Raw genomic sequence first — 71412 nt, forward strand, 5'->3', positions numbered from 1 at the left:
CCTGTCTAAAAGACAAGAGAACAGGATGTGGAAACAGTTTTAAGCTGTACATTTTAATTTCAACTTTTTACTAACAAAAGGATTACTCACAATAGGGAAGTCCTCTACACAAAGTAAGGATTTTCTTTTTTCAGTTCATAAGGAGAATCCGCTGCCACATCTTGTTGTGCTTGCCAACTCAAAAAATAGCTCGTTTGGGTACAATTACACCAGAGAGACAGGTAATCCAGACAAGAGCATAAAAATATCCCTTCCTAAGCACGTGTAAGAGGCAGAATTCAGTGAACATTCTGGCCTTGAACTGAAGAGTTCTGAACACTTGTAAACCTTTAGAAACATGACTGCTCGAGGGCAGGTGCCTTCCTCAGAGCGCAGACAAGAGACTCCAGCTCACTGCTAAGATCTTCACACTCACACACACAGTATCCACTGCTGAACAGTGAGGACACATGCAACCTAAGAGCAACAACGGCTTCTGAAAGAAATTTTACAAGGAAATTTTATTGTGGCCACAGGTCAACAGCAGAACATATGACAACGAAGGCCGAGATGCCACCCTCCCCCACTATTTTATCACGGAAATTAAATCTGGAGAGGTACGCACAAACTTCACTAAAAATGCGAAGCTCTCTTCCAGCTCCCAGTTCCTGGTGTGACAGCCATCACCGCTTCGGTGGGGAGAGGAATAGTCCCACAGAGTGGGTGTTTCCCGAAAGAAGCCGGTCCAAATGTTCAAAGCCTTTTGTTGACTCAAAGCATGGCAGCCGCTCAGCACCGCTCCCAGCAGTCTGCTTGCAGAGTAAAAACTCAAAATCAAATAACTGTGAAACACTGTAGCCTTCAAAAAAAACTTTATTTGGTGAGGAGCCAAGCTCTGATGGAAACAGCCCACCTATGAAAAGGAGTTGTGGGTACTGAAGCTGGTCTGGCTCACAGAGCTTGTACATTCAAGACTCAAACAATAAAGACCCTCAAATACAAATCATTCTTCTAAAGCCATCGCAACCCCAAATTATGCAATGATTCATTTAAATGTGCTTACATTAGCTTTAAAAAACTATTCACATACACAAAGAGCCACACCTTCCTCACAATAAATTGCAACACTTGACTAAAAAGGGGTAAGGGAGGCTTAAAAAAAAAAAAAAGACTATTTATTTAAATAGGGTCTGAGGCTCTCTCTTCCAGCTTCTCAGTGAACATGTACCCAGAAGAATGAAATGGAATCAACGTCCAGGAGTCCCTCCAAGGGAGCACTCCCTGTAGCCAACGTGACTGGGAGCCTCCTAACACAACCCAACTACCCTGGGTACCCAAAGCCAGGATCACCATCCACCACGGCTTAATCCAGCCCCTGTGTTAGATACAAATCCACTACAGTTCTGAACACTTCACCTGCGGCAATGCCTTGCCGACAACCCTTATACCTCCTTAATAGGAATCTGTGGCCCTCACTGACTCAGAGGTGTTTCAGTCAAACACCTGAAGAGGTGGAGAAACGGTCGCAAAAGCCGAGGAAGCTCTTCAGCCACTGTTTCAGTCTTCTCTATTGTTACAGCTCTGCCGCCCAAGCAGGAGAAGAAACGCGTGAACGGCTTTGTGATCAAGCCTTGGCCAAAGTCAATAAATAAGTTTGTCAAAGGCAGAACCATTCTATGGGCAACCTTCTCTAGCTGCAAAGTTGGGGGGTTGGAAAAAGCAGGAGGGAAGCAAGTGTGCAAGGAGATGAACATCCTTCTGACAAGGGTCTGGTTACCCAACCCCACACACCCAGCTCAACGCTAAAAACCCATTATTCAGACGAAAAGGGAAGAAAAAGACACCAAAAAGAAAAAAAAATCAGTTTTGAAATTTGCACAGTTGACATTTGCTCTTCATAGCATTAAAGACTTGAATGAGAATCATGAAACTTGAGGAACACTTGTATTTTTCTCCAGGATTTAAAAAATCTTGTCTCATACTGAAAGACTACATTCAGTGTGGGTCAGGTCCAACAGCATTAGCTAGAATTCAGTTGTTAAGTACACCCCACACCGGGAGGAACGTCATCTGACGGAGCAGCCGGCAGGCAGGCCGAGGGTCACTCCTTCACTGGTCTCCGAGTCGAAAACCCTGGCCCCAGTTGTGTCTCCCACCTCCACCATTCTGGTCAGCGGCTCGCCTCATGCTAGCAGGGGGCACACCAAATCCTGACACCCCTCCTCTCCTGCTGGGCAGCCAGCGGTACCTGCAGCAGAGAGGGAAAAACAAGGACCGAGAAGAGAACAGAGTCACTTCCACAGTTAGGTAACCACCGAGCACACCTCCCTCTCCCGGGGCGCCCATCACGCTGACGAAGGCCAGGGACGATGTCCTATTTAACTTGGTCTTTTCAGCACCCAGCTCAATGCCTGACCACAGATGGCACTTGCTTTTCATATTTCTTAAATTTATCAAGCTTTCAGTTAAATTCACACTCCAACATTTTCTTTTCTGATTATAAAAGTAATTCATGCAGAACAAAAATATTACACCCACAAGCTCAACAACCAGAAAGAACGACTGATAGCATCTTCGTGTATCTAAATATGGATCAGAGCATGTAAAATAAATTCGCTTTCCAAGGGCAGGTCCCCAGGCTGGCTGTGTGTCACAGCACTGCCACAATGCTCTCAGCTGAGCCCACCAGGTAGGACTGGGGGAGAAAGCTTTATGGCTTGGAGGATTGGACAGGTCTTCAAGTTAACTCATAATCTGCCCTCCAACTGTATTCTTCCCCGAATGGGTCACATGATTTCCCACCTTACAAAGTGACAAGAGTCACAGAACAGCTAAGAAAACTTAAACAAAGCTGGTGCTCTCAATAGTATTTCCCAACTATCATCCATTCTTGACCAACTATGTCATAAAACTGGCAGAAGGCTGGCGCCATGGCTCACTAGGCTAATCCTCCGCCTGCGGCGCCAGCACACCGGGTTCTAGTCCCGGTCGGGGCGCCGGATTCTGTCCCAGTTGCCCCTCTTCCAGGCCAGCTCTCTGCTGTGGTCAGGGAGTGCAGTGGAGGATGGCCCAAGTGCTTGGGCCCTGCACCCCATGGGAGACCAGGAGAAGCACCTGGCTCCTGCCTTCGGATCAGCGCGGTGCGCCGGCCGCAGTGTGCTGGCTGCGGCGGCCATTGGAGGGTGAACCAACGGCAAAAGGAAGAGCTTTCTCTCTGTCTCTCTCTCTCACTGTCCACTCAGCCTGTCAAAAAAAAAAAAAAAAAAAAAAAACTGGCAGAGGCAGACCTAGTAGTTAAGATACCACGTGAAACACCCACATCATATACTGGAGACTCTCGGAGGCTGGATCCCAGTTCTACTCCAGATTCTAACCTCCCGCTAATGCACACTCTGGAAGGCAGCAGGTTATAGTTCAAGAACTTGGGTCTCTGCCACCCATGTGAAAGACCTGGATCGAGCTCTGGCTCCCAGGTTCAGTACGGCCCAGCCCTGGCTGCTGTGGGCATTTGGAGAAATGAACCAGCGGATAGGAGTTCACAGGCACATGTGTGCTCTCTCAGTTGAAAAATAAGATTTTTATAAAAACTGAAAATGTGCTTAACCCTATTCCTCTTATCAGATCCTGGTGTTTCAGTTTTTTCTAGAAGACAGAGAGCACGATCTGGGACCTTATAAACTTCTCTCTGCAGCTAGAGGAGCCATGACAGAGAACTGCCCACAGCACAGAGCCTGAGGAGCATCACCTTGTATCAAAGCAGCTCCTATGGGAACCTGTCATTCAGTGAGAATTTACCTTACACCAGGCACAGCACACTGACAAATTCATCAGATCTTCAGAACCCGATGAGGCAGGCACTACTGCTACAAGAAAGCTGAGGCCAGATCGGGCGAGGATCTTTACAAGCGACAGGATTCAAACTCAGGCAGCCTGGCTCAGGAGCCTGCACCCTGTGCTACCGACCACACTAGGCGCCTTCTGATGGGGACCCTTCTAAACTAGAAAGCTAACCGTGCACAGAAAAGGATATAACGGCTTTCCTTTACCTTAGAATTCTACAACTCAGCTCTTCCCTTGTAAACAGACAGAGCTTTATCACTAAATAAAAGTATTTCCAGCACTGGCTTCTCTGCATCCATGACACCTGGTACAGTAAGAGTCCTCCAAAGCACGTCAGAAGACTTGCTTTGCTACTTACTCTAAGACAATATGGAAGCTGTCTTCTCTGCTTAAGCAGATAGTGAAATTAAATGCAAGTAATTAGTATAAAAAGATGCCCAATTATACATAATCAACAAAAATGTATGGTAAATTCAAGGCAGTTATTGCTTTTGCAAGGAGCTCCATGGTGTCATCTGATCTCTATGTAAAATCTGACAGAAGGGCTTCCAGTGCGAGAAAGCTCACGCGGAAGACAGGCTCCACTGTGCTGCTGATGTCACCACTGGAACCTCGCTTACTTTGTTGCCCACAACTGAGAGATATCCGCCTGCAGTTAAGTCAGAATATGGCCACTGAAAGGAAGTAGCTGCTGGCTGGCCCCCAAAGCACCATGCTTTCTTTAATTGAAGCATCTGCCACCCTACTTGATAAACCTACATCAGAAATCCAAATCTGCTGTCACTATGCCCTTTGATAATGAGAAAGCAGATTGGTCATTTGTTTCTTTAGCCTAAAGGCAACTCAAGGCTCAGAAGAGAAGTTTCTTTTCTTCTCTTGAAGAAAGAGGAAAAAAAGTAACACATATATGACAACATTGTATTTTTCTGTATAGTTCACAATAAAAATGTCTTTCAAAAATATACAACTGATGAAGAAAAGGACAGAGGGGTGAGCATTGGGGCTACTCAAGCCCTCTTGCCCTCACTGACCCCCTGGAACAAGGACAGCACTGCAAACATTAAAATGAGCACGATGTGAAAGGGTTTTATTTTTTTTAAGCTTTTAAATGCAAGCTATTACTGCATATTCCTGGGACAAGATTAGGCGTGACTGTCAGGCAGGCTGTGACACCCAGATGGCGATTCGCTGGGCCCTTCTTCAACAGCCTTTGCTGCACTGACAGAACAGGCATGCCACTTACACGCCTCGGTGTGTGAGCGACTTCTCAGCCCGTCAAGATCCCGCCCCACAGCTTTCCTTACTGAGTGCCCACTGCTCTGCTCCCCACAGCACATCCCACCTCCGCGTCCCGAGAGACAGGGGCTGCCCCTGCAACTTAGAACCTGCAGGCTGCAGCTTGGAGGTTTTAGTGAGTAACTTCCCCAACACCCAACTGCTACATGAAGGGAGTGGCCCCGGTCTCCTCCCCTCAGTGAACCCCGAAACCACTGAGCACATCCAGAGGATCGAGCCTCCACAAACCTCAGGCCCTCATTCCTAACTCTGAACAGCCCTACCAGAGTTCCACTCTGTGATACTTAACATAAAAATGTCTGAAACTGCCACCGACAAGCTAACTTCCTCCTTCCTCAGCCAAAACCATAGGGAGAACTGATGCCCCCAGAAAAGACACCCTGAGAGCCTGCCCTTCCCCAGCCCATCCCAACACGGGGCTCAGGTACCCAACCCTGCCCAGCAGGGCTGATACGCTTCCTGCGACACCCAGATCTGGGGGTGGCTCCCGGCTACGAGAGTACCCTGAAGGAGCCTGAGTCACAGCTTCAATTTCTGGTTCCCTGCGACTGTGTGACTAGGGGACAGCACTTGTCGGCTCACATTTCTCTGGAAGAAAGGAAGTAAATCCTACTCCTCAGGGAGCTCCTAGCACAATACAGAACACAGGCAGTAAAATGACTATTAAAAGAGAGAAAAGAACACTTACAAAAACTGAGGTGTGGATAGAAAATTTCTTCCTCCCAAGTCCATTGGGTATCTGAACATCAGGAAGAAATAAAGATGTCCAACAAGATTTCCAATTAGCTCATTGATTACCCTGTAAACAGAGTGGGATTAGGTTACAAATCGTCCAGCAATGAAGTGAGACGCACTAAGGTATATCTAACAGCACGAGCGAGAGGCCCCCAAAGCGGCCCATTTCCAGTCCCTGGGAGCAGGCGACAGCTCAACAATCAACCTTTTGTCATCGGAATGGCACAGGCATTCTGCAGCAGAAGGGAAAACAGTTGTGCTGAACCAACGAGGCTGCTGCTCCTCAAGGCCAGCAGACCCCTGACATCTCTTCCAAGGTCCAGTCCCTCCTCAGCATATCGCTCTGCTACTGCTGCTTCCTGCTTCAAGGGTTGGGGAAGACGCAAAGCACAGTTCTGAATGCTTTCAGTCATGAATGCTGGGTTTGTTACATGTGAGCAAACACAAAGGTTACCAGGACAGACGCAGGCGAGTAAGAAGACAGACAATAAACGCCTGCTCTTCTATTCCTAGAGCCATTAGATACGTCTCTCTCGCCTCGTGTTAACTCTGAGGGTAGGAAGCTAGAGAGATCATGAAGGAGGGCTGACCTTCACCCTCCAACCCCAAAATAAACACTGACTTTCTTTTCTTTGGTTTTCCCACGGCTGACGAGGTTGCCTTAATATTTTACAGACCCACTGTTACTGCGACATAGCCTTCTTTGTCTCTACCTGCAACATGATTCCCATCGCAGCAAATCAACATCTACAGAGTTCCTGACTCTGCCCTTGCTCCGAACATGCTCTGCTCTCTACACAGTCTGCCTGATTCATTCACGTCTCCCTATCAATATGCAGAAGACGTTAGGATCACACAGAGCAAATGTGTCAGACATATGAACAACTAGTACTATTAAAATGCTGACAAGATTCGGTAGTGTAAGAAATGTGAGTTCTTAGAATAGTTGCATCTCGATATTCTCTCTTCAAAATTCTGTCTGCATACATTAAAGGTTTCCCTAATTCACAGTTCTAATTCCAGACCAACAGACTAAAAATTGGACCCTGCTTGGCCAAAACTTTTGTATTAGCAAATCGGTTACAAAACTACTCCCCATCAGAGAGCCTGCCTTTTTATGACTGGAAATGTCTGAGCTATAAAGGAGGTAGGAGGTAGTAATTTTATGCATAGTTCTTACAAGAGTCAACTCAGACACAAAGTAGGTCTATGCTTGCTTGATCTGGACAGTGAATCCAGAAACATTTCTTCAAATGACCATATATAAAAGCATACCATATTGAACAACGAGCTAATAAAATTGCAACCATTCAATGCTAAATATGCTTAGAGACCTGAAATTTAATCAATTACATCAAAATGACATTATTCCACACATACAATGCTCTAACATATCAATACTGAGATCCTTTAAAGTTTTATAAAATTAAGGAAAGATTAGCATATTTTTTCCAAGGATTAGTTTCCAATTAAACAAATCTACTATCACTTACGAGCCTCCGATGATATAGTTGAATCCAAGGATAACCCAGGGCAAGTAACAGGCCTACAAAAGAACATACACAAATGAGAATAGCCACACCTAAAGAAGGCACAGACGCGACGGGGGCTGAAATGAGGAAAGGCTATGCTGACAAGGGCTTTCCCAGAATCCTCTAGGAAGAACTGCAAAATTTCTCAGGTCAATCTAGCATCACTCTCACTGTACCTAAAATTTCTTTCTTAAAATTACACTTATTTCTGCATTTGTAACTTCAGGGACAGGATCCTCTGCCCAGAGTTCAGACACAGTACATGCCCTGCTGAACTAACAGTAACAAGTATCTATGATGCTATTAAAACATGGCCCACAGTGCTGTGGCGTAGCGGGCAACGCCGCCGCCCACAGTGCCAGCATCCCATATAGGCGCAGATTCGAGACCTGGCTGCTCCAGTTCATATCCAGCTCTCTGTGATGGCCTGGGAAAGCAGTTGAGATGATCCAAGTACTTGGGCCCCTGCATCCATGTGGGAGACCTGGAAGAAGCTCCTGGCTCCTGGCTTCAAATCAGCCAGCTCCAGCCACTGCAGCCATTTGGGAGGGAATCAGCAGATGGAAACTCTCTCTCTCTGCCTCTCTGTAATTCTGCCTTTCAAATAAATAAATAAATCTTTAAAAAAAAAAAAAAGAAAGAAAAAGGCCTATGGCCAAACCACACTAAAGACGACTCCAGTCAGCAAACTTATAAACTACAAACAGCCCAGCTTTTTAGGTTCTTCTTTCACGTATCTTGAAAAATTATCTAGAATTTTTATTTCATTACATATTGACATCTTGAACTAATACTCTTCCAAATAAGCTTCCCAAGAAAATTCAACATTTGTGCCCCTTACCAAATTCAACACATCACACTAAGAACTAAGGGAGTTGTGAGGTACCGCATGAACAAGTGAAGAAAACAGTACACATACATAAGGCTAAGTATGGTACATATCACACAAAAAAGCACAAAGTCAAGACTAATTCCAAGCAGGAGACTCACAAAATACATTCAGTATCAACTCAAATTTAAGAACAGGTAGGCATCACATGAAGGAAACAATCAAAAACATGGTACAGGTGGAAAATCATGAGAGAAGGTACAAGTGGAAGAGGCCAATAAAAATCTTTTTTAGCTAAAATAACAAATAGTGAGAGTATTAAAAACAGATTTTCAAAGACAAATTTCAACATGAGTATTTCTCCCCCCCACACACACACACACACAAGATCACACAGGACACATGTCTGTGGGCCCTGAAGGACAGGGGTGTGGAAGTCCTAACAGTTAGCAAGGGTCTCTGGGTCGGCTAAAGAAAACAGCTGGGACTGAGGGGAGAGAAGGGCTTGCCTATGGTATACTGCTCTGCAGTGACCTCTTCTGGACGAGTCAGAAAGTACATCTCTGGGCTGAAGAGAGGGATCTCTGCAATGACAAACGAAAAGGACGTCTTTCCAACTCGGGTGAAGTACCTTAAATCGTGTTCCAAACCAAAATGATACAATCATGTCTCTATTCAGCTGGGCCCAAACATACAGTACTGACATGATCAGAGGAATCATCAGCAACTGCAAAAGAAATCAACACGGAAAATTAGGCCCCAAATGCACTGGAAAAGACGTTTTGGCACAAATCTCCCACGCGTTTTACCCCTCCCTTCCTAAATATCCTCATAGGTACCCAAAAGCAAAGGGAAATTCAGTTGATCAGAATCACAAACTGGGGAGCAGTTAAGACGCTTGCATCGCACAGCCTTGGTTTGATTCCTGGCGCCAGCTCCCACCAGCGCAGACCCAGGGAGGCAGATCACACCTCAAGTAATTGCGGTTCCTGCCGCCACATGGAGGAACTGGAATGCATGCTGGGTGCCGACCTCCTCTTAGCTTTAGCCTGGACTAGCCCCGCCCAGCTCCAGCCACTGTAGGCATTTGGGGAATAAACCAGCAAATAAGAACTCTCTCTCTCCTGTCTCTCTCTCTCTGCCTCTCAAATAAATAAAAGTTTTTAAACAGAATTATAAGTTGATTCTATTATTTATCATACAATGAATACTACAAAATCCTATCATAAAATAGAACACAATTCCATTATTTTAGACAGATTCAGAAACACCTTGAAAAAGTAGGCCACAAATCTTATCACATAATCTTGATTTTTGAAAAATATAAACCTATAATCATAGGAAATACTGGATAACATTATTTTCACATTAAACATATTAAAAATGCCAGAAAAGAGCAAGAAAAGCAATGGCTTAGGTAACTCATGTAAAATCTTCAAAGCCTTAGCTGACTTTAAGATCTTTAAATGAAAACAGCTATAAGGGACCAGCCAGCACTGTGGCACAGTGCATTAAGCTGCCATCTGCTGCGCAGGCACCCCATATAGGTGCTGGTTTGAGTTCCAGCTGCTTCTGTTCTGATCCAGCTCCCTGCTAATGTGCCTGGAAAGCAGTGGGCAGCCCCTGCTCCTATGTGAGAGACCTGGATGAAACTCCTGGCTCCTAGCTGCGGCCTGGCCCAGCCCTAGCTATTGCAGCCATTTGGGGAGTGAACCAGTGGAGGAAGATATCTCTCTCTCATGCTCTCTCTCTCTCTAATTCTGACTTTCAAATAAATAACATTATATAAATATAAATAAATGAAATGTATAAATAAAATTTTATATATTTTATACTAAATAAAAACAGCTATAAGTCTATAATTTCAAAATGCCACATAACTGATGCACTTTCAACTTCTGTTAAAAGCCATTAATAGTAAACTTGGAACCTATAAAAAGGCAAGCAGATAAAAGGACACTTACCTGCATATCCATTGCTAAGCCAGTGATCTTGGTTTGTAAAGTTAAAGATCAGACATGAAGCATCCTGTACCCTTCCCCTCACACCCCCCACCCACTCTTCTCTAGCTCAGATTACCTAAAACAGCCCAGAACGCAAAGGCACTTCAGCATCTTCGCTATGAACAGGCCACTGGGCTCTTGATGACACGGGATGGCAGAACTCAGCAGCTTTGGCACGTGACTCAGCTGGGTCACCTGGCGCCCACTTCTCCTGTTCATGCCCATTTGTATGCGTTAGCATCTGCTTCAAACAGAGGACAGGGATGCCTGTACCCTCTGCAACCAATAACGATTCTATTCCCATGCAGGGATCTACACATGGCTGAGGTCCAAAATAATTGCTTTCTGCCCTTAAAGGAAAGGAAAGGGTATCCAAAGTGCCACATTCTCTGGCTCTTGGCCAACTTTAAGTGGCAGCCAGGCCCAAAGGCAATTGTGAGCTTACCAACTCTGCCCAAGACTTAGGCCACCCAGTCCCCTGTGCTGCTCCCAGCATCTGCAAGAGCTGGCAGCTGGAGGCTGCTGACAACTGTGGCGTACACAAAGCAGAGACACGCTGTGTCCTTTTCCACAGCTGGGCACTTCAGAGAGAAACTGAATTGCTATTTAGGATCCCAAAAGGACAGCAATGAAGCCAGAAAAGGATGCTGGTTATAAATTAATTTTCTGATAAGGACCACAGATTTCAAAACCCATCTCATGGCATAGAATTGCTTTGTGCTTTAGTCAACAGCTGCCACACATGAGAACACAGAGAACTGGGAACAGGAACAGGGAATGGTAATAAAATTCACCCAAATGTGGAAAAACCCCACAAAGGCCATGTGAGAAAATGTTATCACTCAAGGGCTGTATGATTTACTACAGCTTTAAAATGGAACTTTAATTATTCTCAAGTGCAGTAAATAAAGATGCAAATACTGTAATTTAAAATTTTTATAGAATACTGTCCATTTCCCCAAGCCTGGGGGTTGGGGGGACTGGCTTCTTTCTGGCCCAAAATAACAGTCTGAAGGATACCACGATGCAAATCCAGTTAAAGAGGAGCATGAACAAATAGTCTGCTGGCCTTCCATCAAACGCTGCTGCAAACGAAAATAAGCCAAATGTCATGCTTCAGAATGTCCGAACAAAGTAGATCTATGTAGAGAAACACTTCGAAAATTAGAGAACCAAAAGGAGAATGTATCACTCCTCTCAAAAAACAAAAGATTTGTTTTTTAAAATATCTAAAGCATGTCCTTAACAAAAGCCCTGAATCAAAGTCACCTGAGTGTGGCTAACCCCAGTGAGTGACAAGTTCTGACAGCCCCGGACTGCAGCAGACCCACAGGGAAGGCAGTCAAATCCACACCCACTCAAGTCTTCCACTCCAAACACCCGTGACTCCCCGGCCCCCAGTTTCCTTTAAAGGTTTTATGTGGCCTGACGGACACATCCGTGAGTACCTGGTTAAGTTCCCCCACCCACTAGAGCATCCACTCTGCCTGCCACTGTGCCTCCTCCAGCATGGCTCTGCTGCAAGGTGTGCACACACACATACACACACACCCCTGCCCATCTCTGGGTTCACACACACACACACACACACACACTGGAAGGTCTTCACACACACACACACACACACACACACCCCTGCTGGAAGGTCTTCACACACACACACACACACAAACACACACACGGGCTCAGACTCTTACTCTGAGCTGACTCACTCCCTGTCTGCAGCAGCTGGCCCTCTAGTAAGAGGTAAAGGACGTGGGAGAGAAGGCCCCGGCCTCTGACCCTTACTCCTCACAAAGCTTCTGTGAGGGGAATGCAAAGACCTATGTCCCTCCTCACAGATGAGGAAGTGAAGTTACATGAGCAAGTCACACGTCCTGCTAGAAGCAGAGTAAAGTCTAACTGCCACTTGAGTGCTCTTGCCACTGTAGCCAATACCAGGCTACAGTCTCACTTCCGGGCAGAACAATCAACAGCAGCTCAGCTTGGGAAAAAAAAAAAAAAAAGAGGACCTAAATGAAAGATCTCTGCGAGTGAGATCCCCGTAGAAAGAACAAGCCATCAAAGAAGGAGGTACCTTTCTCTGAAGGGAGGAGTGAACTTCCACTTTGACTATGACCTTGTCTAAATAAGATCGAAGTCGGTGAACTCAAAAGGCTTCCATAGCCTTGGCAGCTCATGACAAGAGCCTAGGGAGATTACTGACACCATAAACAAGAGTGTCAATTTGTTAATTAAGTCAACAACAGGAGTCACTGTGCACTTACTCCTCATGTAGGATCTCTGTCCTTAATGTGTTGTTCAATGTGAATTAATTCTATAACTAGTACTGAAATAGTATTTTTCACTTTGTGTTTCTGTGTGGGTGTAAACTGTTGAAATCTTTACTTAATATATACTAGATTGATCTTCTGTATATAAAGATAATTGAAAATGAATCTTGATGTGAATGGAATGGGAGAGAGAGCGAGAGAGAGGAAGGCTGCGGGCGGGAGGGAAGTTATGGGGGTGGGGGAGCCATTGTAATCATAAGCTGTACTTTGGAAATTTGTATTTGCTAAATAAAAGTTAAAAAAAAAAAAAAAAAAACAGCAGCCCAGCTCTCCAAAGATGACTCCCAATGCCTTCAGCTGGGAGAGGCTGAAAGATGCAGAGATAAAGAAACCAAAAAACTGGAAGGCCACTCTAGCTCAAAAATTCACTTTCCTTGTCACAAAGGAGGATGTATAAATCTGCATGGAAATTCTCTATAGATACGTGTGATTAATATGTCACAAAAATTATAGAGTAAACCACATTGCTGTTTTATAACTTTTTTTGTAATTCCTAAAAAATCTCACATTCTGAAGAGGTTTTCTTCTCTTAGTGTGAAGCTGGGTGTCAGATTGCCATGACTATTATCTCTGTGAAATATTCATCTTTAAACATTGTTACATCAATCTCTTGTTCACCTATAGTAAACTAATTTGATGGGACACAGAATTTCTTACTGTATAAAGAATACACAGGGCATTCCTTCTATTAGATTATCAAGTTGGCCAACTAAATTATCCCAGTTATCTTTAAAACAAATCTTGGGGGGCCAGCCCTGTGATGTTGCCAGTACAGCCACTGCTTATGGTGCCAGCACCCCATTTGGGTGCCAGTTTGTGTCCCAGTTGTTACACTTCTGATCCAACTCCCTGCTAATGCATCTGGGAAAGCTCTTTGTGTCCCTGTATCCATGTGGGAGATCCCGAAAAAGCTCCTGGCTCCTGGCATCAGATTAGCCCAGCTAGGGCCACTGCAGTCATCTGGGGAGTGAACCAGTAGAGGAAAACCTTCTCTCTCTCTAACTCTGACTTTCAAATAAATATTTAAAAAAAAATTTTTTTAAATCAGAGAAAAAGAGAAACTTAACCATGTATTTACCTTTTAAGAAGGAAAGACCTATTATCCGTCTGATTCATGTAAAGAGGATGTTGCAAAGAACTTACTTTATAAATCTTAAAGGAAATGCAATTAAAGGTATTTACCTTAACCTTTCCTCCTGAACACTTATGTCTCAGCAAGGGATCAACAGGATGGTTTCAGGGCCTAATTGTTGGTAAATGATTAAGGCACAGGTAACAATGTCAATATGCACTGTTTACTACCAGGTTATTTGAAATAGAAGTAATCATCTATACTATCTGGCTTGAAGAATCCTTTGACAAAAAGCACTTGTAAATTTTCTGTTTCAAGAAAGCAGTTATGTTTCTATAAATTATGTAAATAAGTTATTTTATACCAAAAAATTTTTAAAAAGTTACCTTCCCTCTACTCCTCACCTCATCAGTTACATGATAGAGTCAGTTAACAAAAATCTTTGGGGTGGGCATTTGGCCCAATGGTTAAGACACTGCTCGAGGGGCCGGCACCGTGGCTCACTTGGTTAATCCTCTGCTACGGCACCAGCATCCCATGTGGGCGCCAGGTTCTAGTCCCGGTTGCTCCTCTTCCTTTCCAGCTCTCTGCTGTGGCCCAGGAGGGCCCCTGCATCCACATGGGAGAGCAGGAGGAAGCACCTGGCTCCTGGTTTCGGATCGGTGTAGCTCCGGCCATAGCGGTGATTTGGGGGGGTGAACCAACGGAGAGAAGACCTTTCATTTTCTCTCTCTCTCTCTCTCTCTCTAACTCTGTCTGTCAAATAAATAAATAAATAAAGACACTGTTTGAGACACCTGAATGCCATATTGGAGTACCTGAGCTCCAGTCCCAGCTCCACTTCTGACTCTAGTTTCCTGCTAATGTGTACCCTGGGAAGCAACAAGTGAAGGCTTAAGTAGTTGGGTCCCTGTCAGCCATGTGAGAGATCTGAAACGAGTTCTGGGCTCCTGGTTTGGCTCTGGCCTAGCCCCAGCAAACACTTACAGTGAATCAGCAGATGGAAAACATCTCTCTCTCTCTCTCTCTCACACACACACACACACACACACAAGTATATACATATATATAAAATCTTAAATACAATGAAAATTCAAAAAATATTTTTAATCCTACCATCTGTCAGAAAGGCAGAAAGATATACATGCATGTAAACAAAAACAGGTTTCCAGAAAAATCTCTCCTGCTCTCCTTTATTCTCTCATTACCTCAAAGGCACATTTCAGCCAGCGTTAAGGATGCTTGATGCCAGAGGATCACTATGATGAATTACAGCTAAAAAGCTAGCAAAACTTCTGAGTTTTAATAATAGTTGTGCTTTTGATGTGGGTTTGTCCTTGTGATTTCCAAGGATTCCTTGGATGAAGTACTTAAAATATTGTAATCACATAAACTACAGCACTATAATATTTGGCATGCTTGCAACTAAGAACTTACAAATTAACTGCCTCAAATTTCAGTCTTCCAGTTCAAATCAGAAACTTCAGAAATAAGCCAGTACAGCTATACACTTAACAACTTAGGAGCCAGCACTGTGGCACAGTAAGTTAAGCCTCCGCCTGCGGTGCCAGCATCCCATATGGGTGCCAGTTTGTGTTTCGGCCACTCCTCTTCCAATCCAGCTCTCTGCCCATGGCCAGGGAAAAAAGTAGAAGATGGCCAAAGTGCTTGGGCTCTTGTATCCGCATGGGAGACCCAGAAGAAGCTACTGGCTTCAGATCAGCCAAGCTCCAGCCACTGTGGCCATTTGGGGTGTGAACCAGAAGATGAAAGACCTCTGTCTGTAACTCTGCCTTTCAAATTAATTAATTAATTAATTAAAAAAATTTTAGCCAGGCAGGAGAACATGCAGATGCAAACATTTTGTCAAAATATTAACTTGAAGCTGTACTGTGGAAAGAAACAGGGAATCAAACAGCTTTGTGACCTTTGGGACATGTCACCACACTCCACACTGTTTTCCTGTCTGTGATATAAGAAGGTTAAATATGAGAACTGTCTTGTAGAATGATCTTGAAAGTTCCTCTCTACACTAATGTTCAGACTGTTATGATAACAGTCAAAAAGCGAAAACAAGTCAGATGTTCCCCAGCTGATGAATGGATAAACACAATGTGTTTTCACTGATATAATGACAATAAAAAGGAATAAAATACTAATACACATCACACGTGGCAATACAGTCCAGCCCTTTACACAGCATTTTCATGGGCCTGGAGATGACTCAAAGTCTCTGGAGGATGTGCACAGGGTATATGCAAGTACCACACAGTTTTATGTAAGGGACCTGAGCATCCGCCGATTTCAGCATCTGTGGGGAGCATGAAAGCAATCTCTCATGAATACTGAGGATGACTGTCACTTTCACACTTAACCTTCTCACTGCACAGAAAAAAACAGTGGTCACTGGTGACATGGCCCACAGGCCACAAAGCTATCCAAGATAACACGGCACAGGAAGAACCTTAAATACCATGTGTCCAGAAGAGGCAAATGTAGAAACACAAAGCAGATCGGTGGTTTCGGAAAGACTGTGAAGGAGAAGGGGATCGAATGGAAATGGGGGCATCTGCTAATGGATACAGGGTTTCTTTCTGGGGTAACAGAATGTTATTAAATTGATTGTGATAATGATGGATCAACTCTGAATATACCAAGAACTCACTCAAGTGTCTACTTCAAATGGGTGAGCTGCATGGAATGAGACGGACAGTCACGCAAGGTGTCCACAGGGGACTGGTTTCAGGATCCCTAGACACCAGAATCTGCATATGCTCGAGTTACTTAGATAAAATGATGCAGTGCTGGCATATAACCCCACACATATCTCCCAGGATACTGAAAATCCTCTCCAGATTACTTACACTACCTAATACCACGGAAATGCTACGTAAAAAGTTGTTATACTCTGTTGCTTAAGGGATAACAGCAACAGGAAGTCAGAACATGTTCAATACAGACACCACTTTTTCCTGATATTATCCTTCAGCGGGTGGCTACAGAATCCACACCTATGGAGGACTGATTGTGTCTCCATGAAGTTGCTAAAAGAAATACTTCTCAGCTGGAGCACTTCAAAAGAATGTTACTGGGGAGTAGAAAATGAGGGGGCAACTCCTAAGAATCAAAGAAAACAAGAGACCAGTGGTCCCTCAACTCTACAAATCAGTCTTAAGTATTATTCAGGGAGAAAAATATCACAAATTAGTTGTATTGCCTGACTAGGTAAGAGGGATGGGTAAATGAGTTCAAGCACCTTAAGTAAGCAAAAAAGGATCTTTAAAAATAAGAAGTAGGGGCCAACACCGTGGCGTAGTGGGTAAAGCCACTGCCTGCATTGCTAGCATCCCATATAGGCACTGGTTCAAATGCCGGCTGCTCCACTTCCGATCCACCTCCCTGCTATGGCCTGAGAAAGCAGCAAAAGATGGCCCAAGTCCTTGTGCCCCTGCACCCACATGGGAGACCTGGAGGAAGCTCCTGGCTCCTGGCTTTGGATCCGCATAGCTCCGGCCATTGCAGCCAATTAGGGAGTGAATCAGTGGATGGAAGACCTCTCTTTCTTTTTCTCTCTGCCTCTCCTTCTCTCTCTGTGTAATTCTTTCAGAGAAATAAATAAATCTTTTAAAAAATAAAATAAAAAATAAAAATAAAAAGTGACCACAGAATTATTACAATTTAGGGTTTTTTTTTTTTAAGATTTCTTTGAAAATCAGAGTTACACAGAGAAAGAAGGAGTGGCAGAGAAAGAGAGAGAGAGAGAGGTCTTCCATCTTTTGGTTCACTCCCCAGTTAGCCACAACAGCTGGAGCTTCGCTGATCTGAAGCCAGGAGCTTCCTCCCGGTCTCCCACGCGGGTACAAGGGCTCAAGGACTTGGGCCATCTTCTACTGCTTTCCCAAGCCCTAGCAGGGAGATGGATTGGAAGTGGAGCAGCTGGGACTTGAACTGGCACCCATATGCAATACCGGTAATGCAGGTGGCAGCTTTACCCACTATGCCACAGTGCCACCCCCCATTTAGGTTTAATAATGGCAACAGATTTATTTTTAAGTCCTTATATTTTCAGGGTAAATACTAAAATATTTATGAATGAAATGATATGATGCCTGGCATTTTTCTTCAAATAATTGGGGGAGACAGGCTGTCATAAATATAGATAAAACAAGACTGGCTATGAGGGGCAGGTGTTGCCTTAGCATTAGGTTGCTGCTTGGAATACCAGCATCCCATATCAGAGCGCTGGTTCAAGTCTCAGCTATTCCACTTCCAATTCAGCTCCCTGCTAACGTACCTGGGAGGTAGAGGATGATGGCCCAAGCGCTTGGGTCCCTGTCACCCATATGAAGACCTTGATGGAGTTCCTGAGTCCTGACGATAGCCTTGTCCAACCCCAGCTTTGCACACCCAACTGAACAAGCAGGTAAAAGCTCTCTCCGTCCTTTCCTCCCTCCCTCTCTCTCTCCCCTCACTTTTCTCTCTGTTGCTCTGCCTTTCAAATAAACAAAAATACACATTTTTTTTAAAAGAACTAGCTGTAACTGTGAGAGGTGAATGCTGGTTAAATAGGCGTTAATGCCAACATACACTACAACACAGGGAGACTTTGAAAATCGTTACCCTAAGTGAAAAAAGCCAGTCACAAACAGAGTACACTCAACATATCAAAGAGGCAAATCCACACACAAAGTAGATCAGTGGCCACCCACAGAAGGAAGAGATATGGGGGGATGGAGAATGAGTGCTTTGGATTTAGGGAGACTGATGAAAACGTTCTGGAATTAGATTGTGGTGACTAAATACACAAAAGGCCACTGAATCATATATATTTAAAGGAATTAAAATGGGCCGGCGCAGTGGCTCACTAGCTAATCCTCTGCCTTGCGGCGCCGGCACACCAGGTTCTAGTCCTGGTCGGGGCGCCAGATTCTGTCCCGGTTGCCCCTCTTCCAGGCCAGCTCTCTGCTATGGCCAGGGAGTGCAGTGGAGGATGGCCCAAGTGCTTGGGCCCTGCACCCCATGGGAGACCAGGAGAAGCACCTGGCTCCCGCCATCGGATCAGTGCAGTGAGCCGGCTGCGGCGGCCATTGGAGGGTGAACCAACGGCAAAGGAAGACCTTTCTCTCTGTCTCTCTCTCTCACTGTCCACTCTGTCAAAAATAAATAAATAAATAAATAAATAAAAATAAGAATAAAGTAAAATGGATACTTTTATGTTACATGAATTCAACCTCAATTTTTTAAAAAAGATTTATTTATTTATTTGAAAGAAATACACAGAAATAGAAGGAGAGGCAGAGAGAGAAGTCTTTCATCTACTGATTCACTCCCCAATTGGCCACAATGGCCAGAGTTGTGCCAATCTGAAGCCAGGAGCTAGGAGCTTCCTCCAAGTCTCCCACACGGGTACAGGGGCACAAGGACTTGGGCCATCTTCTGCTGCTTTCCCAGGCCATAGCAGAGAGCTGGATCGGAAATGGAGCAGCCGGGACTCAATCCAGTGCCCATTTGGGAAACCAGCACTGCAGGCAGTAGCTTTACCCGCCACGCCACAGCGCCAGCCCCCTATCCCAATTTTTTAAGAAGAGGAGTTCACTGATCTTTCTTTCTACTTTTGTATGTATATGTCTGAAATTTACCATAATAAAATTCTAAATTATTGGTCACAGATCATCCACCTAAATCTAGAATTGAATGCTGATATTAACAAAAAATAGAAACCACAACAAAACAACATTACTCCAACAACTTAGTACTCAAATTGTGACAGAGGGATAGAATGAATGCTCAACAAGGCAGCACCATAATCAGATCCAACTGCAACAAAGAAGAAGAAAAATCACGTATTTTGATATATTTAAGAATGAAATCCCTGACATGACAGTGAGAGGCCTTCTGTCTGTCCATTTTTACCTCAGTCGAATCACTTCTTTCAATCGCTTCTTCCTCTCTGTGAAACTCAAGGAATGTGTCAGGTCCCTCCCAATAGCAGTCATCTACCCTTGTGTTAATACAATGATGTCTTTCTTAACAGCCAGCAAATTCATCAAGTCTCTGAAGTTAGTCAACCTTTTCTAAATTATTTATGCTTAGCAAAATTATAATCTTATTTTGACACAATCAGTTTATAACATAAAAGTATCCATTTTAATTACTTTATTTTTATTTTTATTTATTTATATAAGATATTGCAAGATACAACAATTTTATAAGATAATTTAAGAAAGGATTCTTACAGCGTACCCAAAGCATCACACAGGGATTCATATCGGACGCTACCACATTACTAAATCTTGGCTATACATTTCAAAGTTGAGTGTTTCAATTAGAGAGAGCAATTCTAGGCTTCTAATTGCACAAAGTAGTACTTCTCAAGCCCACTCCAGACAACATATACACTCCAACCCAATTTTGCACTAAATGACAAGGACTGCTCTACAACAGAAATGAATGAGATCATCTAATCAAGTGAGAAGCACACAGCTGAGCCACTAAGAGACAGGCAGGAAACGTAAACCTCTAATATGTTCTTTTTTCAGCTAAAAAAAAAAAAGTGCTACTTATACTTCCTGACATTTTACAGAGTAAAGGACAAACAACTTCAGTGCTTAGCACAGTCCTGGCATTCACTGAGCAAACACAATCATTACGCCATTTCTTACCAAATGCTACCTGCCCTCAAAATTCCTCCAAGAAAAGAAACATATGAATTAGCAAATCAGAAGAAAAAAATATTTACATCTACAGATGACTTACCTGTTTCCAGGCGAGTAGAATACTGATACAAGAAATATAAATTGACCAAATAAAGAAATCCAGTTCCTGGACCCACAGGGAAATAAAAGGTGGCAGTGATTGGCCTCCAAATCTGTCAAAATCAAAATAAAGACATTTGTTAGTTTTTCTAAGCCTGATTAATTTTTTTTCTTTTAACTAAATTAACCTTTGCAAAGCTTTCTCAAAATGATACTACCAACACAATTCAAAACAACTGAAGAAAAGTTCATATAAATTACAATCACATCAATTTGCAAACCAATGGATAAGCAATAAGTATTTCTAAACAAGCTCTTAAAAATCAATGTCTGGCCCTTTGGCACAGCAGGTTAAAGCCACAGCCTGCGGTGCTGGTATCCCATATGGGCACTGGTTCTAGTCCTGGCTGCTCCTTTTCCAATCCATCTCTCTGTTATGGCCTGGAAAAGCAGCAGAAGATGGCCCAAGTACTTGGGCCCCTGCACCCACGTGGGAGACCTGGAAGAAGCTCCTGGCTTCTGGCTTCAAATAATCCCAGCTCCAGCCATTGCAGCCATTGGGGGAGTGAACCAGTGGACAAACGACCCCTCCCCCTCCCCCACTGCTTCTCCCACTCTCTAACTCTTTCAAATAAATAAATATATCTTTAAAAAAAAATCAATGTTATAGAAGTACATGGTTGGGACAGGTGTTGGGGAACATTTAGGCTGCCTGTGTCCTTTATCAGAATGCCAATTTGAATCCCAGCTCCTCTATTCCAATCCAGCTTCCTGCAAATGCATCCTGGAACGCAGCCAAAGACGGGTCATGTGCTTGGGTGCCTGCCACCCATGTGAAGACGTGGATGGAGTTCTGGCGTGGCTCAGCCCTGACTGTGGCAGGCATCTGGGGAGTGAACCAGCAGATGGAAGATCCCTCTTTCTGTCCCTCTTTAAAGTAGATGATGATAAATAAACAAACATTTTAAAAAAGAATTACATCTTTAGTTACTGAGATCATACAACTAAGCCTATGACAAAATGAATTGCAAAGACTTCTTTCCCAACAGTACAATAATTTCATAATATCTCTATTTAGGAATGATAAACCTTATTCAAAAATGTCATACTCAAAAAGAATTTAAACAGGGATTTTTACTAAAAAAAAATTGGCTAAATAGACAAAATGAGCACACATGACATAAAAACCATTACCTGAACAAACAATACAGAAGGATCTGCAGTAAGAAATAAGCCTTGTTAACAACAACTGATGAGGTTTTTGTACCAATATTATTTTCAAAAAGTAACAGGGGGCTGGCGCTGTGGCATAGCAGGTAAACCCACTGCCTGCAGTGCCAGCATTCCATATGGGCACCAGTTCGAGTCCCGCTTCTCCACTTCTGATCCAGCTCTCTGCTGTGGCCTAGGAAAGCAGTGGAAGATGGCACCTGCATGGGGGACCTGGAAGAAACTCCTGGCTCCTGCCTTCAGATTGGCATAGCTCTGGCCATTGCGGCCACCTGGGGAGTGAACCAGTGAATAGAAGACCTCTCTCTAAGGTAGCAACGAGGACAGACATTTGGCCCAATAGATGAGATGCCTGTATCCCACATCAGAATGCCTGGTTTCGAGTCCCAGTTCTACTCCTGATTCCAGCTCTTGTTAATGCATACCTCAGAGGCAGGAGTGATAGTGAAGTAACTGGGTTCCTGCCACCTACGTGGGAGACCTGACTGAGTTCCAAGCACCCAGCTTTGGCCCCAGCCAGGGCATGTTGTGAACACTTGCAGAGTGGATGGAACAGGAGCTCTCTGGATGTCCATTTCTCTCTGTCATCGCTGCCTCTCAAATAAATTAATTAAAACAAAATTAAATGTAAGTAAGTGTATCCACCATTTATCAAGCTTATGAAATATTTTCACTCCAAGAATATCAAAGTGCTCACAGCTTTATTATAGCACTTTTCATAGTTCATCCAAGGAGTAAGGAGGAAATTCACCTTCTTTTTCTAGATGGTCACTCAGTTTCCCATTCCCATTGACAGAGTGTCCCATATTTCCTCCAATTACTTAAAAAAACTACTTTCACTGAATATTTATTCTATTTTATCTTAATGTCTATTTTAGACTATCCTGCTTGAAACTGAGGTCTAGACCAATACCAAGTTGTTTTAATCTAGTTCTATAATAAATTTTAATATCTGATAAAGTTGAATAGTTAAATCTTCCTCCCCTTTTTTATTTATTTATTTGACAGGCAGAGTTATAGACAGTGAGAGAGAGAGAGAGAGAAAGGACTTTCGTCAGTTGGTTCACTCCCCAAATGGCAGCTACGGCCGGTGCTGCGCCAATCCAAAGCCAGGAGCCAGGTGCTTCTCCTGGTCTCCCATGCGGGTGCAGGGGCCCAAGCACTTGGGCCATCCTCCACTGCCCTCCCCGGGCCACAGTGGAGAGCTGGATTGGAAGAGGAGCAGCCAGAACTAGAACCCGGTGCCCATATGGGATGCCGGCGCTGCAGGCGGAGGATTAACCAAGTGAGCCAAGGCACCGGCCCCTCCCTCCCCTTTCTCTTATTATTTTGTCTTATTTTCTCTTACTATATTGTCAATCTTCTTGGTTAGTCTCAATATTTTATTTTTCTGAATGAATCTAAACAATATATTGGTTATATGGACACGATATTGATGTAATTCCCACCCTAGAAGCTTCTCATAGCTTTTTTTTTTTTTTAAGGTTTATTTATTTATTTGAAAGGCAGAGTTACAGAGAGGCACAGGCAGAGAAAGAGGTCTCCCATCCACTGGTTCACTTCCAAAATGGCTGCAACGGCCAGAGCTCAGCTGATCCGAAGCCAGGAGCCAAGAGCCTCTTCCGGTCTCCCACTCGTGTGCAGGGGCCCAAGCACTTGGGCCAGCCTCTTCTGCCCTCCCAGGCGATAGCAGAGAGCTGGATCAGAAGTGGAGCAACCAGGACTCAAACCGGCACCCACACGGGATGCCAGCACTGCAGGCAGAGGCTTTAATCTCTAAGCCACAGTGCCGGTCCCTCCCATAGCTTTTAGGGTTTTCAATTGAACTATCTTTTCTTCTCTTTATACCCAATCACCAAAGCTGAGCATCTTACTGTTCACAATAACCACACTTTCCAGCATACGCCCTATCCGTAAATAAGCTTTCTTTTCTCATTCTTATCTAATGCACTGGCTAGAACAGTGGTTGAAGTAGACAGCTTTCCCAAACTTTGGAAACACGAGCATGACACTGGCTTTTGGCTCGAGAGCTACGTGTCTTACCACACTCTAACAACATGCCAAGCAGGAAAGACAGAGGCCCCACATCAGGAGTCCCCAAGAGTGCAGAAGGCTGCCAAAGAAGCAAGAGTTGGCACAAAGGAGAGGAAGTTTGGTCTTGGTACAGAGTCCCAAAGAACTGCAAGAGCACAGTAAGTGAATGGTTACTGCTGACAGCGCAATGTGGCTGGAATGGAGGATACCCGTAATGAGCCTGGCCAGCGACAGGGCAGGCAAGTTACATTCTCCACGTACAGGACTGTACCACTCAGAGCCCAGTTCCCTGTGGGGGAAAACGCACTGTACATACCCAAAAAATGACTTCCTAAGAACCTTAAAAATTATTATTTATTTAAAAGTCCGAGTTACAAAGAGAGAGAGACAGACAGAGAGCGAGATCATCCATCTGCTGGTTTACTCCCCAGATGGCAGCAATGGCCAGTGCTAGGCCAGGCCAAAGCCAGAAGCCAGGAGCTTCTTCCAGGTTTCACACACGGGTACAGGGGCCCAAACACCTGGGCCATTTTATGCTGCTTTCCTAGGCCATTATCAGGAAGCTGAATTGGATGCGGAATAGTCAGGACACGAACCAGTACCCAGATGGGATGCTGGCATTGCAGACGGCAGCTTTACCACTTTGCCACAATGCTGGCCCCAAGAGTGCTGTCTTAAGCCAGTAAACCAGGTTAAAATTAGTTTTTATATTCTTACAACTTTATCATAGAAACAGTATGAAGAATCACATGGATAGACAGTAGAGATGATTTGAGAAGGCCTAAAGTTACCATTTCTCAATTTGCCCCGTCAAAGGAGAATGATACACTAATACTTGCTCTATTCTGGTTAATGACTTTTTCAACAAATCAATAAATTAGTGTGCCATTTGGCTTCTCTACGTGCACTGACTCCAGACATGGATATTACAGCTGAGGAACAGGATGAGAGACAGTTAAGTAATAGCTAGTAACTGGTAGAACTAGGACTTTGTACCAGACAGTCTGACTCCACAGCTCTGTGACACTAGATCGCTATTTTCACTATGCCTCTCACAAGTGACATCCGTATCATGAGGCATAATTAATCCTAAAGCTTTTCAGTACTACTATATGTATACAATCTTCAAGTGAATGAAGAGCAAACCTACAAGTTCAGTCAACCTGCTTATGCAAAGCAAAGGGAGGAAGGGCCACAGGCAAGACCTGGCCTTGGCTCCAAGCAGCTGTGTGACCTAGGAGCCGTCCTGACTTCTGAGTTGGCTTCCCTCACCCACCCAGTGGCAACAGTCCTGTGACCTCTGCCGTCCTCACCCACCCAATGGCAACAGTCCTGTGGCCTCTGCCTTCCTTATCGTACAGGAATTGGAAAAGGCTGCGATTAGAAAGTGGGTTTAAAAGGTGCTTTGTAAAAACAAATGTGTGTGGGTGTATTATTCCTACAGCATTTTAGGAGGCACTCACTGGCCTTTTATCAGTACATGTTTAAATTACTCCCATATTCCTCTAAGTTACTCAAGGCCTGATACTGAAAAAGAGACCATGGTGGGTTTTTTTTGTTTTTTTGCCTACATCTTCTCTAACACTGATGACACAACACTATTTTTAGCACTGTGTGCACCTGTTCTTTAAAAATCAGTGTCTGTCAAAATACCTCACACTTCTTTTCCCTGTTCATTAAGCTTACCCTTGAGTTATACTTATTTTCATCAACCTAAGAAAGAAACTTAATATTATTTTTATATGACTTTAAAATTACAATTTGAAAACACCAGGGGATGGCTCATGTCTTCAGCAGCATACAATGTAATATATTTCAGAAATGTCTATGGAAGATACCCAACTATATCTCCTTGTTTTCTCTAACTGATGTGCATATAGTCAGGATAAGGAAACAGACTTTTATTTTCAGGAACAAGAGTAGAAAGGTACATTTTCCACCCTGGAGAGCCTGAAAGGTGGCCAGGCGCAGTGCAAAGAGCCTGGGTCTTGCCAATAGAGGACTGCAAGCCACACACTCACCAAAAGGGGCACCTCATTTTACTCTGCAGCAATCTCGAGACCAGACCCATAAAAAACTCAGTTGTTTTCATAAGAAAATCTGAGCCCTAAGTAGAGTTCATGTAATCCACTCAGAGTTCCTCCCATAACAAGGATAAGCAGGCCATGTGTTAACTGGCATAGAACACCTTCAAACAGACATAATCTACTGTTCTAGGTGCCAGTCCAGTAACTTGATGAGTGTAGGTTGCAACCATCCCTTAACTATAACCTCCCAATCTGCTACTAAGCAAGCAGAAATGACTGCCAGAGTCTAGAGGGGGTTTTCTAGGTACAAAAGCAAAGATTTTTCTGAACCAATAAGGATGGGTTGATTTAGAGTTAAGGAAATTTACAATGGTCTCCAAGAAAGATGTTGAGCATCTGTGTGGCAAAGACTGTGGCCTTTTTTTTTTTTTTTTTAAGATTTATTTATTTATTTGAAAGTCATCTGCTGGTTCACTTCCCAATTGGCTGCAGTGGCCAGAGCTACACCAATCCGAAGCCAGGAGCCAAGAGCCTCCTCTAGACTCTGGCAGTCATTTCTGCTTGCTTAGTAGCAGATTGGGAGGTTATAGTTAAGGGATGGTTGCAACCTACACTCATCAAGTTACTGGACTGGCACCTAGAACAGTAGATTATGTCTGTTTGAAGGTGTTCTATGCCAGTTAACACATGGCCTGCTTATCCTTGTTATGGGAGGAACTCTGAGTGGATTACATGAACTCTACTTAGGGCTCAGATTTTCTTATGAAAACAACTGAGTTTTTTATGGGCCTTTTTTTTTTTTAAGATTTATTTTTTTATTTGAAAGCCATCCGCTGGTTCACTTCCCAATTGGCTGCAATGGCCAGAGCTACACCAATCCGAAGCCAGGAGCCAAGAGCCTCCTCTGGGTCTCCTAAGCGGGTGCAGGGGCCCAAGGACTTGAACCATCTTCCACTGCTTTCTTGGGCCATAGCAGAGAGCTGGATCGGAAGTGGAGCAGCTGGGACTCAAACTGGCACCCATATGGGAGGGCCCCCATATGGGATGCCAGCACCACAGGCAGTGGCTTTACCCGCTACGCCACAGCACTCCCCCAGTGGCCTTTTCAATTTTTAGAAACACCAGGTAGTCAAGAAAAGACCCCCTCCATTTACTTAAACAAATTAAAAGACTGGTGTTGTGGTGCAGCTGGTTACGCCACCACTCAGGACACCTGTGTCCCACATTGGAGTGCTGGTTCCAGACCTGGCTACCCCGCTTCTGATCCATCTCCCTACTACTGTGCCTGGGAAACATCAGGTGAAGGCTCAAAGTCTGCCACCCATGTAGGAGACCTGGATGTTGTTCCTGGTTCCGGGCTTTGATTCCACACCTAGATATATATCCAGCAGAAATGCATACCTATGTTCACCAAGATTATTCACAGTGGCACAATTCTTAACAGCCAAAGATGGGAAGCTATCCAAAAGGTCTGCTAATGGTAGAATGGATAGAGGTTAAGGTATATTCACACAATGGAACAAAGAGAATGGGCATTCTATAACCATGTACCACAACACGAGTGACTCCCAAACACACTGCTGATGAAAGAGGCCAGACACACAAGAGTACAATCTGTGTAACCCCATTGACAGAAAGGAAAAAAATTGGCAGTAATAATCTATGGTGTTAAAAGTTAAGATAGTAATTACCTTTGCAGGGGCAGAAGGGAGCAGAAGGAAGGTTCTGGGAGTACCAAGAATGTCGTTTATGGATCTAGATGCTGACTGTATTCGTGTATTGAGCGTTTAAAGGCAAGCCATAGAGGCCAGCATCCTGCACAGCAGGTCGAGACACCAGCATCCCAAATGGGGTAACAGTTCAAGTCCCAGCTGATCCACTTCCTTTTTTTTTTTTTTTTTTAATCTTTTATTTAATGAATATAAATTTCCAAAGTACGACTCATGTGTTACAATGGCTTCCCCCCCATACCGTCCCTCCCACCCACAACCCTCCCCTTTCCCACTCCCTCTCCCCTTCCATTCACATCAAGATTCATTTTCGATTATCTTAATATACAGAAGATCAGCTTAGTATACCTTAAGTAAGTATTTCAACAGTTTGCTCCCACACAGAAACATAAAGTGAAAAATAATAGATGATTTTTTTTAAATGATGATGAAATCAGATCAGACCTATTGTCATGTTTAATCCCAGTGAGAGTCAAGTTGGGAATTGATAATTTCTTTTTTTTTTTTTTTTTAACAGAAGATCAGTTTAGTGTACATTAAGTAAAGATTTCAATCGTTTGCACCCCCATAGAAACACAAAGTGAAATATACTGTTTGAGTACTCGTTATAGCATTAAGCCTCAGTGTATAGCACGTTAAGGACAGAGATCCTACATGAGGAGTAAGTGCACAGTGACTCCTGCTGTTGACTTTACAAATTGACACTCCTGTTTATGGCATCAGTAATCTCCCCATGCACCAGTTATGAGTTTCCAAGGCTATGGAAGCCCCTTGAGTTCTCCGACTCTTATCTTGTTTAGACACGGTCATAGTCAAAGTGGAGGTTCTCTCCTCCCTTCAGAGAAAGGCACCTCCCTCTTTGAAGACCTGTTCTTTCCACTGGGATCTCACTCACAGAGATCTTTTTGCCAGAGTGTCTTGGCTTTCCATGCCTGAAATACTCTCATGGGCTTTTCAGCCAGATCCGAGTGCCTTTAGGGCTGATTCTGAGGCCAGAGTGCTATTTAGGACATCCGCCATTCTATGAGTCTGCTGAGTGTCTCACTTCCCATGTTGGATCACTCTCCCCTTTATTTATTCTATCGGTTGGTGTTAGCAGATACTAGACTTGTTTATGTGCTCCCTTTGACTCTTAGTCCTTTCATTATGATCAATTGTGAACTGAAATTGATCACTTGGAATAGTGAGATGGCATTGGCACATGCCACCTTGATGGGATTGAATTGGAATCCCCTGGTATGTTTCCAACTCTACCAATTGGGGCAAGTCAGCCTGAGCATGCCCCAAATTATACATCTCTTCCCTCTCTTATTCCCACTCTTATGTTTAACAGGGCCAGCTGATCCACTTCCAATCCAGCTCCCTGCTAATGGCCTGTGAAAAGCAACAGAAGATGGCCCAAGTGCTTGGGCCCCTGCTACCCACAAGGGAGACCTGGCTCCTGGCTGCAGCCTGGCTCAGTCCTGGCCACTGTGGACATCTGGGAGTGCACCAATGGTTGGAAGCTCCCCCCCTCTCTCTGTAGCTCTTTCAAATAAAAAAAAAAAAAAAAAAAGGCAAGCCATAAATTTATAATAGCCACACTTTCCCACTGACACCCTAAAAAACTCAATGAGTCAAAAAACAAAGTCATCATCTAATGAGTAACCCTACCTACAGACCACAGCAAAACAGGACCACAAAGAAAAGATTTTGAACTCTATATACCCAACACTAGCCAATACAATTCCACCTCCACGTTCAGCCTAGAGGTTAAGTTCACCATCCTTCTTATCATATGCAAAATGCCTCTTGGAGCCAGCGCTGTGGCACAGCAGGTTAAGGCTCTGACCTGAAGCGCTGGCATCTCATATGGGCGCTGGTTCAAGACCTGGCTGCTCCACTTCAAATCCAGCTCTCTGCTGTGGCCTGGGAAAGCAGTGGAAGATGGCCCAAGTCCTTGGGCCCCTGCACCCATGTCGCAGACCCAGAAGAAGCTCCTGGATCCTGGCTCTTGGCTTCGGATCGGGCAGCTCTGGCCATTGAGGCCAATTGGGGAGTGAACCATCAGATGGAAGACCTCTCTCTCTGCCTCTCCTCTCTCTGTGTAACTTTCAAACAAATAAATAAATCTTAAAAAAAAAAAAAAAAAAGAAATGTCTCTTAATCTGCTAGGATTGCTGTCATCAGGTTAAATGCAATGCTATAAGCAAAGGCTGACAAATATAAGCATTTTTTTGGTTGAATATATATATATATATATATATGCAACACAGATTTGGTTGGTGCTATTTCTTATTCCTGGAAGTGAATTAGAGAAATTGAGAGTTCACATCTTCCAATTTCAAGTCAGGAGGCTTTTAAGAGAACAAAAAATAGAATAACTCAGCAGTTACATTTCAATTTCAATTACAAATTAAAATTAGAATGTTTTATTGTCCATAGAGAAAAGCAGTAAGGCAGGAATTATTACTGGCTTATAAATAAAAATAAGCAACTATTTTTTTTTAATTTTTTGAAAGGCAGAGTGGACAGTGAGAGAGAGAGACAGAGAGAAAGGTCTTCCTTTGCCGTTGGTTCACCCTCCAATGACTGCCGCGGCCAGCGCGCTGCGGCCGGCACACCACGCTGATCCAATGGCAGGAGCCAGGTGCTTCTCCTGGTCTCCCATGCGGGTGCAGGGCCCAAGCACTTGGGCCATCCTCCACTGCACTCCCTGGCCACAGCAGAGAGCTGGCCTGGAAGAGGGGCAACCGGGACAGAATCCGGTGCCCCGACCGGGACTAGAACCCGGTGTGCCAGCACCACAAGGCGGAGGATTAGCCTAGTGAGCCGCAGCGCAGGCCCGCGACTATTTTTGAACAGTCTTCTTAGACTATTTACCAGGCACTTTAAAAACATTTTTCTGGGCAGGCGCCGTGGCTCAACAGGCTAATCCTCCGCCTAGCGGTGCCCGCACACCGGGTTCTAGTCCCAGTCGGGGCGCCAGATTCTGTCCCGGTTGCCCCTCTTCCAGGCCAGCTCTCTGCTATGGCCGGGGAGTGCAGTGGAGGATGGCCCAAGTGCTTGGGCCCTGCACCCCATGGGAGACCAGGAGAAGCACCTGGCTCCTGCCTTCAGATCAGCGCGGTGCGCCGGCCGCGGGTCCATTGGAGGGTGAACCAACGGCAAAAGGAAGACCTTCCTCTCTGTCTCTCTCTCTCACTGTCCACTCTGCCTGTCAAAAAACAAAACAAAACAAAACAAAACAAAAAAAACAACATTTTTCTGGGGCCAGCACTGTGACACAGCAGGTTAAGCTGCCACCTGCAACACCGGCATCCCATAAGAACACTGGTTCAAGTCCCAGCTGCTCCACTTCCCATCCAGCTCTCTGCTATAACGCATTTGAAAAGCTGTGAAAGACAGCCCAAGTATTTGGGCCCGTGACACCTACCTGAAAGACCCAGATGGAGTTTCAGGCTCCTGGCTTGTGGCACTCATTTGGGGATTTGGGGATTGAACCAGTGGATGGAAGGTATCTTTCTCTCTCTGTAACTACCTTTCAAGTAAATAAATCTTTAAAAAAAAAATTCTGTGTGTGTGTTCTATATAACATAAACCTGAAATAGGTACCATCCCTCAGGTTGAGGTAGGCTGTATCTTGCAATCAATATACTCATTTACCCTCTTACCCCCCACACACACACCCTAAATGTTGCAGTAAACGAATAGACCATCATATCATCAACGGAGTCAAGGAACAGTTAACATGGTACTATATTACCCCTATTTTTAGGTAAAGAAATTAAAGTTCAGGGCTGGGGTTGTGGTGCAGCAAATTAAACCCTGTCTGTATCGCTAGCATCTAATATGAGCACCGGTCAGGGACCCTGTTGCTCCACTTCTGATCCAGCTCCTTGCTAACGTGCCTGGGAAAGCAGCAGCAGATGGCCCGCGTGCTTGGGTCCCTGCTACCCATGTGGGAGAACCAGATGGAGTTCCAGGCTCCTAGCTTCAGCCTGGCCCAGTCCCAAATGTTGTAGCCATTTGGGGAGCAAACCAGTAAATGGAAGATATGTCTTTCTCTTTCTCTCTCTCTCCCTCTGCCCCGCCCCGCCCCATCTCCCCCTCTTTCTCTGTAACATGGCCTTACAAATAAGCAAATAAATCTTAAAAAAACATTTTTAAAAAGAAAGAAAAGAAATCGAGGCTCAGACAAGATAAAGAAGTTACCTAATGGCATACACTCAGTAAGGGGCTCTGTTGGGCCTTCAGATCATTATTCAACCACCTCTAACAGAAAAGGAAAAACCAGTTTACTATGACTGACTTGGACAAAACCACCTTCAAAAATGTTTACTAACCATCGAACTATTTTTTTTAGTAGATATTAAGCAAAGGAGTTAAATGAGACAGCTTAGAACTATCTTTGACTCACTTAAATGAAACTGAAAGTGCAGCTGTCTATTAAATAGGAAACTGACTGAGATATTACATGGAGAAGCACGATACGGACTTAAGGAGATGATGTGTTATTCTGTCCAAAGAAATGAAGACGTAGCACTGCTCAGGCTGCACTGGGAGACATAATTTTGGAAAACACTAGGGTAGCAAGAAATTGCCAAGTCTCATAATTAATCAGGGATCAATATGAAGAGATCTCATCACTGTGAATTACTGATTGATGAGTTTAAGTCTGAAAGATTTGGAGTAGGGAGAACTTATGAGCAGCAGTATAGCCTTTTTTAACTTTTTTTAAAATTTACTTATTTATTAGAAAGGCAGAGTTACAGAGGCAGAGGCAGAGGCAGAGAGAGAAGGCTTCTATCTGCTGGTTCACTCCCCAGATGGCCACAACAGTCAGAGCTAGGCCAATCTGAGCCCAGGAGCCAGGAGCTTCTTCCTGGTATCCCATGCAGGTGCAGAGCCATCTTGTACTCCTTTCCCAGGTCACAGCAGAGAGCTGGATCAGAAGTGGAGCAGCCAGGACTCAACCAGCGCCCATAGGGATGCCGGCACTGCAGGCAGTGGCTTTACCCGCTACGCCACAGCGCCAGCCCCAGCAGTATAGTTTTAGCACACATCTGTTCCAAGCTATCCAAACCAAAATATTACATTTTAGTCTTTGGAGTTCCAAACCAACAACCTAAACAGAGGAAACCTATAGATAAGAGGAAAAAACTTTCATCACTTCTAACATGAATGTACAACTCTAAAACAATCATTCCCCAAGGTTTTTTAAGCTAAGAATCTAGTTTCTTTATTTTTATTTAATGCTCACTTTTTATCTGAAAAGCAGGGAGGCAGAGGAACAAAGATCTTCCATCCAATGATTTACTCCTTGAATGTCCACAACAGCTAGGGTTGAGCCAGGCCAAAGCCAGGAGCCCAGAACTCAATCTGATTCTCCCACATGGGTGGCAGGGACCCAAGTAATCTTATCACCATCTGCCACCTCCCAGGGTCCACGTTAGCAGGAAGCGCGACTAGGGCCGGGCTGAAACCCAGGCACTCCAATAGGGATGCAGTTATTCCAAGCAGCAACCAAACTGCTGAGCCAAATGCCTATCCCGGAGATCCCGCTCCTAAGGAAAGAAAGCTCTGGCAGAAACTTGGCTAAAGCGCGCTACACAAGCTCCTCCCACAGCCCCCGCAGATGCCATTTTTCTCAACTGCTTTATCTGCAAATGAGCTCCTCCAGATGATCAGAAAGCTAAAGTCTTCCAGAGCGGGCAGGAGCCTTGCCACACCTGGGCACCAGTGCACCATCCTGCCTCCTGCCAGCAGGTTCTGCCAGGCTTGTGACAACAAGCCCAGAAGAAACAGCACGGGAAAGATGGGGAAATCACAGAAGGTTTGAAAGGGAAGATGACTCTTCCTAAGCAGCTCACGGCCTTGAACGTTATACTGCTACGGCCTACTAAGAAGGCTTTGCCAGCTCACTAGTCCATTCACCTGACTGCACATGCGTGCAACTTGGAAGATTTTGCAAGCCGGGTCGAACGGCCAGTTCTGAACACGTCCTGCTCACAGAATGATTTACAATCACCGCTCACCATACACACTCATTACTCAACATGCCACCAGGCCTAAGTGCACCACAAGCACTCTGTCAGCAAATATTTATCAAAGTAAATAAAAAGAAAACGAGGCAACCCCGGCTGTGCTCTACAATGACACTCTTACATCCAACTACCAACTTTCCTTCTCCACTTGGATGCATCTCAAGACGTAGCACATAATTCAAATGAGACAAAACATAATTCTCCTTCATCTATCTGCCCCACCCGCACCCCAGACAGTCCCTGTCTCGGACAGGGCCCCACCTACATAAAGCGAGTCCTGTTTCCACCACCTAGTCTCCCTTCATATCCACTCCGTGGCACCCTGGTCCACTCCAACCCCCGACTCTATCCGTTTCTCTCGAGCTTCACAGTGACCTCGGCCCACCAACCCTCTTGTCTCCTAACTTGCATTTCTCACTGATCCCATTACCTAGTCCTTCCCTAGACAGCAGGTCCACCCCACAAACTAATCACGGCAATCTATCAGTCCTTGGTTTGAAAGGCTACAAAAGTGTCACAGTGCTGTCAAAGTTCAAACTTCTTTTTTTAAATAGTTTTTTTTTTTTTTTTTAATTTGACAGGTAGAGTTATAGACAGTGAGAGAGAGAGACAGAGAGAAAGGTCTTCCTTCCATTGGTTCACTCCCCAAATGGCCACCATGGCCGGCACTGCGCCAATCTAAAGCCAGGAGCCAGGTGCTTCTTCCTGGTCTCCCACGCGGATGCAGGGGCCCAAGCACTTGGGCCAACCTCCACCGCTCTCCCGGGCCACAGCAGAGAGCTGGACTGGAAGAGGAGCAACTGGAACTAGAACCCGGCGCCCATATGGGATGCCAGCGCCGCAGGCAGAGGATTAACCAAGTGAGCCACGGCGCCGGCCCCCAAAGTTCAAACTTCTTAACATGACCTCCAAGTCCTCTCTATTCTAGCCCCAATCTCCGTTCCTATCATCTTTGCTTTACTACACTCACCCCCACTCCTCACCTACCAATCCTCACCCGTACAGCTTTCCACTCTACTTTCTGTTCCTAGTCCCGCCTCAAAGCCCTTCCCTTACCATTCCTTCTTTCTGGAAGGCCAGCTGTCTCTAGTCAGACCCAAGGACATTCTTCACACATCTTCTGAGGCTTTCTGGAAGACCCTATCAACTATTACACTCTGCCATCACTCTCCATTACATGGCTCTTCCTCTATTTTCTGGGATGGAAAACCAGGAACCTTCTATGTCTTGTTTGTTATTGTATCCCAGTGCCCAGCACATAGAAAGTGCCAAATTATTTCCATGAATACAACCAATACGCACTGCTATGTGCTAGGGACTATCTAGGCAACGAACAGACAAGACAAAGACCTGGCTCTCACAGGACGTTCTCTGAAGGGAAGAAGGCTAACACTAAGGGATGATAAACAGCAAGAAAAATGAGGAGAAGCAAGATGGAGTGACGGAAGAATACTATTTGATGTAGAAAAGTACAGAGGGCCTTGCTAGTAGGACAGCATTTGGACAGCGACCTGAGGACCATAAGGAGGCTCACCACAGAGCCATGGGCACCTTCCTCGGGCTGCGAAGTGTGAAGCCCTGAGCAGGGGTTCCATCGTAGAGACTAATGAATACGGTGGAGAGCCTAGGAAGTAAGATCCGAGTGGTCTGGGGCTGGGGAGGCCTTGAGGAACACTCTAGGAACTTGTACTCGTGCAGTTGAGAAGACACAGGTGGGTCATGGGAGGAGCACTCACAGGACCCGATTTATGTTTTGAAAAGATCACTCCAGGTGTCCAGTAGAAAAGACTGAGACGGGACAAGGTTGGAATGACTGCAGCGAGCAAAGGCAAACGACGAGGAACCGTATCCTGCATACGGGTTTAAGGCAGCGTCGACAAGATTTGCTGAAAGACTGGGGCTACGAGAGAAAACATCCTCCAGGATGACCCCACAGCTACAAGCTTGAACCCTGTAGTAACGGAGCTGCTATTTGCTACTAAAGCAACGGAGGAAAGGGCACATTAAGTCTGAGAGAGACGCCCGGAGGTCATCCAAATGGTCATTTCACGCAGTCTGTTGGGTGTGCCAAACTGGAAATCAAGAGACCAACCTGGGCTGAAGATAGTTACACTGTATTTCAATGTATCAGCCTTCCGGTTATACAAAGTACTTAAAGGTGAAGCTGCGTGAGGAAGAGGTTCTATAAGTGATCCCCGGGGCACATCCCAACACTCCAAAGTCAAAAAAGGATGAAAACCAGCAAAGGTGACCAAAAATAATAATAATAATACCCACAAGGAAAGGGAAGACAAGGCCAAGTAATGTGTTGAAATTGTCAGCTCATGGAGTCTCATTCCACGGATTACAAATTTAAAATCACAAAACCTACTGAACAAAAATAACCTCCAAGAAACGAACATTCTCTGGGCCCGAACATTATCCTGGGCTGTTTCCTCCGTGTCAAAGAAAATAACAAGGCCTCCACTTCTGGAGCAATCTACTCCTTACTCATTCCTTCATATGCTCAATCAAGTATTACATGCCAGACACCAGGTCATGGCCTGGGGAGGGAACGCAGGAAAATAAACTCATTCTTTGAATATCTGCCTTTAAATCACTCCTGTTAAGGGGGGAAAAAAACTTTACACCCTCTATTAACATGAAAGCAACTCAGGCAGAAGTTGGTCAGGTTGACACCCCCACGCCACCCACGTGGGCGGCAGAGGAAGGTCAGAGGGCACTGCTCCTGCTGGACCCAGGCAGCTCAACAGTGGCGTCGAAAACACTAACGACTGACTTACCTTCTCACTGCCTCCATCACCGAATGCGGGGGCCGGGAAGCACAATCGTACTCTAAGAGTGAGGTCAGCCCTTCTCCCAAGACCAAACCCATGTCTCCAGGTACCCCCAGGCCCTCGCTCCAGACCTCCACAGGACCCCGCCCTAAACCGCTGGAGACGGACGCACTACAAATCCCAGCAGGCACCGCGCGCCCACCACAGGGCGGCCCCCGCCGCCCCGCCGCGGGGCCGTCTGGGGCCTGTAGTCTCCACACCCCCGTCGCCGGCCAGTACCTGGAAGCGATAGAGGAAGGCTTCGGGCCAGAGGAAGAAGTAGGCCGGGCTGATGAGGCCGAGTTTGCCGACCAAGGGCACCGCGACGGTGGCGGCGAACCAGTAGCGCGTGATGGCCGGGATGCTCCTGAACCAGTCCCCGATGTCCGACATCTTCGCCTCTCAGGTGGCCGGCGTGCGCACGGCCGGCCGCCTCACCCCCTGTGCCGGCCCCCTCACGACGCGGCCGGCTCCGCGAGTGGAAGGTGTGTAGGCGGAAGCCGCCGAAGCCGCGGTGCAGAAGGCGGAGACCGGCGGACGTGGCGCCACCGAATTCGGACGAGCGAGGCAGCGTTCCGGGGCAAAACTTCCCCTTCCGGCGGCGGTGGACGATGAGACCAGAAGTCCCGCCTCTTAAAGGGCGAGCGCCGATTTTTTTTTTCCAACAGCGAGGCCGTGGCTCGGGCTCCTGGGGCGGGGCCAGAAGGGGCGTGGCCGGGGCGGGTGGAGACACGACTGGTGGGAAACAGTGGTTGCCAGGAGCAACGGCAAATGCGCCAGCCAATGGCGAGGCCGAATTCCCTCCGCCGGGTTCTCGCCGGAGTTGTAATCCGGGTGCGCCCACCTGGAGGGTAAGTGGGGAGTTCGTTTATCTGTTCACTCGTTCCCCAGGTGTTTGTCAGGCGACGCTTCGTGGTTTTCTCATCTGGAATTTACGTCCTCAAGACGATGGACAGATAATAATTGATGGGCTACGACAATTTCAGAGACTGATAAGGAAAATAAAACGGGATGGTGGGGCAGAGCGACGGGATAGGAGAGGGGTGGGAGGAGAGATGGCTGCTTTAAGCTGAGGGTGGCCTGGGAGAGCTGCTTGGAGGAGGAAGCGTCTGGGCTGAGCCAGCCAGGCAAAGATGTGGGAGCAGAAAACAGTGTTGGAGGAACTGCGAGCAAAATAATCTGGACTACGAGTTCGGTTCGTCATGCTGGATGTAGATTCCGGGCAGACGCAAGTCGCTTTAAGATTCTTTTCGGTAGCACGCTTCTGTTGTTTTCACATTTAGGGCCTTCTGTGTTCAACAAAGACTTAGTCAAAGCTACACTCCGGGTCGTGATTGGATTATGGAAGGGGAGAGTTTGGAGTAAAAATTAACTGAAGCAGTGCTTCTGATAGGCTCAGAGCAAAACTGAGCAGTGTGAACAGGAGGCCTGGGATTGAGCTGAGAAGCAAACTCAAAGTCTTTTCCTTGGAAACCTCAGAGTTAAGATCGATGTGAAATGCTGGTTCTGAAAATTGATTATCTAAGCTTCATGCGTGGATTGAAAATCCTGCGTCTACACCGCCTGCATGGTTTAGACCCTCCAAGCAAGAATGGGATGTTCCACTGACACTGACAATCTCAAATAGCAGAGTTTCCAACGTTCTATTATTTTAGAAAACATTTGTCAGCACCATGTCCTTGGTCTCAACGAACAGTAGTGGTCTTTACCAGATAAAAAGGCACTATCTACAACTGATTGACCATGCAACATGTATCAGGCATAGCAAATATATGAGGAAACTGCTGGCTGGTACACAGCAGGTGGGAATATAAATTGGTACAATCTTACAAGATAATTTGATACAAAGTAAAAGCTAGTGTGTATATAACAGATGCTACTTGGAGATGGCCCCTCAGCTTCCTTCTCTACCCCGCCCTCATTTTTTGAACCCACTACCCATTATACTGAAGAGACACTTGGAGAAAATGGGGGTTATCTAGCTGAGACTGAGGACTAAGGAAGGTTTCTCCGGTGAATTCATTGAGTGCATGTGCACACACACAAAAAGACAAAAACAGTATTCGCTCAATGTATAGCAGTATTGTGCTCTCGACAGGGAGTGTTCAGGAATTCAACCTCAGACTTTAGAAATTAACAAAAGTTAAATAATGGCAATAGCACTTATTAGCAATACCACTGGAAAACTTACGTAACCATTCTGCCGTTCAGTTCCTGTAGCTATAAAATGGGGCAAAAGAAGGGAATAATGGCATTGAACTCACAGGACTGTGGTGAGGGTTGAAATGAGAGAAATTGATTCCAGCACTTGAAGTGGTATCAATGTTATCGCCATTCTCTTTTTCACTTTGTTGTCTTTTTGAGATGTTTGCTAGTGAAAGTGTTGTCATTTTGTAAGTTTTGAAAGGTTGATTAGTAAGAGTACCTGTCTGTCTGCAGATTGTCCTACCCTGAGGATGGAGCAGTTGTTTACAAATGATAGTGGGGATAAGGATTACCAATGAGTTCTTTCCGATCCCTCAGAGATGTCAAATTTCATAAGTCTGCGGTGGGCCTAAAACTCTGCAGTTTTCCAAAGCCCGTTCCTCCATTCTCTCAGTGCTTCTGACGCAGGGGATACACAGATGGTACTTAGAAAGCCTTCAGATCAGATGAGCATTCAGGGTTCTTGTTTCTCTGTAAAATCACTCCATCCATGTTGTAATAAACCACTCAAGACGTAAAACACAAAGGTGGTTTATTCCTAGCCATCTTCAATAGAGGACATCCCCAGTCTGCCCAGATGGCTTGCTGTAGAGTTTAATCACTTCACTTGTAAAGAAGTCCCTGTGTTTACATCATCAAAATAAGCCATCATTAAAAAATAAAAACACAGCAGGTAAATGATCCCAGGCTGGATTCTAGAAACAAAATGTGGCGATGTGGAGCAAAGGGACACTCTCATGAGTTATTGATGAGACTACCCTGGCACAGCGTCTGCATACCGCAAGCAAGTTGGTGATGCTTAAGTGCACATCTAGGACGTTCAGCTTGAGATAGGATCCAACATCTTTTAAATGTGCAAGGACAGTTATTGCTGCATTTTTTTTTTTTTTGAGAGAGAGATCAGAAACAGCTGAATATCTGCTGATAAGAAATTAACTAGGGGCCGACGCTGTGGCACAGTGGGTTAACGCCCTGGCCTGAAGCGCCCACATCCCGTATGGGCGCCAGTTCTAGTCCCGGCTGCTCTTCTTCCGATCCAGCTCTCTGCTGTGGCCTGGGATAGCAGAAGATGGCCCAAGTCCTTGGGCCCCTGCACCCATGTGGGAGACCTGGAAGAAGCTCCTGGCTCCTGGCTTTGGATCGGCGCAGTTCCAGCCATTGCAGCCATTTGGGGAGTGAACCAGCAGATGGAAGACCTCTCTCTTTGTCTCTACCCTCTCTGTAACTCTGTCTTTCAAATAAATAAAATCAATCTTTTAAAAAAAAGAAATTAACTATGGCTCATCTGCATAATCCAATACTATGCAACATTTCTTAGGGAAAGATAAGCCCAAAGTGGGATGATCTGTAAGACATAGTATTAAGGATAAAAGAGTGACATGCATAGTATGCCACTGTATTGTACAAAAAGCACACAGAAATATAGGTACAGTATTTTCTTGAGACATTGGTTACCTTTGGGAAGAAGAACTAAGGCTGGGATAGGGTTGGGAAGATGTCTCAGCACCTATCCTTTTGTACCTTTTAAATGTCCTATGTACAAGTATGTGTACTATGTATTTAATAAGTTAGTTTTTTTATTTTTAAAAAGATTTATTTATTTGAAAGGCAGAGTTACAGAGAGGCAGAGGCAGAAACAGAGAGGTCTTTCATCCACTGGTTCACTCCCCAAATGGCTGCAGCAGCTGGAGCTGGGCCAATCAGAAGCCAGGAGCCAGGGGCTTCTGGGTCTCCCACATGGGTGCAGGGGCCCAAGCACTTGGGCCATCTTCTACTGCTATCCCAGGCCATGGCAAAGAGCTGAATCGGAAGTGGAGCAGCCAGGACTCGAACTGGCACCCATATGGGATGACAGTACTGCAAGTGGCAGCTTTACCTGCTACACCACAGAGCCAGCCCTAGAAATTAGTTTTTAAAACATAAGGTTTGGCCGGTGCCGCGGCTCACTAGGCTAATCCTCCACCTTGCGGCGCGGGCACACCAGGTTCTAGTCCCGGTCAGGGCACCGGATTCTGTCCCGGTTGCCCCTCTTCCAGGCCAGCTCTCTGCTGTGGCCCGGGAAGGCAGTGGAGGATGGCCCAAGTGCTTGGGCCCTGTACCCCACGGGAGACCAGGAGAAGCACCTGGCTCCTGCCATCGGATCAGCGCAGTGCGCCTGCCGCAGCGCGCTGGCCACAGCGGCCATTGGAGGGTGAACCAATGGCAAAGGAATACCTTTCTCTCTCTCTCTCTCTCTCTCTCTCACTGTCCACTCTGCCTGTCAAAAAATTTAAAAAAATAAATAAAACATAAGGTTTGTTCAGAAAGGAACAGGTTTATCAGAAATCAGATGAAGAAGTGAAAAAAATGGTTTTGAATATCTTTCTCGTTGTAAAACAGAACTTAGGAAAAATTACTGGAGGGAGACCAACTGTCAAGTCAGCATCACCTAGCGCGGCAGCGTGGTGCTGTGAAGCTGAGTGATGCTGTCCCAGAGGGCTGATGACCCAAATATGCTGTCCCAGCAGTCACAGAGGAATGCCACCCTGTGAGAGACCTGTCGCCTTCTTCAAGAAGTTCAAACCACATTGTAGATATGTAATTAATCCTTATGTTAATTAGAAGGCATGCTTATTAGTCCCACCTTACAAATAAAGATGCTATGGTGAGAATAATAACTTACCCTGTCATGCCTGGCAAAACCAGTCCTGTGTTTTTAGCCATGAGTCTGAGAAATTTTTCAAATTTTGACACACTGTGCTAGGAGACACAAGAGTTACTAAACAGCACACAAAGCATTTTTCATCTGTTACTGTGATACCTGGTGTGTGTGTGTGTGTGTGCATGTGCGTGTGTCTACACACCAAATAAAGTCAGCCTTCTACACCCTGTACAGGTATCTTCCTGGCTTCCTTCCTGTCCTGGCTGTCCTTTGCCGAGTGTGTCACCTGAGTTAGTCACTCACCTCTTTACTGACTCACCCAAAGTCACCTACTTTATGGTTGGTTGGTTGTTTTAATTGAGAGCCTGTTGTTTATCATGCCCTATGTTTGTACCTCACATGTATCGTCTCACCTCACCCTCATACTCATCCCCAAAGGCAAACTGAAACACAGGTTAACTAACTTAGCCAGTGTCACATAACTGGAAAGTTATGATCCAAATTCAGCTCCGCCTGACTCCGTCACTCATCTCTAACCACTCTACCTCCATGATAAATGTGAAAGTTCTTTATAAAATGAAGTAACACCTTGACACTAGGGACTCCATTTTGGAGAACCTGAGACTCCATTCTGGGAAGGTGCCCACCCACACACCGTGAGACTCTGGTCTGAAACTGTGACCTAAAACAGTTGAACAATAGCAGTCCACTACATCACACTTGGCAGAGCATAGAAACCCCCTAGCATGATCGCTCAAGCTTGGAAGTGGATAGGCTGCACCTGGGTTAATGATAATTTTATTTGTCTATGTCCTACATATGATTAAAACCAATACCTGGATTAATGTCAAGATTATAATTAAAATTGTTAAGATTGTGACTGTATTGTCAAGATTATAATTGATACTAGTTTCACATAGGTTTTAGGTCAGCTTAACCCCAGTAACAATGTATTCCTCCTGATCCTAGCAACCATGTATTCCCCTCCTGATTGTGTGGTTTTTGCCTTTATAAACACTGTTGCTTTGGGCTTCAGGGTCGAGAGTTCTTTAGAGCATGAGCCCACTCTCCACCACAGGCAATAAAGGACCATCAGATTTTATGAATGTGTGGTGCTCCTTTGTTTACACTCGCTCAGGCACAACAAAAACCTGCAAAGTATCTCTCAGGTTCTAGTTCCATTCTACTAACCCGCCACACAAGAGGCTAGTGCACGGGACACAAGAAATGTTAAATAAATAGGCTGGCTAGTCCAAAAGCATTTATGTAGGACATTTCTGGAAGAAAATAATCCCTTTCATATCCAACTTCTCTTAACTAACAATCCTGCAAGTCATAATAACCTGAACAACAAATCTAAGCAATAATTATTGATATTCATCAACTCAGTTTATATTTGTAATCAAAAATCATTCAAGATATGCCAAAAGAGGACCAGTAAGTATCTGAAATGTGTTCCTTCTGAATCAAAGGAAAATTGTTCAAGCCAGTGTTATGATGTAAGTGGTATTTAAATGCAGGAATCTTATTAGCTGATCTTGGACCCAAATTGTCATCCTTGGTGTAGACCTTCATAGAATTAAGACACAGGCAAACTCTCCAAAAAGACTAAAGTTGGTGTCACATCTGAAGAAAAAAATGTTAACCAGGGCCCTGAGTCATTGCAAAAACATAAAGCCTGTCTCCATCGTGACCAGGAAACAGCTGTTAACCAAAATGTAAATTGGGCTGAGCATGTGGTTAAAAACATTAGGGGTGGGTAGTTTCCTCAGATGGAACCAAGTAATGAGAATTTAGGGGAGGGAGAGTGCTTATTGAAAAGAGGAGACAAGTATGAAAAGTTTACCATCTTCTAGTGTTTTTCCATACACATTAATATCAGGTCTTTCATTTAACATTTTTAAGATATATTTATTTATTTGAAATGCAGAGTTACAGAGAGAGAGAAGAGAGACAGCAAGAGAGAGATCTCCCATCTGCTGGTTCATTCCCCAAATGGCCATATAAGCCAGGGATGGACCTGGCCAAAGTCAGGAGCCAGGAGCTTCATCTGGGTTTCCCATGTGGGTAGCAGGGCCCAAGGACTTAGGCCATCTTCTGCTGCTTTCCCAGGCACATTAGCAGGGAGCTAAATTGGAAGGGGAGCAGCCAGGACTCGAACCGGCACCCACACGGGATGCTGGCACTGCAGGTGGTGGCTTAACATGCTGTACCACAGCACCAGCCCCTAACTACATAAAAAAAAAAAAAAGCTTTCTCTATTTCTGTGAAACCTTTATCATTTTAATTACTGATACTCTACCAGTAATGTGGCATAAAGTTTGTGAGCTTTTTTATTAATATTCATTTGAAAAGTAGAGTGAAAGAGACAGAGAGGGGCCTGGCTGCTCCACTTCCAATCCAGCTCTCTGCTATGGCCTGGGAAAGCAGTGGAAGATGTCCCAAGTCCTTGGGCCCCTGCACCCATGTGGGAGATCTGGAAGAAGTTCCTGGCTCCTGGCTTCAGATCAGCAGAGCTTCGGCAGTTGCAACTAATTGGGGAGTGAACCAGCGAATGGAAGATCTCTTTCTCTCCCTGCCTCTCTTTCTCTTTCTTTTTAACTCTAATTTTCAAATAAATAAATAAACCTTTAAAAAGAGAGAGAGAGAGAGAGTGAAAGGTCACTTTTTTTTTTTTTTTTTTTTTTTGGACAGGCAGAGTGGACAGTGAGAGAGACAGAGAGAAAGGTCTTCCTTTGCCGTTGGTTCACTCTCCAATGGCCGCCATGGCCAGCGTGCTGCGGCCAGCGCACCGCGCTGATCCGAAGCCAGGAGCCAGGTGCTTCTCCTGGTCTCCCGTGGGGTGCAGGGCCCAAGCACTTGGGCCATCCTCTACTGCACTCCCGGGCCACAGCAGAGAGCTGGCCTGGAAGAGGGGTAACGGACAGAATCCGGTGCCCCGACCGGGACTAGAACCCGGTGTGCCGGCGCCGCAAGGTGGAGGATTAGCCTATTGAGCCACGGCGCCGGCCATGAAAGGTTCACTCGCTAAATGCCTGCAGTTTGAAGCCAGGAACCAGAAAATACATCTGGGTCTCAGGGACCCAAATACATCATCATCCGCTGCCTCCCAGGGTTTACCTTAGCAGGAAACTGGATCTGAAGCAGAAGTGGGACTCAGTCCCAGACACTGTGATATGGGGTGGGGGCATCCCAAGTGGCAGCTTAACCTGCTAAGTGGCTGCCCCCATCCTCCTATTTCTGATATTTGCTTTTCAGAGCTATATATAGCTTTACAATGACCATCTTTATACATATTTGGCTTGGTATACTAATAACTTATTTCACCTAACAAGTAACATTTGTTGAGTTTTAACAGTTGATTGGCTCCATTCAACATGGGGACAGACCATATTTAAACCATAACAGCCTCACCAGCCTCAGGAGATCCTTAAGTGAAGACCTCAAGGCAGCAAAGAGCAGGTAGGTGATGTCTTCAGGAGGAGCCAGTGCAGGTAGTGGGAACAGCAAGACCCTGGGGTGCAGTGTGCCTGGCACAGAGGCCATAAACACAAAGAACAGTGTGGCTGAGTGGAGGTAATGCAGTGAGGAGGGGTCATCTGGAATGGACCTCATAGGATAAAGAGATGAGCTTGCATCTCTCTGTTTCTACCCCTTAGCCTTCTGATAATTCTGTTGAATTCATTTCCAGGAGTGGAATTTTAAAGCAATAAAGCTGCAAACAACTGAATGACTGTTACTCTGAGGTGGTACAATTGTGAATCTGATCAAATTCAGGCTACAAGCCCCCTCATGTTCATGGATCTTTCCCAGGCACTGAGCAAAATGTTGCATTCACAATTTTATATTCTTTTTTTCTCTTTTTAAATGTTTATTTTATTTATTTTCATCTACCTGAAAGAAAAACAGAGACAGAGGCAGAGAGAGAGAGAGAGAGAGAGAGAGAGAGACAGAGAAAGCCCATTCACTGGTTCACTCCCCAAATGCCTACAACAACTAGGGCTGAGCCTGGCTGAAGTCTAGAAACTTGGAGCTCTATCTGGGTGTCCCACGTGGGTGGCAGCAGCTCAGGCACGTGAGCCATCATCCACTGCCTCCCAGGACTCATTAGCAGGAAGCTGGCTGGGAAGCAGAGAAACCAAGGCTCAAACCAGGCACCCCAAGCAGTGACTAACCCTCAGGCACCACAACACCTAACTTGAGTATTCTTTTCCTTAAATAGGGCACTCTTGATTTTTATAAACTTCAGACCCAATAAAAGTTGTATATGGGCTGGGCACTTGGCCTAGTGGTAAGCTGCTCACTGGGACACTTGCATCCCCTATCAGAGTGCCTGGATTCAATACCCACCTCTGACTTCTGATTCCAGTTCCCCACTAAAGCAGACCCTGGGAGACAGAAGATTATGGCTCAAGCAGTTGTGTCCCTGCCAGCTATGTCATAGAGCTGGATTGTGTTCCCTGGCTCAGCCATCCTGGGCATTTGAGGAGTGAACCAACAGATGGAGGAGTTCTTTGTCTCTCTCTCAAATAAATAAAATGAAAAACTTATATCTGTCCACTTGCTTCCTTCTGCCATCTCGCCTTTTACTTTAGAAAGCTCCTCAGACCCCAGATTCATATCCCCTTGAGCTCTTAAATTTGGCCAAAACCCAGTCATTAGCATTTGTTAGCAATTGGGAAGTTTGGGGAGATTCACAAGACTCTTGCTTAGGGCCCTTAGCTCACAGGTGAGGGTGCTAGACCCCAGCCAAGGGCAAAGTAATCCACATAGAGTGGAAGAGGACCAGGTGCCCCCGCCTTTTCAGCCAAGCACCCAGTCAAGTTTCTGTGTCCCTCAAGGGACCACTGCTGGCACTGGGCCCAGCCACAACCCATAGGACCAGCTTTCTCACCATCCACTGGCAAATCATGAACTGGTTTAGGAAACCAGCAAAGCAACTCTGTGGCTGTGTTCAGAATTCCCCAAAAGAAAACCCAAAATAGACTTTCTTTCATGGGTGTTTTGAGCTTTAGCATTGTTTCTGATTTTTAATTACAAACAGGTGTAGGCACCTTCATCTTTTTGGATATAAAGTCTGCCTCTTAAGGTCTCAATCCAGCCCTGCCTGCCCTTCCTCCTACTCAAGTCAAAGCTCTCCTCTCCCTTTCCCCGTTTTTCCTCTCTGAAAGAAAAAAAAAAAAAAAACTTTTAGATTCCTGGAGGAATAGCATCCCAGCATCCTCTGGCTAGAGCCTTGCAACGTTACTGAGTTTTATTACATAGACTCCAACAAGTATTGATTGCTTCCACCAGAAACAGGAAGAGGGGCTCAGACTGTGACCTCTAGGAGTGAGCTCCACAGAACAGACTTCAGATTCCCGATGCCTGAAACTGGTACATCGTAGGTGCCTGATAAATACTTGCTAACTGGATGAATTAATATTTATCCTAGCACCTTACCCTCCCCCACAGGGGAATACTGGGTTTTATGATTTGTCCTTCAACACTATATACATTTCACGAGTAGATCCTGGCCTCTCCACCTTCAAAATACAGCCCAGTGCAACCACCACACATGTCCATGAGGCTGCCTCATGGCCCAGCCTGGACTCTGCAGTAGATGCCCAGTTGGTCTCCCTGCCTCCACTGTGCCCCTCAATACTCTGTTATACCAGAACCTAAGTCAGAGTGTGCCATTCCCTTGTTCATGAATTCTAGTCTGAGTACAATGGAAAATGCCATGGAAAGTCCTTAGCATGACCTCCAGGACTCTGTATGATGTGAGCTGTTGCTACGCGTGTGGCTCATCCCTCCCACTTTCCCTGTGGCTCTACTCCAGCCCGAATACTATCTCTGCCTAGGACAGCCAAGGTGATGCACAGGATTGCTGCGTGTTTAGCCTGAAGCTTGGCTCCCCAGAGGAGCCCTGCTCAACCCTGGCTGACCAAACGCCCTTTTTTTTTAAGACAAATATTTGCTGCCCCAAAATAAAAACCATAGACTATAGATTACAAATGCAAGAAAATACATGAGATGTCTTCATTGTCATGTAAGAGAGGAATAAAAGGAAATTAGTTTATACCATATGTATTTTAATATGTGAATGCTCAGACACAACTACATTAACAGATATAATGACACTGCTACTTGCAGTTATAAATAAAATCATGAGGAATTAAGAGCTACAAATGCAGACAGACACCTGTTTCATGGCTCAAATACCACCAGCCACAGAGCCTGCTGTTGGTTACGTGATTATCCAAAATGATATACAGCTCGTGGAAAAGTTATAATGGAGGGCATCAAAATTCAAATGTAATAAAGTAAAAGACAGATTTAAGTAAAATATGTTTGCATGGCCACCAAATCGTAGAGTTAAAAGGTAAATGACAAAGTAGGAGAAAATATTTTATTTTTTTTCTTTTTTTTTTTTTTTTGACAGGCAGAGTGGACAGTGAGAGAGAGAGACAGAGAGAAAGGTCTTCCTTTTTGCCGTTGGTTCCCCCTCCAATGGCTGCCGCGGCCAGCACGCTGCAGCCTGAGCATCGCGCTGATCGGATGGCAGGAGCCAGGAGCCAGGTGCTTTTCCTGGTCTCCCATGGGGTGCAGGGGAAAATATTTTCAAGATATATCACAGATATGTCCATATTATATAAAGAAATATCCACAGTACACAAATATCCATATTATATAAAGAACTTGTAAAAAATGAAGGAGAAAGACCAAAAGCCAAATAGAGAAATAGACAAAATCCATAAATCCACAAAAAGATTAAATTATTGTAAAGCATATTAAAAGATATTTTTCTTAAAATAAGAAAAACACAAATTAAAATCACATTTAGATACTTTCAGCATCTAATTCATAAAAAAGTACAATAGGGAATTTTTTTAAACTTTTATTTAATGAATATAAATTTCCAAAGTACAGCTTATGGATTACAATGGCTTGCCCCCCATAATGTCCCTCTCACCCGCAACCCTCCCCTTTCCCACTCCCTCTCCCCTTCCATTCACATCAAGATTCATTTTCGTTTCTCTTTATATACAGAAGATCAGTTTAGCATACATTAAGTAAAGATTTCAACAGTTTGCTCCCACACAGAAACATAAAGTGAAAAATACTGTTTGAGTACAATAGGGAATTTTTAACAATAGAAACTATGTATATTTACATTTTAGCCCAATAATGTCAATTTGAGGAATTTATCCTGAAGATAAACCTGTAACAGTATAAAATATTGTACAAAAAAATCAGAAACAAGATGATTTCATGTTGCATTATTTGAAATTGCATCATATTGGAAAAGACCTAAGTGTTCCTACAAAGGAGATTGGTTATGTAAACTACAGTGCATTTACACATTGGAATGATATGCAGCTGCAAACGAAAGATAAGGAAACTGTTATACATATGGAGTAGTTTCCAGGAAACCTGGCAAAGTGCAACATAGTACATAAAACATGCCACTTTGTAAGAAAGAAGAGGAAATAAAAACACAAGCACATATTTTAAAACCTAATTTTATTTTTTTCTCCCAAAGAAACCTTTCATTTAAGGAATACAAGCTCCATGGATTTCTTAAGTACAACTTTAGGAATATAGTGATCACAAGCACATTTTTAAAGAAAAGGAGAGGGGCTGGCGCTGTGGTGTAGCAGGGAAAGCCGCCGCCTGCAGTGCCAGCACCCCATATGGGCGCTAGTTTGGGTCCCGGCTGCTCCACTTCCCATCCAGCTCTCTGCTATGGCCTGGGAAAGCAGTTGAGGATGGATGAAATCCTTGGGCCCCTGCACCTGTGTGGGAGACCCGGAAGAAGCTCCTGGCTCCTGGCTTTGGATCAGTGCAGCTCTGGCCATTTCAGCCAATTGGGGAATGAATCAGTTGATGGAAGATCTCTCTCTCTCTCTCTCTCTCTCTGTAACTCTTTCTCTCTCTTTAAAGATGTATTTATTTGAGAGAGAGAGAGAGAGAGAGAGAGAGAGAGAGAGAGAATTCTTCTCCGAAAACAGTAGTTGCATTCCAGGAAGAAAATTTACATTTAGTGTACATTAGATTTAGAGAGAGCGAGAGAGTGTCTTCCATCCATTGGTTCATTCCCCAAATGGATGGCCACAACGGCCAGAACTGGGCTGATCCGAAGGCAAGAGCCAGGAGCTTCTTCCAGGCATTTGGGCCATCTTCTACTGCTTTTCCCTTTCCCAGGCCACAGACAGAGTGGATTGGAAGTAGAGCAACCGGGACTTGGCCCTGCATCCATAGGGGATGCTGGCACTGTAGGCAGTTGCTTTACCCACTAAGCCACTGTGCAGGCCCCCCATATTCTTTTTTTCCTTTTTGACAGGCAGAGTACAGGCAGAGTGGTGGATGGTGGACAGTGGAGAGAGAGAGACACAGAGAGAAAGCTCTTCCTTCTGTTGGTTCACCCTGCGCTGCGGCCGGTGCACTGCGCTGATCCAGCGGCAGGAGCCAGGTGTTTCTCCTGGTCTCCCATGGGGTGCAGGGGCCAAGCACTTGGGCCATCCTCCACTGCACTCCCGGGCCATAGCAGAGAGCTGGCCTGGAAGAGGGGCAACCGGGACAGAATCCAGCGCCCCGACCGGGACTAGAACCTGCTGTGCCAGCGCCGCAAGGCGGAAGATTAACCTATTGTGCCACAGGCTAACACAACAGATTTGTGCTACTTTGTTAACTTGTATTAGAAAACTGATACAAACCCCTACACATAGTAGCCAGCACTCCACTGAAAACTTATGGTTGGTCTTGTTACGTACTATTTCAGATAAAACCCTTCAACACAGCCTTCCCCGAACATGTTAATCAAAGAACTATTCATGGGGCTGGCAAAATGGAACAGTAGGTTAATCCTCCACCTGCAGTGCAGGCATCCCATATGGGTGCTGGTTCTAATCCCAGCTACTTCACTTCCAATCCAGCTCTCTGCTATGGCCTGGGAAGGCAGTAGAGATGGCCCAGGTGCTTGGGCCCCTGCACCTGCATGGGAGACTGGGAAAAAGCACCTGGTTCCTGGGTTCGGATTGGCACAGCTCCAGCCGTTGCGGCCATTTGGGGAGTGAACCAATGGAAGGAAGACCTTTCTCTCTGTCTCTCCCTCTGTTTGTAAGTCTACCTCTCAAATAAATAGATAAAATCTTTTTTTAATATAAAGAACTATTCATGCCATCATTCTCATCCCTTTACTCCCTTGAATTTTCCCTCACTTTTAATTACCTAATACAATATGATTTACTTGTTATTTGTTTATTATCTGTAGCTCCAACTGGAAAGCAAGATCTATGCAAATGCAACTCTGTTTTGTTCACTGCTTGTAGCCCCAGCACCCAGAACAGCTCTTGGACACAGTGAGAGCTCAGTGAACATATATTGAATGAGTGAATGAATGAAGATCCTCTTTGTAAAATGAGAACAAATATCACCTTAGTATCAGGAGGAATAGAAAAGTGCTGTTTACTTGGAGAAGAGAGCAAAGAGAGGCACAAAAACACCTTAGAGCCAGAAGACTGAGTAAAAACACTTGGAGGTGTTTTAGTGAAAGTTGAATGTGCAACTTGTTTCCATCAGGGAGCATTATTGCTGTCGCTGCAGATGTGGTGTGCAAGGAGGCATCTGCTTGAATGGCACGGCAGTTGAGCCTAAACTGCTACATCTGTCATGTTTGCTTGAAGCCTATCCAAGTAGGCTGAACACGCATTAGAAAACATTGAGAGACATTTTCTAACATGCTGTCAAAGCAATGGGGGAAGATGTGTTGGGAAGAGAATGTGTACATTCTAAATAGCTAACATTGTGCATGTGTTAAGTTGCATGCAAGGTTTCTCAACCTGGGCACTGGTTACACTTTGGATTGGTTCCTTCCTGTCTTGGAAGGTGCTGTCTTGCACATTATTGGATGATTACAAGCATCCTTGGCTGTCAGGTGACTTATTCTGTGTATATTCCCCCCAAATCTGCCCCTGGGATTTCCTGCTGTCTTCTGTGGTCAAGCATTACATGAGTAGCCTCTAACAAAGCTTACCTCTCAGGATGCATGCACTTGTGTTGTTCCCTCCTACATTGATTCTGGTCTTCACTATGCTGACTTCAGCCAGTGCAGCCTTAGCAGGCATGGTGACACACTCTGAGCCTCCATGGACACTCAGGCATTTGGGCATGTCCTGTTATAACATTCCTTTCTCGGAAGCCCGGGCCATGGAAAGGAGCCCAGGCTGGGCCAGTGACTGGAGAAAGGTGCTGGGGGACGTAAAGGCACCTTGGACGATCTATCCCCAGATGGGCTTCAGCTCAACACAACCTCGGCTGTTCTTGGCCATAGCACGTGCATCCAAACTTTTCCGCTGAGCTCAATCAAGAAACAAAATCATGAGGAATCGGAAATCATTGTTGTTTTAACCAGCTGAATTTTAGGTGGTTTATTTCATAGCAATAAACAACTGAAACTATGAAATGTCCAAGTTGAAGAGAGTGAGCAGTGCAGTGCTAGACTAGAGCCAGCTCACGGGAGCCAACAGCTAAATTTCCAGAGTCAGGGCTGACATTGCGGCATAGCAGGTAAAGCCACTGCCTGCGACACCAGAATTCCATATAGGCACCAGTTTGAGCTCCCTGCTGAAGGACTGGGAAAAACAGTGGGAGATTACCCAAGTGTTTGGGCCCCTGCCTCCCACGTGGGAGACCCAGATGAATCTACTGGCTGCAGCCTTGCTCAGCCATCTGGGGAGTGAATCAATGCATGGAAAATCTCTCTGTCTCTTCCTCTCTCTCTCTCTCTTTCTAACTGTAACTTTCAAAATAAATAAATTTTTTTAAAAAAGATAATTTTCCAGAGTTATTATACAGCAGATGTTTTTAAGTTAGATTATATAAACTTACATGAAGATAAATATTATTTTTAAATGCTAACACCTATTGCTAAAATATTGTACTACTCTTTACTATTAACTATGCTCCTGAGATTATTTATGAATCTACAGTGGACAGACCATGTAGTAGTGTACCAGTGCGCATCTCTTTCCTATTCTACATGCAGTGACATCACTTTGACAGCTTGAAATTGCCACATAATATCATCAGGGGCCCCTACATTTAAGTATCCCACCTATATTTTCCAAATCATTACTCAGAGCACAAGACCTAACAAGCAAAATGTACTTAGAGGGAGAACAGAAGACTTGAAATTAGTGTTCACGCTACTCAGGAGTTAGAGGTTTCGATTTAATGCAAAATTTAAACAGGGGCTTCTGTAGAATTTAAAAACAAGAAGCAAGCAACACCAAAGAACAAAACATAGTAAAGTGAAAAATGGCTAAAACACATAAGGTACAGATGCCAGCACCATACCCCACCCTTCCCGTGTTTACACCTACTTGCATTTATAGAATCCTCTGCAGTATTAATGAAGCAAATGGTCACTTGACTTCATTGGCAGAGAGTATTCTTCTCCAAGGCCCATAGCTTAAACGGACAACCCCTTTGCACATGCCCTACCCGACCTTTCTCCTGTCTCGCCTTTTGTAGTAGTTTTCAGAGCCATCGATGTAATCATCACAATGTAAATACCTGAGAAAGATAGTTTTTACCGCAGATCAAGGCCACATAGAGCAGGGGAGAGCTAAGGAGCCAGCTGAGATGTGGCTCAAAAATCGGACTGTTGGGTGCTGGTTTCTTGCAGGTCATCCATGCATGAGAAAGTGGCCTCTCTCTCTACACTGCTCAGAGCAGGCACTGGGGGAAGGATGCTACACCTGCTAGAATACTCACCTGGACAATAAACACATAGCTAATCAGTTTCTCTTCCTCTCCTACAGTAATTAGAGGCATTTTACTAAGATTTACATGCTTCCTGCAAGCTTGATTGATAGCCCATCCTCTGAGCCCACAAGTGTGCTTAGGGAATGTGAAGCAGGGAAACCATTCAGTCCCATGGGAAGCATTCCCAGCATCCTCTTGTCAGTGGAGGCTGACTCCCTAAAAGTCCCACCAGAGTCGCCATGTGATATCAGAATATGGAGTGCCAATTATATTACTGTGTGCTTATTAATAAATTCCCAATACTAATAAGCCTGTATGGGTTCTTGCCTAATATTCAGAGAATTCTGAATACTGGCACAAGTGAATGAGGCAGCATGATAAGTTTTAAGCTTTTTATCCAGTAAGAGAAATGCATAGGAGATTGAGGGCCCTATCTATAGGAGAGAGGAAATCTGGGTTCATAGAGTACCAGGAGCCAGCACGTGGAGGAGCATGTAGGCCAGAAAGCATGGGGCGAGTGGCCCACCCAAAAACCACACACCCCAAAGGCACAGGAGAGCACAGGCCCATAATGGTGAGAGGCAAAAGGCAAAAAAAAAAAAAAAAAGGGAGGGGGGCTGAGCCCACCATGTCCCAGGCCTTTAATCCACTTCCAAAGGGGAGTGGTTAATTAGCCTGATTGGCAGGTGGGCACACAGGTGTGGCCAGGTAGGGGTATGAGGTCACACAGGGGCATGGTAAAGGCGTGGTCTTTCATCTCACCAACCGAATCAACACTCTGACTCCACAGTCCTCTGCCCAGAGAGCTCTCCATGACCCGCGGTGTCCACTGTTGAAGATTTAAGCTTAACCGTATAGAATCACAACCAGCTGGCTCATACTACTGCCTGCGATAGCACAGTGAGAAACTAACTGCTCTGGCATGAAGGTTGCTTATAGTTTTTAAAACCCAGCTGCCAGGCAGGCATTTGGTGCAGTGGTTCAGGCATTCCTGGGAATGCCTGCATCTCATTTCTGGGTCCCTGGATTCTAGTCTCAGCTCCATTTCCAACCCAGTTTCTTGCTAATGTGCAAGAAAGAGGCAACAGATGATGGCTCAAGTACGTGGGTCTCTGCCACCCACCTGGGAGTCCAAGAATGAGTTCCAGGCTCCTGGCTACCGTCTGGCCCAGGCCCAGCTGCTGATTCAATCTGTCTCTGGAGAAAAGAGCCGTGGAAGCCGTGGGGTTCTTGTCTTCATGCAAGAAAGAATCCAGGTGTAAGACAGTTAAGTAATAAGGTTTTATTAGGCACAGGGCATCCATCAGAATGAAAGGGACAGATGGAGTGCCCAATCACTCGGACTGGGGGAGAGCGAGGTTACATGGTTGAATGGAGAGACTACACCTGGGCAGGCCAGGCGGGTGGCTCAGCAGAGAGCAGAGACTCCCAGTTGTTAAGGGAGTCTATTCACCTCCCCCCCCTTACCTTCTCCTCCAGGATAAAGGATGGGGAGTCCTGGCTGAAGGGTTTGTTGGGTGAAAATTACCAAGTTCCTCCCCAGATTTGCTAGCAGAGCAGAGCAGAGGGGCTTTCCTTAGGGCATCTCTGAAGGTTTTATTGCTCCACTGCTCCATGTTATTGGGTCAGGTAACCCATTTGGTCTGGAGGAGAGAGAATTCTCCTGGGAGCTTTCCTTGGGGGAGGGGCTGGGACCACCTGGAAGATTATCAGGGTCTGAGCTTCGGGAGTTTCCCCAGTAAGTGCTGGTCTTCAGGGCTTTCTCACACACACGTAGGCGAATTTCTAACTTCCTATCTAACAGATAGAAGATCTGTCTCTCTCTTTCTCTCTCTCTGTTCTTTGCCTTTCAAAAAAGTAAATTCTTAAAAAGATTTATTTATTTATTTGAAAATCAGAGTTACAGAAATAGAGGAAGAGACGGAGGGAGACATATCTTCCATCTGCTGGTTCACTCCCCAGATGGCCACAATGGCCAGGGCTGGGCTGGGCCAGGCTGAAGTCAGGATCCAGGAGCTTCATCCAGTTCTCTCACTTGGGTGCAGGAGCCCAAGCACTTGGACCGTCTTCTGGGCTTTTCCCAGGCCATTAGCAGGGAGCTGGATCAGAAGTGGAGCAGCCAGGAGAACAAGCAATTAAGGAGGGCAGAGCAGGCGGTGGTTTTGGCTCCCCCATGGACATCTTCGATATGTTTTTTGGAGGAGGAGAAAGGATGCAGAGAGAACGGAGAGGTAAAAATGTGGTTCATCAACTCTCGGTAACCTTAGAAGACTTATATAATGGTGCAACAAGGAAACTAGCTCTACAGAAGAATGTGATTTGTGACAAATGTGAAGGCCAAGGCGGTAAGAAAGGAGCAGTAGAGTGCTGTCCCAATTGCCGAGGTACTGGAATGCAAATAAGGATTCATCAGATAGGACCTGGAATGGTTCAGCAGATTCAATCTGTACACATGGAGTGCCAGGGCCATGGGGAACTCATCAGTCCTAAAGACAGATGTAAAAGGAAAAAAAAAAAAATAAAAAAGAAGAAGTGGAGCAGCCAGGACAGAACCAGCACCCGTATGGGATGCCAGCATCTCAGGTGCTGGTTTAACTTGCTATGCCACAACACTGGCTCCCCAAAAGATAATTTTTTCAAACCATATTTAGAAATTGTGCTTGGTTTTTAAAAAAAATCCCAACTGAAAACAATTGGGGAATTTTATAAAATAATGCCACATCTACAAAATGGGTATCATGTGGCTGTGGCTAAGTCCCAAGAGGTTCCAGCTGTCCTTGCTTCTTAGCTTGAGATGTGAGAGAGCACGTTCACTCCCTCTGGCAGGGAACACAGAGGTTCACTGCTGATCACCTCCTGCCTTTAGTCTGGAGGAGGCCCTTCAGAAGCCCTAATCCACGTCAGCACATCCCTCATTACACTTGGGCATGAACTTGCTGCCTGTGAAGAGCCTCCTCTCCTCTGAGACTGTACTGTTTCAACTGCAGGTGCCAAACCCTCTTGATTATACATGAAACAGTGCCCTTGGTTGCTTTCATGTATGTTTTATGAGGACACCTAGGCATGAATATTTACTTTAGCAGCCTGGAACACATCACTTTGATATTTGCTTTCTGCTCTGACTCACACTGAAGGGGGGAGGAGGGGGTGCAGCACGTCACGGCTCACCTGTTGTGGCTGCTGCCTCCTTCTTCCCCGGAGAGCTGAGTCAGCCAGGAAATGGGAGACATTGCCTTGGTGTGCATCAGCTAGCAGCCTGACACATCTTTCTGATGCAACACAAGTGTCAGCTTTCCTACACCATATGTCAATAAACCCCATCGGCTGGCTGTAGCCTGTTTGGAGTCCTGCGTACTGAGTAACTTGGGCATCCCTTTGTCACTGTGTCTCAGCTAGAATAACAGCTCCTCTGCTCTTTCTGCCTCAAGCCCCAAACTCTTCCATGTGCTCTTCCCACTAAAGTCAGGATTTATCTAGAAACAAGCAGATTCCCTAGAGCCTTGAAGGATGAGATCCAAATGCCTTAGAACGGCAGATTGAGTCTTCCCCGTCCTCTCATTTTGTGTATGCCATAGTGTTCTTCTCCTGCCATTCACCCTCGTGGTAATAATAGTAACTGTATTTTATATATACAATAACTCCTTGCTCATCCTGCATTTTAAGTGAAAAGCTCCTGTCGTTTCTGGAAGGTACCATGCTACTTCACAACCCCTAACCCATTGGCTTTCTGCAAATGCTTTTCCCCCTCTCCCCACTCGCTTCTCTGCCTTGTCAACCCCTGGCGACCTTCCAGACGGAGCTTGTGTAGCAACACCTCCTGAAGTCTTCCCTCAATTCCATCTACTTTAGCTATAAAAGGCAATTGGGTGGGGGAGGGCAGTGTTGTCATTGAGTGAGTTAAGCAGTCGCCTGCAGCGCCAGCATCCCATATGGGCACCGGTTCAAGTCTCAGCTCCCCCACTTCCAATCCAACTCCCTGCTAATATGCCTAGGAAAGCAGCAGAGGATGGCCCAAGAGCTTGGGTGCCTGCACCCATGTGAGAAACGAAAGGCAGAGTTACAGAGAAAGAGGGAAGCAGAGAGAGGGAAAGGGAGACTGAGAGAAAGAGAGGGAGAGGGAGAGGGAGAGAGAGAGAGAGAGAGAGAAGGAGAGAGGGAGAGAGGGAGAGAGAGAGAGAATCTTGCATCCACAAGTTCATTCTCCAAATGGCCACAATGGTGGGCGCTGGGCCAGGCTGAAGCCCAGAGTCAGGAGCAGAAGGTCGCCCAAGTGTTTGGGTCCCTGTCACCCACATGGCAGACCCAGAAGAGGCTCCTGGCTCCTGGCTCTGGGCTGGTCCAGTCCTGGCCATCGTTGCCATCTAGGGGGTGAACCAGTGGTTGGAAGGGCTCCCTCTCTCTCGGGAGCTCTGGCTTTCAAAATAAATAAATAAAAATCTTTAAAAAAATAAAGAAAGGGCCCTAGCTAGCACTCCTATAACAGAAAACACGTTAACAAAAGAAAAGTCTAACAAATTTTTGTTAACATGCATATGTACACAGGAGTCATATAAAATATGAAAACTCAAAGTTCTAGAGGATTAACATTTAAATATTCGCATCTTAATCCCCTGAACCTGTGACTTTTACCTCATTTGGAAAAGAGTCCGCAGATGTAATCAAGTTGAGGGTACAGAGATGAGGAAATCAGCCTGGGTTACCCCTGTGGACACTCCACCTGATGACAAGTATCCTTGTAAGAGAAAAGTGGAACAGGATTTGAGTCGGACAGAACACAGGACACATCTCCCAGAAGAGAGGGCCATGTGAAGGTGAAAACAGGACGGAGTGATGAGGTGACAGCCAAGGAGAGCGGCAACCCCCAGCAACCGGAACAGGCAAGGAATGGATCTCAGCCGAAGCCTCTGGGAGGGGCTGTGGATTTTGCCTTGATTTAGGATTCCTGGATTCCAGCACCCTAAGAGAAGAAATCTGTGTGTATGTGGTTTTTTTTTAAAGATTTGTTTATTTTATCTGAAAGTCAAAGTTACACAGAGAGAGATGAGGCAGAGAGAGAGAGGTCTTCCATCCGCTGGTTCACTCCCCAATTGACTGCAGCGGCCAGAGCTGTGCTGATCTGAAGCCAGGAGCCAGGAGCTTCCTCCAGGTCTCCCATGTGGGTGCAGGGGCCCAAGGACTTGGGCCATCTTCTACTGCTTTCCCAGGCCATAGCAGAGAGCTGGATCGGAAGTGGAGCAGCCGGGACTCGAATTGGAGCCCATATGGAATGCCGGCACTGGAGGCCGTGGCTTTACCCATTACACCACAGCGCCAGCCCCGTCTGTGTTGTTTTATACCATCAACTTAGTGATAATTTTTTTTAGGCAGCCTCATGAAACTCACATACAACCTCACTAACACTAAAAATGAGAGAGCAGTACTACTTAATTTGTAAGTTTACTATGAGAATTAAATGAATTCATATATATATACACATATAAAGGTTTTATTTATTTATTTGAAAGGCAGAGCAACTGACAGAGAGAATGTGTGTGAGAAACGGGGAGACAGAGAGAGAGAGAGAGAATCTTCCACCGGCTGGTTCCCTCCCTACATATTGGCAACAGCCAGGGTTGGGCCAAGCTGAAGCCAGGAGCCAGGAACTTCATCCAGGCGCCCATGTAGGTGGCACCTGGTACAAGCAGGGGTACAAGTACTTGGGGCCTTTATCCGCTGTTTCCCACACACATTAGCAGGAAGCAGGATCAAGACTCAAGCTGGCATGAGTTATGGGATGCCCGTCATCAGTGGTGGCTTGACCCACTGCGCCCCAAGGCTGGCCCCCAAGTCTGTATATCCTTAAAGCTCAAGCCGAGCGCCTGCACGGAGAAGCCTACGTGAACGTTGACTACAGAGAACGCTGGTGTCCACGCAGCTTGCTGGACCGGGACTGCTGGACACCACCACGCAGAGCCTCTCGCCAGCTTATGAATTCAAAGTCTGGAGACGGTGACAAGGTCGAGAAGAAGGTACCGCAGGTCGGTGTCCCCTAACGATGGGGAAAGTTCCGAGAAACGCACCCTTGGGCGGTGTGGCTGAGAACATCGGAGAGGGTACTTACAGAAAGTTCGATGGGACCGGCCGCTGGACACCTGGGCTGTCTGTAGAGTCGTCGTTGTACACGCGGGTCAGCCTGGACCCGATCAACCCGCCTGCGCCGCATTACTGTATTTAACCTAAAAGTTCTCCCGAGCCTCAAAATTCTATGACAGGAACTTCAATACCCAATGCATTGGGCTCCTTGCTTCTCTGTTCCTTGTCCCTAAACAATCCTATAATTCCTAAACGCAAGTTAGAATGGACTGCAGAGACCACAGGAGAAAGTCACTTCAGTTGCCTCTGCCGGGAGTCTAAAACCCGGAGTGCAGAATTCCCAAACCGGGGCCTCACGCCCACGCCCCCTCACATGCAAAAAAACTACGATCCCCACAAGGCTTTGGGCCCCGGGGTAGATTCTAAAAGGGGCGGAGTCTAATGGAGGGTCGTTGGCCGATTCCATTGTTCCGAGCAGGGGGACTCCTGGGCGGAGTTTGGGAGCTACCGCCTTCCGATTGGTTGTAAATAGAATGGGCGCCCCTCACGCGGTTGGTGCGGTCCGGGGGGGTAGGGTGGGACTCGGGTCGCCGCTCAAATTTCCCGGGTCGGGAGCGCTGCGCCTGCCGGGAAGTCACCAGGACGGTTACCCACAGGTTCACGGCGGGGGCGGGTGGGCTTCGGCATGCAGACCACCGACCTGGGCAACAAGGAGAGCGGCAAGATATGGCATCGCAAGCCGTCCCCGGCCACTCGAGACGGGTAAGGCAGCGGCGGTGGAGCGCGGGCTGGGGAGGCGGGCGGGGGCGGGTCCGCGTCTGTGGAGCGGCGCTTTGAGGGGCAGTGTCGGGAGGGTTTGCGGCGGGTGGATAGAAGTTCGCGTTCCGGCCGGGTCCCTGGCTCTGCCCGGCATCCCTGGTGGGGTGGGGGACCTCAGGAAGCTCTGGACGCGTGATCCTCGGAGACCTTCCGGGTCCGTGGGATGCAGCCTGGCCCGGGATGCGCCTAGCAGGAGGCAGGTGCGCCCTAGGTGCACGTGGGAGAATTTGCGTTTCTGGTGTGTGGCTTTAATGATCGCCGGTACGGAGTGCGTGCTCGGATGCCCTGCGGGCACCAAACAAACTTCCGGTGCCCTGGAGTTTACCAGTGGCGTGCAGGATGGGGGCAGGGAGTTACTCTGCAGTGCAGGGGCAGCTTGGAGCGCAGTCCGCGCCGCTTCTGAGTGTGTGCGGGGTTAGCTCAGCCTGCCCCCACCCACCCCCGGCCTCAGGGGCACACTTTGCTCCAAAGAGGTGCTATTTGAGTTTTAATGGCTGCGCTCAGCGCGAGCTTGTTGCTTCTAGAAAGACCTGGGATTTCATGGTCTCTGCTGCATTGCTCCCAGGCTTTTACCCTAGTGATTTCTTTTCCTTAATCTTTTGCTTCTGGACTAACCAGAAGACTTAGCACGGTGCTGAATGTGATATCGGAAATGACCCCCTAAAATTATCAAAATGTGGCCCCTGAAAGTTCCCCAGAAGTGCCCTCTGGGGTGCCACGTATGTTAGCAGGATTTGGGGTGCCACATGATATCACCATATGCTTAAAGTCAGGGTTCTTCTGGTTTTTTCGTTTCCAAATTTGGAGTGTATGGGAATACCATTCCTCCCTTTGCTCTAGACATGAAAGTTATCCTTTAACTCCGTAAGTATTTCCTACCGTTAGAAAATATCTGGACACATATGCAAGATTCAAAAAAATGAATGGAGCGTGTTCGTGTTCGATGTCTTTGTTTCTTCCACTAACACATGGCTTTGGGGTCAGTCCGTGGTGTTGGGAGAGAGGCAAAGAGCACGGGCAGTGAAGCCAGGTGGGTTGTGTTGGGAGTGTTCATGGACCAGTCCTGCGGCACCGACCTCATCGGCCGCTGGGTGTGCTTGGCTCAGGTCTGGTGTTCTGGAGAAGGCATCGGATGCAGGGCCGAGAGCGAGCCCGAGAGACAGGGCACTTTCTCTGTCACTCTGCTCCTTAAATAAACAAATCTGACAAACACACGTGACATGGAATTTACTGTTCGTTTGTTTTTAACAGAATTCTAGTGAACATCATTCACAACACTTCTGAGTACCATCCAAAAGTTTTGCGATTTTTGAATGTGGCTTTTGATGGTTCAGGAGATTCCTTCATTACTGGGGATCATCAAGGAAATATCTATGTTTTTGACTTGAATGGAAACAGGTGAGCAGCTACTTTGGATATTTACCTTGTTTAACAAGTTATTAATTCACCCCTCCAGTGGCTTTTATTCATTATTCACTCAGGAATACTGAGTTGGACTGCAATGCAGACACCTTGCAAAACACAAGTAAGTGCTGAAGGCAGAAAATAGGAAAGGATAGATACTGCTCGATTCTTTTAGGAAACTAAAGTGCTAATCTTAATCGTATTTTTTAACAATAGCTTATTCTTTAGTTTCATTACTGCTAACTTATCAGTGGATTTCTGATATCATTGGGCAATTTAGAAAGAACACGATTTCATTTGTACATTATTTGTTACATCAGAGTAGATCTACGACTTTAAAGATTTGATCTTCACTCTTGCTCTTCCTCTCCTTTTTTCTTGTGGAGCAGTTTAGTCCAAAAGCAATTAGGTGGTTGGTGTGTGTGCAGTGGGGCTAGGTGGGGTGAGAGAGCTGCTGTGGTCTGAACACATATGGGTAATCAAGGAAAGTTAGTTTAATACAGGGGCTGGGATCAAGTAAGTAAATATATTGGGAATACTGAGAGCCATGCTTCCCACTGTTGGAAGACGATCTTACAAATATGGAAGTGGAAAACCAGGAATGAATGATATGGTGTTGGATTAGGATTGGAAATATCAGCGTGCACACGTGGTTTGGGCTGTATATTCACACAGAAGTATGTAGGGGTATGGATATGAGAATGAGTGAGTTATAGGTCCATGTGCTCCCTGTCCTTGTCCTTTCAAAGGACCTGGGAGCGACACCATGCCAGTGGCAGTGAATGCGTCTAGTGCCCAGTTCTTCTGTACTCTTCTCTATTGAAAGGAGTCAGGGTCTTTGCAGAAATAGCCATTTTCAGAATGGGAATAAGGAAAAAGCAGAATAAGCCTGTAGCATTTTATAGCCACAGAGGAAGACTTGTTCAGAGGATGCTGGGGATGGGTCCAAGGAGACCGATGCCAGCCCGGAGGAGCTCCCTCTGAGTGTACTGGAGAGCCTCAGAGCAGCAAACCACACAGTGAGAAACTGCGTGATAAATAATGGTAGAAAGGGGTCGCAATCCGTTGACTAAAATCAAAGTCCATGGGATCATGCTGTAATAGTTTAATGAGAAATGGGGTGTCAAACAGCATTTAATTTACCAAAATGAAAAAATTATTGATTGATTCCCTGGACTTCACCCTCAGTGCCTCTTAGTATCAGGAGGTAAGCAAGTGAAAGCTTACTTTTGCCACTCTCCTTGTCTTTTACCAATTTCCTTGTCTCCTTGTGTGGGACCCTGTTCTTATTCTAATTACTCAGCATCCTAACTTCTGAGAAAATAGGTCGCCTCCAGCTTGCCTTCCTTCTCCCCCATGGTAGCTTCAACCCCCACCTCTTTGTTACCTTACTCATAAAAAGGGGTGCTCTTCCATCGTGCAGTACCTCTCCTAGACTTTGGACCACGAGCGTCTTTCTTATTTTATCTGTTGTCCCATTTTTCTATCTATTATAGGGGAAAGAAAATAATTTTCCTACTCCCCTTCTAAATTCTTGGCTGGGACCCCTGTGACAAAAGACAAATTAACAAGTTGTTGACTTGTATCACAACGTAACACACGAGAGTATCCAGAAATGAGAAGCTCATAGAGGCGACTTAACCTCCAGCTTAGGTAGCAACTTGCAAAGAAGAGCAGGGGCGTTTTAGAGGTGTGACAGTCTTAATTTACAGCAGATTCCTGGTGGCGAGGATGGGGGGAGCTAACGGTGGGTGAAGGCTAGACAGTAAAGTTTGTTCTGTGCAGATCTCTGGTGCCATCCCCAGGGAAGTAAGGGCCTAAAGTCGTCTGTAGTGACTTTGTCCTTTCTGATAGGGAGGGGAGGGGGCATGCCTTTGGATTGTCCTTTCTGATAGGGAGGGGAGGGGGCATGCCTTTGGAAACGCAGACAAATTCATTCCGACTTTCAGGCAAATAGGCAGAGGGCAGAGAGCTTTTCTTGTATACGCTTCTCAATTGCTTTCAGTTTAAAATGCTCTTTATGCCAAAGTGATAGATTTGGGTTGGCTTATCCTGCCTCCCTAACTATAAACATTCATGGCAGTAAGTGGTAGAGGCAAGACATGAAATTAGACTTGATTTTAAAGCCCGGTATCCCAGGCTCCTTCAGCACTTCCCAGCTGCCCAACACACTAGTCTCAGGTCTCACTTTACCAAGGGACTGCGTGTGTTGACTTCTCTTCTACCCTTTTGTCCTTTGGCTTCAGGGTACGACTCTGCTTATTTCTCTTCCACTCTGATAATTTTTCTCTCTGTTTTGCTGGCTCCTCTTCCAGTGGCCACCAGTTTAATGTGCTACTCAGATACTTGTCCTCATTCTCTTCCTTCCATATTCCGGGTCATTCTCTTTGCTGATCTCATGACCACGGAGCCCAGGCTTCAGCCGCCATGTAAACGCTGCAGACTCGGGCGTTTTCTGCCTCCTACTACTACTTCTGCTGCTCCTGGAAATCTAGATGTGGCCTCAGTAGCCACTAGCTATACGTGGCTCTTGAGTCCTTAAACGGTGGCTAAGTCCAAACAGATATGTTGCAAGTGCAGAATTAAAATACACCCTGGATTTTGAAGGCTTAGTGTGAACAGAAATGTAAAATTTGATTAAATGTTGAAGTGATAATATTTTGGATACATGCTGAGTTAATAAAAGAGAACTGAGATCAATTTTACCTGTTTCTTTTTGCTTACTAATGTAGCTCCTAGAGAATGTTAAATTACACATATGGCCCATATTGTATTTTTTTTTAAGTTAATTTATTTATTTGAAAGGTAGAGTTACAGAGAGGCAAAGGCAGAGTGAGAGAGAGATCTTCCATCTGCTGGATCACTCCCCAAATGGCTGCAACCCTGGAGCTGTGCCAATCTGAAGCCAGGAGCCAGGAGCTTCCTCCAGGTCTCCCACACGGGTGCAGGGGCCCAAGGACTTAAGCCATCTTCTACTGCTTTCCCAGGCCATAGCAGAGAGCTGGACAGGAAGTGCAGCAGCCAGGTCTCAAACCAGTGCCCATAAAGGATGCCAGCACTGCAGGCGGTGGCTTTACCCTCTATGCCACAGCTTCAACCCCTGACATTATATTTATTTTGGATAGCATGGCTGTAGATGTTTTACAAAGCCCTTACACTCAACATGTTTATTTATTTATTTTTTTAATTTATTTGACAGGTAGAGTTATAGACAGTGAGAGAGAGAGAGACAGAGAGAAAGGTCTTCCTTCCATTGGTTCACTCCCCAAATGGCCGCTATGGCCGAAGCTACGCCGATCCAGAGCCAGGAGCCAGGTGCTTCCTCGTGGTCTCCCATACGGGTGCAGGCGCCCAAGCACTTGAGCCATCCTCCACTGCACTCCCGGGCCACAGCAGAGAGCTGGACTGGAAGAGGAGCAGCTGGGCCTAGGACCAGTGCCCATATGGGATGCCAGCGCCGTAGGCAGAGGATTAACCAAGTGAGCCATGGCACCGGCCCCTCAACATGTTTAAAATGAGACTTCTTATTTTCCACCCCAACCTGTTCCCCTCTTGCCTAAGCTCAAAAGCTTAATTTTTTTCTAAATTAAACTCTGCATTGGCACTCAGTGTACATTCATGACAGCCTTGTAAAGTAGTCATTCTTCATTATAGAAATTCTTCATCTTTACGCATGAGAAGTTCCTGATTCCTCCCTCTTCACTCCGTGTTTAGTGCATAGCGAGTCTCTCTCTGCTTCACTTTTGGAATCCCTTGTATCTGTCCTTTCCATTTTGTCCCCGTGTCATTGGTTGAACCCCTCTCTGTTAGCTTTCTTTTTAAAATATTAATTAATTAATTAATTATCTAAGAGGCAGAGAGAGTTCAAGGCAGAGTTTACTTCCCAAGTGCCTCCAACAGCTAGGGCTGAGCTAAGCTGGAAGACAAGAGCTGCGAACCCAATCTCTGTCTCCCATGCAGGTGGCAGGGACTCGGCCACTTGAGTCATCCATCACCTGCCACCTCCCAGCGTCTGCAAGGCCCGAAGCTGGGATGGGGAGCTGGAACTGGGTTTCAGTCGCTCAGCCGTGGGACAAGGGAGTCTTAATCGTTAGGCCAAATACCTCCCCACCTCTACTAAGTCAGTCTTAATGATCTTCTCTTCTTCCTTGTCCCTCCAGCCTGGCATTGGTGCCAGAATCCTCTTCCTAAAAGACATGCCTGAACTTGATTTTGTTATGCTAAAATCTGCAGAGGGTTTCCCTTTTGTGTAAATAAAGCCCAAACCCCTTAATGCATCACCTGACAGCCTTCAGTAGCTGTCTTTGGCCTAGCAAAATGGTAGCTCCTTTTCCTGCCTTTCGGTTTCTTCATCTCTAAGGAGTCCTGCAACATACAGGTTAGCATTATTGGCAGAATTTCTGATACTAACGCAGTGATCTCTTAATAGGTTTAATCTTGTTCAGCGAACAGCACAAGCTTGCACAGCTCTGGCCTTTAATCTTCGTAGGAAATCCGAATTCCTTGTGGCACTAGCTGATTATTCTATCAGATGTTTTGATACAGGTAAGAAGTCCCCCTGTTTGTCTTGTGAAACAGATCAAGTACTGCAAGGAATGTTCCGGTCTCTGCAGGTTAGGGTAGAGTTCTGCAGGGCTGCCTGTACTTGAGCCAGCCCAGGCTGGGGCATGTAGGACCATCCTCGCTGCACACTGGCTGGCTACCAATTCAGGGTCGCTCCACTACCCTCCTGTTTCACATTTTCCTAGAGCAACCCAGAGGTCTCAGGAAAGCACTTAGGATTATAGTTTTAATATAGCGAAAGGATTGACTATACTTAGGCCTGTAGTTTTAATATAGTGAAAGTATGCAGATAGAACCAGCCTGAGGAAGGGGCACTTGAGGTGGAATGTGAGAGGCTTCCAGCAGGAGAGCGCTCATTGTCCTCAAGGAGGTGGGGCTCTCCCAGCATCATTGTGTGGCAGCCTGCACCACGTATTGCTGAACCAGGGAGGTCACCCAAGCTTTGGACCCGAGAGTGTTTCCTGAGACCCTGTGTCACAGGCATGATTGACTGCGTTATTTTCCACGTAGTTGAACTCAATTTCCAGCGCTCCTCTCCTCCCGAGGCTGATAGTGCATGACCCAAAGCCCCAACCTTTTAATCACATGGTTGATTGTTCTGGTATGGCTAGCCCCCTTCCTGTCTTCTTCTTCTTCTTCCTTTTTTTTTTTTTTTTTTTTTTTTGAGATTTATTTATTTATTTGAAAGTAAGAGTTACACAGAGAGAGGAGAGGCAGAGAGAGAGAGAGGTCTTCCATCCAATGGTTTACTCCCCAACTGGCCGCAACAGCCAGAGCTGAGCTGATCCGAAGCCAGGAGCTTCTTCCCGGTCTCCCACATGGGTGCAGGGGCTCAGGGACTTGGGCCATCTTCTGCTATCCCAGGTCACAGCGGAGAGCTGGATTGGAAGTGGAGCAGCCAGAGGTTGAACCACCGCGGATATGGGATGCCGGCACTTCATGCCAGAGCGTTAACCCACTGTACCACAGTGCCAGCCCCTCCCCTCTTGTCGTCTTAGCATAAACTATAGTCTCCTCTGATCTGAGAGACCCACCGTGAATAACAAAATTACTCATTCCTCTTGGTAATTCCAGGGTTTGGAGGTTAACCCCAGGAGCCTGGACAGAGGCCAGACTTCTGTTTGAAGACTGAATTCCTTACTATTCTGATATAATAACAATGCTTTTGTGTTTGTGTGTATAAATCCCGTGTGTTTTGTGCCCCGTTAGATATATTAAAGATTTGTTTGACTTATTTGAAAGGCAGTTACAGAGAGAGACAGAACTCTTCCATCTGCTGGTTCACACCCCATATGACTACAATGACCAGGGGTAGGCCAAGCCAAAGCCCAGAGCCTGTGACTCCATCTGGGTCTCCCATGTGAGTAGCAGGGGTCCAAGTAACCCAGCCATCCTCTGCTGTTTTCCCAGGTTCATGAGCAGGGAGCTGGATCAGAAGCGGAGCAGTCACAATTGGAACCATTACTCATAAGGGATGCTCGCATTGCAAGTGGTGGCTTATGCACTGTGCCACGATGTTGGCCTATCAAATTATATATTTTTAAATTGACAATGCAGAGTTATGTAAACTAAACCTCTTACTCTTTTTTTTTTTTTTAAGATTTATTTACTTATTTTGAAAGAGTTACAGAGAGAGAAATTTTGCATCCACTGGCTCACTCCCCAAATGGCTACCAGTGCCAAAGCCAGGAGCCAGGAGTTTCATTTGCACTTGGGTGGCAGAGGCCCAAAGACTTGGGTCACCCTCTGCTCCTTTCCCAGGTGCATTAGCAGGGATTGGAAGTGGAAAAGCTGGGCCTTGAACCAGCACAGATAATGACTGGATTCTGGTGGCACATGCAGTGGCGTAATCCATTGTGCTATCATGCTGTCCCCATGTGTAAAGTCACAGTAATTCATGTTATTATCCCTGTTTTGCAGATGAAGAAACTGAGGCACAGAGATAACTTGCCCAAGGTCCCATGGTTTGAAAGCAGAGGAGTCCAAATGATGGCCTTGGTGGTCCAGCAGCAGAATCCTGACTTTTTTTTTTTTTTTTTATGATTTATTTATTTGAAAGGCAGAGTTACAGAGAAGCAGAGGCAGAGAGAAAGAGAAAGAGAGATCAGAGTGGGGGTTGGGGGGTAGGGGGTCTTCCATATGCTGATTCACTCCCCAAATGGCCATACTGACTAGGGCTGGGCCAATCCGGAGCCAGGAGTCAGGAGCTCCTTCCAGGTCTTCCACATGGGTGTAGGGGCCCAAGGACTTGGCCCATCTTCTACTGCTTTCCCAGGCTGTAGCAGAGAGCTGGATAGGAAGTGTAGCAGCCAGGACTCGAACCAGCACCCATATGGGATGCCAGCACTGCAGGCAGCAGCTTTACGCACTATCCCACAGCGCCAGCCCCTGTACTTCTTTTTTTGCTAACAGCTTATGCAGTTATCCTTCCTAGACTGTGTTATGGTATCCTTTTACCTTATTAAAAAATCATATATTTAAAACCAACACCTAACATTTCACTCTGTAGATGTTTACAGTACATAATTATTTATTGTATTACCTATTATTGAACTTCTAAGCTGTTTGCAGGTTTTGGTGTTAGAAAGAATGCTAGAATAAAAATTCCAAAACAGTTAAATCTTTATGCTTACCTGTGATTGCTCTTCTCAGGTCCCACCGTTCTCTCCCTCTCTTCGTAGTTCCATCTTATAGTCTCGCCTGTCTAGTTGAATCCCCTCTCTCAGTAATCGCCTTCCTTGGATGTTGTCTGCACCCCCTAACTCCCCATCACCTCCCTCTTTCTTGCCCTGTTGTGCCAAATGCTGCTTCCTCACCACACCATGGATAAATCCTGCTCTTGCTGCCCCAGCCCAGGCTGTGACTGCTGTCTCCTAGGCCATTAGTCACCCCTGATTGTTGAAATCCTCTTTGTACCTTTCATCCTGCTTCTTGGTGGCATATATCGTTTGGGATTGCTTTAAGAATCCTAGTGTTCTTACTCTTTCCTCTCTTGCTTCTCCTGTCTTTTCTGTTTCTTCAGTTTCTTCTGCATTCTTTTAGTGATTCCTATGCTTTTGGATTTTTTTTTTTAAAGAGTTTGTCTTATTTACTTGAAAGACAGAGATACAGAGAAAGGTAGAGGCAGAGAGAGAGAGAGGTCTTCCATCTGCTGGTTCACTCCCCAAATGACCACAACAGCTAGAGCTGAGCTGATCCAAAGCCAGGAGCCAGGAGCTTCTTCCGGGTCTCCCACGCAGGTGCAGGACCCCAGGGACTCGGGCCATCTTCTGCTGCTTTCCCAGGCCATAGCATAGAGCTGGAACAGAAGTGGAGCATCCAGAACTCGGACTGGCACCTGTATGGGATGCCAGCGCTGCAGGCTGGGGCTTTAACCCACAGCGCCCGCCCCACTTTTGGATTTTTAACCAATTTTTCTTTTTCTTTTTTTTTTTTTAAAGATTTGTTCTTTATTTATTTCAAAGAGTTACAGAGAGAAGTAGAGACACAGAGAGAGGTCCTCCATCCACTGGTTCTCTCCCTAGATGGCTGTAACGGCTGGAGCTATGCCGATCTGAAGCTAGGAGCCAGGAGCTTCTTCCAGGTCTCCCACGTGGGTGCAGGAGCCCAAGGACTTGGGCCATCTTCCACTGCTTTCCCAGGCCATAGCGGAGAGCTGGATTGGAAATGGAACAGCCGGGACTTGAACCGGTGCCCATATGGGATGCCAGGGCTTTAACCTGCTGTGCCACAGCACTGGCCCCAATCAGTTTTTCAAAAAATAGTCAACATCGTTTTGTTGACTTTTTATTCTGCTAGTTCACATTGGAAAATCATGACTTCATTTCATAAAAACAGGGGATTTTATTTTCCAACTTGAATTTGGAAGTACATACTAGCTAGAAGGGCAGTACTTTAAATTTAGCTTTATGAAAAATTCACTTTACCCTGGCTTTTCTCATTTCACTGAAGATGAATGAAAAATTGATCATTCACAAATGTCAACCTTTGCCCTGGTGTTTGGAAAGCATTCTTGTTCCACTAGGGAATTTGTCAATTCCTCTGGCTTTAATTTTGCCCTACTTTGTATCTTTATTTTTCTCATGTTTGTATCTTATTTTCTGATTATTCTCGGCTCCATCTTTCTGGAGCAAAGATTCTGATCACAAAAGAAAAACAGGCTTTCTGTAGAACATTTGGAAACACACAGGAAAATGTAAATAGAAAATAATGGCCTATTATTTGTGCACGGATGACAGTCATGAACAGTTTTTGGAGGTTTCCCTGCCGTACCATTTTCTCTGCTTAGACTACCCCTAACACAGGCACCTCAAGGTCAGTTTTCAGAGTCAAACCTAGCTTTTTCCTGCACTGCTAATTCTGTTCCTCCTAATGTACGCCTCACGTCAGTTGAGAGTGTCACTGTCTGTTTACATAGCTGAATTAGAATCACTCTTTTTTTTTTTTTTTCTGACAGGTAGAGTTAGACAGTGAGAGACAGAGACAGAGAAAGGTCTTCCTTCCGTTGCTTCACCCCCCAGATGGCCTTTATGGCCGGTGTGCTGTGCTGATCCAAAGCCAGGAGCCAGGTGCTTCTTCCTGGTCTCCCATGGGGTGCAGGGGCCCAAGGACCTGGGCCATCCTCCACTGCCTTCCTGGGCCACAGCAGAGAGCTGGCCTGGAAGAGGAGCAACCGGGACAGAACCGGCGCCCCAACTGGTACTAGAACCCAGGGTGCTGGCGCCGCAGGCGGAGGATTAGCCTAGTGAGCCGCGGCGCCGGCCTCACTGGATTCTTAATTCCTTCTTTATCCTGAAACATTGATCTGATCCCTAAGTCCTTTGATGTTTCTCCCTCATAGCTCTTAAATTTGTTCGTTTCTCCACTGCCGCTCTCTGTATTTAGACCTTCATTATCTCCTGCCTTGGTTATTGCAGAAACATAAATTAATCTTCTTGTCCAACTTCCTTTGCTCATTCAGTATACCCACCAGCTATCCTCAAGGTGCTCTTTCTAAACCACGGACCCATCTGTTGTTCTTCTGCATAAAACTCACCCGGAGGACAGAGCCCAAACTTCATAACATCACAATCAAGACTGTTCTTAAAATTCCCGTCAGCCTCCCCTCCCAATACCTCCCTGACACACATGTGGCTAGCGTGATGCGCTTTATCAGCTGGCCGTAGGCTTCCGTTTCTGTAGCTGTTAACGAAGGTGCCTCATATAATACCCAGTCATCAGTTGAAGCTGTTCATATAGTATTTATATAAAGTGTTATTTATATATTTTACCCACGTAACAATTTTACTTTTTAACACAGTCACCAAGGAACTAGTTAGCTGGATGAGAGGACATGAATCGTCCGTGTTTTCCATCTCTGTGCACGCATCAGGGCGATATGCCATCACTACTTCTTCTGATACAGCACAGCTATGGGACTTGGATACCTTTCAGAGAAAAAGAAAGCTGAACATTCGCCAGTCGGTGGGGATACAAAAGGTCAGTGAGAAAGCACGTCTTGATCTGTTTGCTGCTTAGGATAGTTTCTTGGTCAGTAGGATTTATAGATGATATAAAAATAATGGTTCATTTTGTCCCACAAACTTTTAGCTGTGTTTTCATAACCCAGCAACCAGCAAAGCAAAATGGCCAGCACACTTAACATGTTGTCTGTGACGACAGTTTATAAGTTAATGAGTTGTTTGTTTCTTTTTAAACCATGCCAGTGGATCTTCAGTACT

General features: G+C 45.7%; 2 protein-coding genes and 1 long non-coding RNA gene across 10 annotated transcripts in view; 2 read left to right on the plus strand and 1 right to left on the minus strand.

The window, feature by feature from the left end:
- Positions 1-481: 481 nt before the first annotated feature.
- DERL1 (derlin 1) lies at positions 482-36872 on the minus strand. Of its 2 annotated transcripts, none has more exons than XR_007918719.2 (8): positions 36478-36851; positions 20376-20487; positions 11235-11299; positions 10176-10202; positions 8721-8938; positions 7344-7396; positions 5804-5914; positions 482-2227 (listed from the first exon to the last, which is right to left on the minus strand). XR_007918719.2 is itself a non-coding variant. In XM_002710757.5 (8 exons), exons 1-8 carry the CDS (start codon positions 36628-36630, stop codon positions 2089-2091), a joined length of 756 nt encoding a protein of 251 aa, XP_002710803.1. In that variant the 5' UTR covers positions 36631-36872; the 3' UTR covers positions 482-2088. The 2 variants fall into 2 exon arrangements, 1 of the variants encoding a protein (XP_002710803.1); XM_002710757.5 differs by having other exon boundaries at positions 8843-8938; positions 36478-36872.
- Positions 36873-36950: 78 nt separating this feature from the next.
- LOC127490616 (uncharacterized) lies at positions 36951-41117 on the plus strand. The gene is made up of 2 exons (XR_011389316.1): positions 36951-37088; positions 40822-41117. It is a non-coding gene; the product is annotated as an uncharacterized lncRNA (long non-coding RNA).
- Positions 41118-59464: 18347 nt separating this feature from the next.
- TBC1D31 (TBC1 domain family member 31) overlaps positions 59465-71412 on the plus strand; it is a 64125-nt gene continuing 52177 nt past the window's right edge. For 3 of the 7 annotated variants that reach the window (XM_070075446.1, XM_070075447.1, XM_070075451.1), the window contains exons 1-4: positions 59485-59668; positions 60977-61123; positions 65559-65674; positions 70992-71170. In XM_070075446.1, the coding sequence (XP_069931547.1) occupies positions 59592-59668; positions 60977-61123; positions 65559-65674; positions 70992-71170 (519 nt within the window). In that variant the 5' untranslated portion in view covers positions 59485-59591. Of the gene's footprint in view, positions 59669-60976; positions 61124-65558; positions 65675-67612; positions 71171-71412 lie in introns of all 7 variants that reach the window. The other 4 variants (XM_070075449.1, XM_070075452.1, XM_070075448.1 and 1 more) reach the window with 3 other exon arrangements.

The sequence above is a fragment of the Oryctolagus cuniculus genome, chromosome 6 (genome assembly GCF_964237555.1).
Source record: "Oryctolagus cuniculus chromosome 6, mOryCun1.1, whole genome shotgun sequence".
NCBI classification, from domain to species: domain Eukaryota; kingdom Metazoa; phylum Chordata; class Mammalia; order Lagomorpha; family Leporidae; genus Oryctolagus; species Oryctolagus cuniculus.

Bases quoted from the DNA above. Each gene is read 5' to 3' on its own strand.
- DERL1 (XM_002710757.5), bottom strand. From the start codon at position 36,630: ATGTCGGACATCGGGGACTGGTTCAGGAGCATCCCGGCCATCACGCGC. The intron at 7,397-8,842 runs GTACTTCACCCG...GTTCTTTTGTAG, and splicing joins GGTTTGGAACACGATTTAAG to GCCTGTTACTTGCCCTGGGT. The intron at 2,228-5,803 runs GTAAGTGTTCTT...TCTCTGCTGCAG, and splicing joins CTATCCACACCTCAGTTTTT to GTACCGCTGGCTGCCCAGCA.